This window comes from Notechis scutatus, chromosome 2 (genome assembly GCF_049901735.1).
Source record: "Notechis scutatus isolate UNSWTSFEM ecotype Mainland chromosome 2, rNotScu1.2, whole genome shotgun sequence".
In the NCBI taxonomy this organism is placed as follows: Eukaryota; Metazoa; Chordata; class Lepidosauria; order Squamata; family Elapidae; genus Notechis; species Notechis scutatus.
The window spans coordinates 88,727,238-88,799,326 of record NC_142010.1 but is presented as its reverse complement, the minus strand read 5'-3'; the positions used below and the strand labels follow the sequence as shown (position 1 = coordinate 88,799,326).

The 72,089-nt window shown below is 39.1% G+C and overlaps 1 long non-coding RNA gene across 1 annotated transcript; it reads right to left on the bottom strand.

Moving 5' to 3' along the window:
• Window positions 1-27,638: 27,638 nt before the first annotated feature.
• On the bottom strand, window positions 27,639-59,394 carry LOC148132122 (uncharacterized). Its single transcript, XR_015747303.1, has 3 exons — window positions 59,261-59,394; window positions 53,303-53,552; window positions 27,639-28,660 (listed from the first exon to the last, which is right to left on the bottom strand). It is a non-coding gene; the product is annotated as an uncharacterized LOC148132122 (long non-coding RNA).
• Window positions 59,395-72,089: the final 12,695 nt, after the last annotated feature.

Genomic DNA, 72,089 nt, shown 5'->3' with positions numbered 1-72,089 from the left:
AACCTCCAGTGGTGGAACACCCACAACTCCGGGAGGCAAACTGTTCCATTGACCAATTGTTCTCACTATCTGGAAATTTCTCCTTGGATCCAGGTTGGATCTCTCTTTGACAAGTTTCCACTCATTGCTTCTTGTTCTACCCTTTGGAGAATAAGTGAACTTCCCATTCTTGGTAAGGGTAGATTTTGGAAAGAAGGAAATTATGCTGTAATTTAGAGACAAAGAATAAGATAGAAATGTACATGTAAGTGCTATTAGGAAGACTGAAAGCTGCTTCTTTGTAACTTTTTCTTTTTTTCCTCTCCATTTCTTTCTTTGGTCTTTTTTCACTTACTAATTTTCTTTACTTTCCTTACTTACCTCTTTCACAATGTGCATGTGCATTCCTCTTATGCAACAGGATTTCCTTTTCCTACAAGATCAGCATCTTTTATATGTGTTCCGGAGAAGTGCTCCCTCTGACCCTCCAGATGATATATTGGGGATGTGCAGAGAGTTTTAGAGAAATGGGAATCATGATTCTTCCTCTACTGACTTAAGAAAGCCTTCAATTCAAAGGGCTAATTGAACGTATTGCTGACATTTGTCAAACAAACAATTTTGCAAAGCAAAATAGAGTCATCAAGTCTGCATTGCAAGTTTGACAGTTAAGATTGAGCAATCTAAATACAAGATGACGGACCTCTGATTATTTGTTGTTATATAACTTTTATTGCCTAACACATATAGTACAGCCAGAAGCATAAGTAAGACAGATGGTATAAAATATGCACAGTTTCTTACAAGCTTAAAAATATTCCAGATACAAATGGTACCCATTTGTAATAGTCACATCGCTAAACTGACTAGAAAGTGAGGAAAGAAGATAAACACTGTCCATTCTAGAGCTGCAAATGAAGTCTTGCTTGCCCCTTTGTATCCCTCTCCTTCTCTGAGTGTGGTGGGATTCAAACTTTTTTACTACTGGTTCTGTGGGCGTGGCTTGGTGAACGTGGTGTGGCTTGGTGGGCGTGGCTTGGTGGGCGTGGCAGGGGAAGGATACTATAAAATCTCCATTCCCACCCCAGTCCGGGGGAAGGATACTGTAAAATCTCCATTCTGTCCCCACCCCACTAACCTGCTTTCCAGCTCCCTTCTCCTGTGCAGGGCAACAAAAGAAGACCCAGCCTATCAGCTGGGACTCGGGAAGCAGAGAATAGATCGAGGCAGGACCAGTCAGAGGTGGTATTTGCCAGTTCTCCAAACTACTCAAAATTTCCAGAACTGGTCAGAATCTGCTGAATGCCACCTCTGCCTTAGAACATAGAATAACAAGGTTGGGAGGGACCTGGGAGGTCTTTTAGTCCAACACCCTGCTTGGGCAGGAGACCCTACCATTCCAGACAAATGGTTGTGGCCCATGGTGGACAAATCTTTGTCGTTCTTCCTTTTGCTATTCTAAGAGTGTGCCTTGCTGGCATGTCTTTATATCCACCTTCCAAACAGTTCTGAGAGTATATTACTTATTTGTTTCTGTTGCCTTGTTCATATCTCATCTGCTGACTCAAGGTTGCTGTGGTTACTTACTTCTACTTTATGATTTTCCCAGGCTTGCATGAACACTTTTAAAATATTCTTTACTTAGTGCCCACAAACAACCAAGGTGTAGCAAACAGTCTGTCCGTTCTAATATATAAATGGCCAGAGTGTAACCCAAGGCACTGTTTGCCAGACGTATGACCCAGTGTCAGTTTTCACAGCCTTTTACCACAATGGACCTGTGGAATTTATTAAGGGTAATTACTTTTTAATTGGCCTGGAATTTTTAGTTATTCTAATTCATTGACAAGCTCTGGAATCAAAGCTTTTTAGCTATTTCGCAGAACAAGAAACTTCTGCATTGGTCTAGATCCAAACCATTTCGGACTTTGCATGTCACTGAATCATGAATTGATTTTGATAAATTGCAGCCATCTTTCATTTTAAATGAGGGAATGTTTTGTGCTTGTTTTACATGCCACTTTCTTTCTTGCACATATTCCTTCCTATAACATACCTATTTTGGTGGGCAACTTTTCTTTCCTAAACCTCTTTTTTTTATAAACAAAGGAACTTTTTAGCAATTAGAGCAGGAATCCTCTCCAAACATGCACCTCCTTTCCCCATCGTGCATCTGTTCCTTGAAACAAGATCCCATATGTCCAAGAGGTGATCCAACACTTCCTGAAGTTATTGCTTAGAAGATAACTCAGGGCAATTCTTCAATTACCCTGAATATTAATCCCTGCTTGTAATATAAAGCTGGGAAATTGCAGTTGTATACACCACCAGATGGAGAGGTTTCCTTGATTGGCAATCACCTCTTGCTAATACTTGTTTGCTATTTAACTATTTGGACTTAGGCTATTGCAATTCACTGTTTCCTGGCTCAGAATGGCGCTATTTCCAATGAAGCTCACGCATCTCCGTATGTATGTGATGACCAGGGGCAAGTGGAGAAAGTTATATTGCTGACAAATAATTGCAGTGTCTGCTTGCTTAACATTTGCAGCAAATCAACAGTGGCATTTGGCAGGGGCTGCCTTGAGGTCTGGAGTTGTCAAGCTATATAATGGTTGGAAATATGCTGAGCTTCTAATAATATTAAACCAGGGTGCACCACATTTAAAAGTGTAAATAGATGAATTCTGAGAGCACTTTTATTTTGCTTTCTATTACATCTATGTTTTTTTAGATTGAAGGAACTCATGACATCCTGTGTAATTCATTAAGCATTCAACATATAAACAATGCTGTATCTTCCTGCATATATTTTAACATTGGTCTTTGCATTTAATACCTAATATCTTCATTTTGGATTTCTTGGACTACAGCACATAGGAGGAAGTTGAAGTTTGCAGTACCTTCCCAAGGAAAACCAACGAGTTCATTTCAGTTGAACAGTTTATTTATTTTTTATTTATTTATTTGATTTGCCAATTGTTTACAAGATAATAAGTATAAGTGTATACATAGTTGTGAATACATGAAATGGGTACATATAAGAAAAATAAAAGAAGAGTAAGAGAAACAATAGGACAGGGACGGTAGGCACGTTGGTGCGCTTATGCACGCCCCCTACAGTTCAGCACATGTGCAATTTTTTTTTTGCCTCTGTTAGAACTGAATTAGAATCAGAATAGAAGGGATCTTGGAGGTCTTCTAGTCCAGCCCACTGCTCAAGCAGGAGATATGATACCATTTCAGACAAATTACTGTCCAATCTCTTCTTCATCCAGTGATGAAGCACCCACAACTTCTGACAGCAAGCTGTTCCAATGGTTAATTGTTCTCACTGTTAGGAAGTTTCTCCTTAATTCCAGGTTGCTTATTTCCTTGAGGATAGTTTATCCATTGTTTCTTGTCCTGCCCTCTGGTGCTTTGGAAAATAAATTGACCCTCTCTTCATTGTGGCAGCCTCTCAAATACTGGAATACTGCTATCATGTCATACCTAGTCCTTCTTTTGTCTAGACTATCCAAACCCAAATCCTGCAAGCATTCTTCACAGGTTTTAATTTCCAGTCCTTTAATCATCTTAGTTGTTCTTCTTTGCACTCCCCCCCCCCCAAAGTCTCAAATCTTATTTGTAATCTGGTGACCAAAACTGGATGCAGTATTCCAGGTGGGGTCTTACTAAGTCTTTACATCACATGATTTTGATTCAATGCTTCTGTTTATACAACCAAGGATTGTATTGGTTTTTTTGGCTGCTGCAGCACACTGCTGACTCATGTTTAAATGATTGTCCATTAGGACTCCAAGGTCCCTTTTACAGTTACTGTTTTTGAGCCAGGTTTTGCCTAATCTGTACTTATACCTTTGGTGTTTCTTGCCCAGTTGTAAAAACTTGTCTTTCTCCATATTAAATATCATTTTGTTGGATAGGGCCTAGTGTTCAAGTCTGTTAAGATCTTTTTGGATCCTGAGTTTGTTTTCTGGGGTGATGGCTAGTCGTGTCATCTGCAAATTTGATGAGTTCCTTTTCTATTCTCTCATCTAAATCAATAATGAAGACATTGAATAGTTCTGAGTCTAAGATGGAACCTTGGGGATACCCCACTGCTTCCTTCCTTCCATGTAGATGTGGTACCATTAAGGACTACTCATTGAATACAGTTTGTCGGTCACATTATAACAGATTCGGTGACAGAGTGAGATAAATCAGTCATCATTCTTATTTGTCATCATCATTACCACCATCATCTTTCTGTAAAGTATTGTACTTATGTGTGCTATTTCCACCGTTGGAATTTTGCACAACTAAGTCATTATCTGTGGCTGAGGGCATTTGTAGAGGTTGAAATCCAAGCTTTTCTTCTTGTCTTCTATGTTTCTTCCCTTTATTGGCTCCCTGACTCTCAGTTTTTGGGTTTTTTATTTCTCACTTAATCTGAGAGTCTGTTTATAAATATTTGCTTTCTTTTCAATTATATAAAGTTCTTCACAACTAAGTGGGCAAAATTCATCTTAAGATTTCTTTTTCTATTATTGATTTTGGAATGACTCTGTGGGAGACTTAACACAATAATGTAAACAAACCCAGTTCCTCCAGAAAAGAGTGCTCTCTCATATACCTAATGAGGGTTCATCATTTTGACTAATTGCACTGAAAAATAAAAGTTCTTGCTCCATTTAGCAATTTGGTAGACCTCTAACTCTTCAGTGCAAACAATTCCTCAGGGACAGCAGGTGGCCTGCTCTTATACATTTTAATAGGACACCGCTCAAATATTTATTATTTTATTGGATTAGTTTATGTGGCAACCAGCTGGGAATTTGCAATAATTTTTCTTAGTATTATCCCTTTTCTCAAAGACCTTGGAATAAAATATCGTCTTTGTTTGGACTATACATTGTTAATAAAAATTTATCTAGGAGATACCAAATTGCAGAAGACTATTTTAGACAGCAGTGATGGGCTGGAAAGAAGATAGTTCTTAATCAGTTAAAAAGTCCAAATATATATACAATCCTTCCTCCAACAGTTAATAGGAGAAAAAGGACTATTTTCATTTTTCTTTAAAAGTCTACCTTTAACCTAGTTTTATGGTGTAATATGTTCCAGGAAATGAATGGACAGTTTGTAAAAGCCATATCTCTTTAACCAGCTGGGAGATGCAGTGATATGATTTATGCTGTATACTAAGGATTCTCTAATGGATGTCTTGCATTTGAGGAGGGTGGCCTTGGTACAAAGAATGGAACAAAATGAACAATACTTTGCATGCTGACATGGGGAATGATCAGAATTCAAGTTTCATAATTGTATAAATTTATAGAGGGCTACTAATTTACTAGACAAGCAGCTACTTTATGTGCAGAAAGTCCTAAGTTCAAATGTGGCATCTTTTTTGCGGGGGGAGAGAGAATCAGGTTGTAGATAGCATAAATCAGTGGTTCTCAACCTTTTCTTCACCATGGACCACCTTTTGTGGTCATGGACCATGGCCACGGACCCCCAAGACTTAAATCAAGATTTAAATCATAACATTTCTTCAAGCCTTTGTGGATCCCGATACAACATCATAGGCCACCAGTGCTTCACGGACCACAGGTTGAGATCCACTGACATAAATTATCCAGTATCAGATCTGTGTAATATTTGATTCCATTTCTCCATTTCTTCTTGAGTCAAGAGTGCACTTGATTCCCATGGTTGGATAGAAAGGGAAGAAAAGACAATAATTGACTTCCTTAGATTCCCCAAATTTTAGTTAAATATAAACACCAATGCATCTCAATTAATCTCTTCTGGAAGCTAAGCTCTATTTTCCAACTCTTTATATGCCTTAAATTATATTTACTTTCTTTAGGTTCCCAATTCTATTTTTCTATAACTAAGACTTCAGATGACTGAAAGAGGAAGCAGAAATTAGAAATGCACTATTGTCCTTGTCATTACTGTAGTGGTGATAGAGTTGGTATAAAAACATTAATTCAGATTAAAACTGAATCACTCAACAATTAATTTCTTTCTAAAAGAAGCATTTGCATTTCATCTCTACACATGATTTGACCAGTTAATGAAGTGCTGCCACCTCTTCACATGATTCCCTAAAGCTGAATTTGTCAGCACTTCATATATCACAAGATTATGTGCAGAAGATAAAATTTGACTGGAGCAGCCTTCCATAACTTGATACTCTCCAGCTATGTAGAGCCACAACTCCCATCATTATTCTGAAATAAAGAGAAGAGCAAGGCTTTTTGAGGGTTTTTTTCTCCCAAGAGATATAAAACTGATCTAAAGATTCTTCCTCACTGTAACAGTGTAGATGTCTTCTCTTGACGGACTCTCTGTCCAGTGACTGATGATGATGGCAACTGTACGTGGTTATCCATTCATTAAATTTAAATTCAATTCATTTATATATTAAATTTATATACTACCCATCTTGCTTCCAAACTCTGACCTCTGATGAAAGAAGGAAATAAGATAAAAAAGGAAAATGGAAATACAAACAATATGCACATTGTTACACCTGGGCTGAGGTCTTAAAAAAATAATGTTGGAATGATGTGAGACAAGTAAAGTGACTTCTTCATCATTTGAATTTGGTCCTGAAGCCAGTAATAATTTCTCACAAAATGTGTCTGTCTGTCTGCCTGCCTGCCTGCCTGCCTGCCTGCTTATCTATCTATCTATCTATCTATCTATCTATCTATCTATCTATCTATCTATCTATCTATCTATCTATCTATCTATCTATCTATCGGGCTTTCTTCCTTTCCTCCAGTATTGTTACAATCTTGTTGGAATCCCTTATGCTTGACATAAAATAAACTGTAAGAAAACAAAGGTTGGGCGATGTTTGGGAAAAAGACCTCTTGAACTGGATTTTCAAAATCTATATTTCTAAAAATGTTCATAAAGAAATATCACAACCATATCTACTGAACACATATAAGGTTTTGTATATACTCAATGTATCAAGGCAGAATTATACTCCTGAGAACTCTGAACAATGCCATGTAATACAAGTAATGACTAGCTCGAAAGTTCACATCAGAAAGAAGATTATAAAATGTTCTCTATGCTTTTACGAAACATTTCTTTGCCTGGAGATATTGATTGTGTTCTCTTATGGTAACTGAGGTGAATCAATGTTCTGACTTTCTTCTTAGCTTCTCTGTAGATCTATTGGCTTCTTGAAATCTATAGAAGTACTTCCTAATGGCGTTCTTAATTTTATCTGGCCCATGATAGTTATTCAATCAGCAATTTATGAATGTTGTTCTTCAAGGAACCTTTTCTTCTTCTGGCAAGTAACTCCTAAACAGCTGAACGGCATACCCACTGCAATGTTGGTTATATTCTGTGATGCACAATTAGTTTATGTCTTTTTCTGGCTAGGCCTGTTGGGATTTGTCTCTGACCCAATCATATTAATATGTACCTAAGAATAAACCCAAGAAAGCAATGCAACAGCATGTAGGTCAACTTTCTTTTGAGAAACATAGTTTCAAAGTGGACTGCTATAAAACAATGGTTTGTCTCCTAAGAAGATATCTGCAACCTTGGCCTAGCAAAGATCATCCTTGGGTTATGGTGACAATTGGAATCAGAATTTCCAGTTAGTACAGTGAACAATTTGCTCGTAAATCGCAAACTGCATATAACTGCATCACTTAGCAGTTGCAACCCAGACAAGCAGATTGGCAGGTAAGTGCCAAGGGCACACAAGCAGGCGGGCAGGCACCGTGGGTGGGCACTATGGAGTGTGGGTCAATGGGTGCCACCGGGCAGTGCTGTGGAGTGTAGGCCATCAAATGCTGTAGACAGGCTCTAAAGAGCACAGGCAGGTGGGTGCTGTAGATGGGTGCTATAGAGTAAGGGTAGGTGAATGGGTGAAAAGTGGGTAAATGGGAGTAGGAGTGGCTTGCAGAAGCAACTTGCAACCTTTTGCTGTTTTCCCCATTGATTTTTTGAGTCAGTAGCAGAGGTTACAAATGACACTTATGTGGCTACGGGACTCTGCAACCATTGTCATTACAAGCCAGCAACGCAAATAACTATCTTTAGTTTCTTTTCTTTAACAACTTGAGGCTTTATTTGGGGAAGCTGACAATATGAAGAGGTACAGACTAGTAAGAACTAAAAGCATAATTTTGTTCTTTCCCAAATAATTTTGGGTTTCTTCTTCTTCTGCCAGAATGCTCACCAAGCTTGTCATAAATAAATATTTATGCAAATATTAGGTGGAAATTATACCTAAAATATCTGTATGCATTAAATTGGCTATACAAGTTAAAGGAGGAAGCTGCACACTCTGCTGAAAAGAAGAGTCCCTGTTAGTCTAAGGATGTGCTGAAGAAACTATGGGGAAAAGCTCAGACTTATAAAGGGATTGCAACAGGGATATACAAAAGAAAGAGTGCACAGCTGCAGTCACTTACACTAGGGGCAGATAATCTTTTGTTCTTACATGCCTGCTTGGATGATCTAATCTCAGCAGCCCCAGCCAACATGAACACTAATAAAAGATCCTTGGAAATGTAGTTCAGCAGGCTGCGGATTTTTGTCTCCTCTGTACATACTTATTTGAAATAAGATACCTTATATTTAGGAAGGCTACTTAGTGATGATATATTCAATTATGCTGTAAAATATTTATTTTAAATAATAACCATATCCTGTACAAAAGGGAGAAGGTTGGGGAAAGACTAGCTGAACCAGGGGGAGGGATCAAACAGGGAATTAGCATGGAATCTTTATGTGGGCGCAGGAATAAATGTCATTGAACCTTATCTAGTTTCACCAAGTTGCAAACAGTTGGTCTGAAAGGATTCCTGCATATAGGCTTGAGCAATAAACAGCTAATTGAATTCTGTACATGTAGGTCTAATTGTTTGCACCTGGCAGAAGGCAAAAATATCCACTGGACTTTGAGCTCATGGTGGTACCAAAATGATCACTAATAACTCAAGACTATGTGTGTGTGTGTATCTGTGTGTGTGTGTATCCTGTTCCATATTTTATATTAATTGGATGGCTAAGGAAGCATTTCCATGTTTTCAATTTGAGTAGGAGGGACTCAAATAAAAGTCAAACATAATACAAGATCAGATTATTTGAAAAGAACAGGCACACAAGCCAAGTTGGATGGAGGCTAAAAACCTGGGAGAAAAGCCAGTCCCTTTGGATGACAGGGTATGATAATAAACATTCATAAACCTAGACTTGTTTAATACAATATATTAAAATGTATGAGTCTGTGACCTCATACCAATGGATTCTAAATCTCATCAGATTTAAAGGACGTGCAGTGTTTAGTGGCCATGGATTTTGTAGTCAGGCAAGATCTGGAGAATTAACAGGTCTCCCTTTACATGGTACTACATTTATTACCAACTGTTATTCACAACAACTACATGGAAATTCTCTCCAAAGAGGCAATCTGCTCTAATATATTGGAGATCAATTATCCCAAGGGAGGGATAATAGTTACATGATATGCCTGCAAAATTCTGGAAGACCATCCACTTCCCTTTCTCAAGAGGCAAAACAAAAAACAACAACCCAGGTTTGGGAGTAAAATTGTAGCATAATCCAATATAACTTGTTTGTTACGGTCTTATTTTATGATTTGACTTAAATGTTACAGAGTTTAGAACTAATTTCCGTAATCCTAATAACAGGCTTAATTTGCAAAAAGCAAACCAGAAATCTGGGCTCATCATAAACAAGTCATAAGGTTGCCTGGAGCAGTAATCACTGACAGCCTTTTCCCAGGATGGACAAGAACTATTGAAACCAACCATATATATTAATGTGTGGACCATTAATCATTAACTGTCTGCCAGAATCTAAGAGATTTTAATACAACAAAGCTTTAAATCTGCATGTAGATGCAAGCGTGTAGAGAATCTAATCATTTAAAGGTCTTAATGTAGCAACACCACCAGTTTCAGTCTTGCATATGGGCCTAAATACACTTTGGCTCTTTTAATGAATAGCAAGGGGGTTTTGTTCTTATAGGGGGTGGGGTGGGGGTGTCAAAGCATTTCTTTCAAATCACTTCTGAAATGCTATTTTTCAAGCCACAGTGATAATGCTCTGATGATGTTTTTTAACAGTGTATACATAACACTGCATCAATTTAAAAAAAGTCCACAACCAAGAACTATTTATTTATATCTGCATGGTATTATTACTGGATACTCACAAATAAATGAAAGGGTCAAGCTATTTTCTAAAGCACCTGTAGGCCAGACAAGGAATAATGGATGGAAATTGAATAAGGAAAGGTTTAACCTGGAAATAAGGAGAAACTTTCTGACAGTGAGAACAATCAACCAATGGAACAGCTTGCCCTCAGAAGTTGTAGGAGCGCCATCACTTGAGACTGTCAAGAAGAGATTGGAGTGCCATCTGTCAGAAATGGTGTAGGGTCTCCCGCTTGGGTGGGGGGGTTGGGCTAGATGACCTAGAACTCCTAGAACCTTCCAACTCTGATTATCTGTTATCTGTTAAGTTGTGGTGCTGTACCTTTGAAATCCATTCCATTTAGCAGCCTGTGTTCACCAAAATGTTCTGTCATAAAGGCACAGGTTAAAGTCATGTGACATCATGAGAGATCTGCCACAAGAACAAAGGACAGTCTAAAGAAGTTGTTTGAGGAAGAATGGGAAAATCAGAATACAGTCGGCAACTGACCCAATTCCCCATCGTTCTTTATAAATATGTAATATCCTTTTCCCTATTATTATTGCATATGATTGAAGATGGATCATGAGACAAGGCAAAACCATTTAAAAAACCTGTCTATAAACTATCATTTAAGAAAAATAAACACTAGTGAACATATGCCTGTGTAAAACTGGTGGCATTGTGGGAATCAGACATAACTTTATGCCAACTGCACCACTGGTGGGATTCAAATTTTTTTACTATCGGTTCTGTGGGTGTGGCATAGCTTAGTGGGTGTGGCAGGGGAAGGATACTGTAAAATCTCCATTCCCACCCACTCCTGGGGGAAGGTTACCACTGGTTCTCTGAACTACTCAAAATTTCCGCTTCCGGTTCTCCAGAATTGGTCAGAACCTGCTGAATAGCACCTCTGAACTACACCTGGATGTGACAACTGAAGAGCTCTGTCTCTGTGGGACCGCGAGGAAGCTAATTTGGTGATATCATAGTCCTAGAAAATCCAGACTCTTGACGTTAAGGTGAGCCTATGTATCAGCGTGCATAGTGCAAAGTTTAAGTCCAGTCATGGATTTTATGCCATCATGTTCATGCATCTGACCTTGGGCTGCAAGTACATAATAACATTTGTGTGATGACATCCCTGCATACATGTCTTCATTTTGGGGTCATTGTATCTTGCTCCAGATGTCTCTGAGTCCAGTTCACAGTGCTTGCTGATAACAATAATCACACGTGAATCATTTTAAGTGAAGTGGCAAAATAAATAGTAATAGCATTTAGACTTATATACCACCTGGTAGTTCTTTACAGCACTTTCTGAGCGGTTTACAATGGAGAAGCATTATTTGCATATTGCTCCCAACAGTTTGGATCCTCCTTTTATCGACCTCAGAAGGATGGAAAGCTGAGTTAGCTTGAATCTCATCAGGATCAAACTCCAGGCTATGGATGGAAACTGAACAAGGAGAGATTCAACCTGGAAATAAGGAGAAATTTTCTGACAGTGAGAGCAATCAACCAATGGAACAGCTTGCCTTTAGAAGTTGTGGGAGCTTTATCACTGGATAAAGGAAGTTTTTAGAAGAAACTGGACTGCCATCTGCCAGAAATGGTGTAAGGCCATGATGGCGAACCTATGGCACCCATGCCACAGGTGGCACGCAGAGCCATTTGTGTGGGCACGTGAACCCCAGCCAAACTTACCTGCACTGTGCATGTGTGTGCCTCCCAGTTGATTTTTGGCCCATTTGAGGCCATTTTGCCCTCCAGGAGGCTCAAGGGAAGCCTTTGCAGCCTTTGGAGGGCAAAAAAATAGGCCCCCTTCAGCACTTCCAGTATTTTGGCCTTCCCTCGAGCCCCCAGGAGTGTGAAAACAGCCTCCTCTGGGCTCCAGAGGACCTCTGGAGGCTGAAAATGGGCACTTCCAGTATTTTGGCTGGAAGGCCCATTTTTTGGCTTCCTGAGGCTACAGAGGCTTCCCTCAAGCCTCTGGGAGGGCGAAAATGGACTCAAACAGGCTGAAAATCAGCTGGGAGGCGCGCACATGTGCAGTGCAGATAAGGGGGTGGGGGATGTTGCATGCGCATGTGCAGGGAGGGTGCATTGCATTGTGGGTGCCGGCATGCGCACACTTTCAGCATACCACAACAAAAAGTTCACCATCACTGGTGTAGGGTCTGCTTGGATGGGGTGCTCGACTAGGTGACCTACAAGGTCTTTTCCAACTCTGTTAATCTGTATCTATATCTGAATCACTAGAGCTCTTTAAAGCCATTGATGAATAGGGTATTACCTCTTAGGTAATGTTCTTGGAACATTCTCTTCTGTCTCCGTTGCTTCATTGGATTTTCTATTGGCCACAAGAAGAAAGAGGTATAATCAGAATTAATATAGTGATTCCCCTCTAATTCGTTTGCATACAGTCACTGATATTAAATATTCTCTGGCTTTTTTTCTCCATCTAGCTCTGTTTACAGATAGATCAAATACTCAGGTTTTCTTTCTCAATGTAAGTTCTTAATTTCATTTTTCAGAAAAGAGCACCTGTCTCCAAAACTTATTTTGTTCTTTTTTTTCCACTTTCATTTATTTTATGCACACATATTCTGCAGCATACCTAACTTCTATTTAATTTTGTATAATTGTTTTCTTGACTGTGGTTATAAGACATCATTCCCATTACTACTAGTTTGATACAGCTTTTCTCTGAAGGCTTTGAAGCAATCCTACATTGTGGAGAACAAATGGATTTGAAAACTGCTGTCAGCGGAAAAGATGGATGAACTAACAGTTAATTTTATACTAGTGCTAAATCCAGCATAACTATAATCTTTGCCATGAATTTAAATAAAAAAATTCTCCTTTCCCCCTCCTACAGATTATTTAAATCATAAGTATGTGCATTACACTTGTCCTTCAAAAGATTGAGATAATAAAATTCCCTATCATGCACCATATCAAATTATCTTGTTTGCTAAGGGTATATTTAGCTGTCTCTTCTGCTGCAGGACTAAAAAATACAGAATTTTTAATTTGACATCACTTCTCCTAAAAACACATATTTAGTTTATTTTGTTACTACATGGCACGCAAGCACTTCTCAATGTGACATTTCAAGCAGTGTTAGAAAAACAGAAAAGAGGGTAATCGTTCCCTCTTCCCTATCTCTCCCTAAACTGAAGGATGCAACTGGAAAAGACACATTCATTTATCTGAGCTGATATACAGCAAATACCATGCCTTGGAAGAGCCTATAATTGGACGAATAAGATAGAAAACATTTTTTCCCCAGAACTATTAGCAATTAGCATCTGGAAATGAAATCTTGTTCTCCTCTGATAGAAAACTTTTCCTTGTTCCATTTTTTTTAAAGTTTTTTTTAATATAAAAAATCTTAGAGTGATTCTTCAATCCTCACACGTTTAAGTGTGACTTTGTATCTTCCAGTCAACTGGATAATAGTTGTCATCACGGCCCACCGTACTGTGAAGGCCCCTTTCTCCCATATAGCCCATCGCCATTTAGTCTCATTCAGTTTGCGAGATGTGTAGGCACATGGTTGCAGGTCCCCCTCCTCATTGACTTGTAGGAAAACAGCCCCCACAGCCACATCACTTAGCATCGGCCTGAACCACAAAAGGTTTTGCGAGATCCAGGTGTCACAGCACCGGCTCCCTAGCAAATAATGCCTTTAGGTTTTCAAAGGCTTGCTGACACGCAATGGGTGTGGAAAAATGTTGGGGGGGGGCTTACTGACAGCGGTAGAAGCCCACAAAGCACAAGCAGATAAAAAGCATAGTCCGCAAGCCCCATTTCGCATGGGAGAGCAAGTGTATCTCTTCAAAGGAACCTCAAGCTCAAGGTACCTTGCTGAAAACTAGCCTCAAAGTTCCTAGGCCCATCCCCCATTGTGAGGGTTGTCAATCTGGTCATGATGGAACTCGAACTCCCTTGACTATTAGGTAAAACCTACCCAGTATTCCCTAGCAGCCTCCTACACCCAGTGAAAACATCAACCATATGGGGGTGGGCCCAAACCAGGCGCACTGGCCAATACAGGTGGGAGGGGAGCTTCACTATGAGGTGGAACGGATCTTGGATTCCCATTGGCACAACAGCCTCCTATAGTATTTGGTGCAGCAGAAGGGGTACCCCTGTTGGAATAAGTGAGAAGCAAGGATGTAAGAGCATCCTGCTTGGTGAAATAGTTTCATCGACAGCACCGAGGCAAACCGAGCTGGGGGGGGGGTCTGATACCCAGGAGAGATCTCATCGTGTCCTTTGCCTTCCATGGTAGGGAGCACATGTCAGCCAATGGGTTGCCAGCTGTGCTGGGGCTGCCATTCAGGCAGGGATGGAGAGCCACCAGCTGGGACGCATATTCACAGCCGCTAAAGACCTCTCCCGCTGAACGCCCACCCCAGGACAGCTGGCAACCCAAGGACTGACGTGAGGCCCCAATCTGGGTCCTCATTTTACCCACCTCAGAAGGATGAGTCAACCTTGAGCCTGGTGAGATTCGATCTGCCAAATTGCAAGTAGCTGGCTGTCAGCAGAAGTAATTTGCAGTACTGCACTCTAACCATTGTGCCACCGAGGCTAATTTCTTGGTTACTTAACATTAATTGCAGCCAACTGGATTTATAGAAGTTTCTAAGGACATTTCCATACCACTGAGGAATCCAATTGTTATAGTTTAGGGAAATTTGTCAGTTCTAGTTTCTGACTATTCTAATTTATTCTACAATCACAGCACTGAATTGAATCCTTCTATGAATTGCCATGAGTCTGGAGCCCTTATGAGCAGACTCTTTTGTAAAAGACATGAAAGTGTGTGGATGTGACTTATCTGCAAATATTATCATGCAGAATGAACTTTTTAATTTGCATGTCTCAATATCTAAAATGGAAAGTGTGCTAAGATGGATGGATGGAAGAAAGAAAGGAAGGAAGGAAGGAAATGAATGAATGAATGAATGAATGAATGAATGAATGAATGCATAAATAAATAAATAAATACTGTTTCCTATATTTCAGGTGCGTTTTTACTCATTTGGTAAATGTATAGACCTTCTTTTATTCTGGAGCTCAAAATGGCGTGCAAATTGGAGTATTATTTCCTGTAATGTTTGTTCTCAACCAGAACATTGTGAGACAGGAGATGGTGAGCAATAGGCTGGTCATAGAAATATGGCCATTAATATTATATAAATCAATATAATAATAGAAATATATTTTAATTATAGAAATATGTGACTAATGTCTATGGCTGAGGTTGGACTTGAACTCAGGCCTCAACTTTAATTTATTTTGATAATTTAAATAGTGCTCACCTCACACAAATGACTTTAACAAGTAACCCCTCTCTTCCGGAACCCAAGAATAAGGAATGACCCCACTTATCTTCCATAGCAATAGAATTCATCCACCCCTTGACCCAAATTCAGCAGAGTCTATCCCTCCATTTTTTTCTCCAAACATTAAATTTTTAAACTTCCCCTTATATTGAGTTATATGTAACTCAAGGCAACAAACATCCACACCCTAGTGGGGCTGAGAAAATTCACCGACCCAGCCTATTCTGTGTTAGCAGAGGATACTTCAGGCTGATAGGATTATCATGCAGGTTTGTACTCTTTCTGTATGTGGTATCTAAAATTGAGTGGTCTATATTACTAATTCTAAACAAGGGATTGCTTTCCCGGTGTATTACCGCATAAAGGGCATTGTTTTTAAATTTATGATTGCCATTATGGAACATGGTGGTATAATAATAATAAGTCCCAAGCGCAGTTATCAGAGGACTATAATTGAGTATGTATACTTTGCATGGAAAATGAGTTGGGACCATTTTCTTTATCCACTCTCTCATACATACTCTTTCTTGGAATTAGCACAGTCCCATAACTCTTATGTAACAATAATAACTCTTATAAAAGGACCATTTTTCTTATTAATTAAGCATATAAACTAACTAGGCACTCCGTGAAATGTGGAAATTCTCAAGTCTCTGGCCACAGGCTTCTGATCAAAGTTTCAGGGATGAGGAAGTTTTTCTAATTTGCCTCATGCTTGCAATTATATGAATTATCATATTCATAACTACCGTGTTTCTCACAAAATAAGGCCGGGGCTTATTTTTTTTTGACCCCTGAAAAAACGGCTAGGCCGTCTTTTTGGGGGTGACTTAATTTCCTCCCCCACCTAGAGCGGCCAATATGCACGTACCTCGCCGTGAGGCCACTTCTATCGGCCAATGAAAGCTCCCCGAAGGCAAAGTCCCCAGCTGCTTCAGGGCGTGGAAGCTCCCCAAATGCAGTCACCAGCCACTTCGATCGGCTAGTAGAAGCGGCCTTGGGGCGAGCGCACACGCACACTCCCTTCACCGCGAGGCCACTTCTATCGGCCGACTAAAGTTCCCTGAAGGCAGAGTCCCCAGCTGCTTCAGGGCGTGGCGTGGCTGCCCATATCCCCTTGCTTTTAGGCAGTCTCTTTCAGGCGATGAAAGCTCCCCAAATGCAGTCACCAGCCACTTTGATCGGCCGGTACAAGTGGCCTCAGGGCAAGCGCACACGCACACTCCCCTCACCGCAAGGCCGCTTCTTTCGGCAGACAAAAGCACCCTTGAAGGCAGAGTCCCCAGCCGCTTCGGGGCGAGGCATGGCTGCCTGTGTCCCCTCGCCATTAGGCAGTCCCTTTCGGGCGATGGAAGCTCCCCAAATGCAGTCAACATCCACTTCGATCGGCCGGTAGAAGTGGCCTCAGGGCGAGCGCACATGCATACTCCCCTCGCTGCGAGGCCACTTCTATCGGCCGACGAAAGCTCCCCAAATGCAGATTCCCCAGCTGCTTCAGGTCATGGAGTGGCTGCCCGTATCCCCTCACCTTTAGGCAGTCTCTTTCGGGTGATGGAAGCTCCCCAAATGCAGTCACGGCCACTTCGATTGGCTGGTAGAAGCAGCCTCGGGGCAAGCGCACACACACACTCCCCTCGCCACGAGGCTGCTTGTATCGGCAGACAAAAGCTCCCTTGAATGCAGAACCCCCAGCCACTTCAGGGCGAGGCGTGGCTGCCCATGTCCCCTCACCTTTAGGCAGTCTCTTTTGGGTGATGGAAGCTCCCCAAATGCAGTCACCAGCCACTTCAATCAGCCAGTAGAAGCGGCCTCGCGGTGAGGGGAGTGTGTGTGTGTGCTCACCTTGAGGCCGCTTCTACCGGCCGATCGAAGTGGCTGGTAGCCACGCCACGCCCTGAAGTGGCTGGGGACTCTGCCTTCAGGGAGCTTCTATCGGCTATCGGGGTATTCTAGTCTAGGCTACCTGCAGGGCACTCCTAAAGGCAAGTTTTCTCCCCATCTCCCCCCGCCCTTCCCCCACCCATTTCTCTTCACCTCATGTAGTTCTAACGAACGATGTGAGAAATGGAGGGGAAAAGCATGGTTTAAATAGGCCTAAATTTTGGGGGCGGAGCTTAATTTCACCTCATGCCTAGAAATCATGCTGGGCCTTTCTATTGGTGGAGGCTGTATTGTTGGAGAAACACGGTATGACTCTACGTAGGGTTACTTAGATGTAGAAATTTGATAGATAAATAAAGCAGGGTTTCTTTCTCTTTCTTTTTTTCTCAAAAAGACATTTTCAAAATTATATTTTATAGTATAATTATATTATAAATAATATATAACTGTATTATAATTCTATTATATAGAATAACAGAGTTGGAAGGGACCCTGGAGGTCTTCTAGTCCAACCCCCTGTCTAGGCACGAAAACCTACAACACTTCAGACAAATGGTTATCCAATATCTTCTTAAAAACTTCCAGTGTTGGAGCACTCACAACTTCAGGAAGCAATTTGTTCCACTGATTAATTATTCTAACTCTCAGGAAATTTCTCTTTAGTTCTAAGCTGCTTCTCTCCTTGATTAATTTCTACCCATTGCTTCTTGTCCTACCCTCGGGTGCTTTGGAGAATAGCTTGACTCCATCTTGTTTGTAGCAGCCCCTGACGCATTGGAACACAGCTATCATGTCTCCCCTAATCCTTTTCATTAGACTAGACATATCCAGTTCCAGCAACCGTTCTTCATATATTTTAACTCCAGTCCTCTCATCATCTTTATTGCTCTTCTCTACACTCTTTCTAGAGTGTCAACATCTTTTTTACATCGTGGCGACCAGAACTTAATATATAATTCTATTATATAATTGTATTATTATATTACTTGTATTAAGTAAGTACTTGGCGATGAACAAGAATTAGACCATTGTATTAGATCCATCACAAATAAGGAAATAAGGATATACCGTATACATTTTAACCTGTATAGCAGCCATTGTTTTGATCCCTATATTGTTTTGTCATGGTTTCATGAAATGGATGTCCCCAAGATCTGCAAATAAAATCTCTGCAGCATTTTTGCAGTTTGTTTTTAAAAAAGCTTGGTGTTTGATTTTCAAATTTTGGGGTGGTGGGGGTGGAAGGCAATCTCTCTCCTTCTCTTCTTTGCAATTCCAATATACTTCTATCACTTTGCAGATACCAAGTTTCTCAGAAAATAAGACTGAGTTTTATTTTCTTTTTGACTTTAAAATAAGCACTTGGGCTTATTTTCGAATCGATCTTACTTTTTTTAAGGTGCAGCAGGCCAGATTGGTGAGATGGACACGCCGTGTTCACCATTCCGAAACTTTAGCATTCGGAATGGAGGCTTTTTGGCTTGTGGGAGGAAAATGCGGAGGGAGAATTTTCCTGCCTGCATCCTTCCCTCAGTTTGTGCTGAGCTTGAGGAATAGATGATGGGCAGGAAAATTGTCCTCTCCATTTTCCTCCCACAAGCCAAAAAGCCTCCTGTGAGCCTCCCCAAAAGAGGAAAAAATCAAAGCAGCTAGCTGAGGAGCTGTCGACTTCGCGGAAGCGGCCCAACAAGCAGAAGCCCTGAGCCCAGAAAGAGAAGGGCAAAAGCGGTATTTGCACTGCCCCAAGGGGCCAGCAGGCTGCAGCTGAAGCCGACCAGTTGCCCCCCCCCGTGCCCACGCTGCTACTCGTGGCCACGCCCCATCCCGCCAGGCTTATTGTCGGGGTATGGGTAATATTAGGCCAATAAAACATTAGGGTTGGGCTTATTATTGGGGTGGGTCGTGTGTTTAGAGAAACACAGCAGTTATACTATTTTTTTACTGCCAGTATTAGGAAACAACATAGGAACATACAAGTAGGATCACACACAAACATAAAATAGCTCCAAACAACATTAAGTTATGGACTCACTACCATCAAAGTCTCTGCCCTGCAGGGATGGCTTATTGAAACAAGCAGCCTCCCCACCTGACCATCTCTCTTCCATCTGTCAACTGAACAGACATCTTGGCACACTATATTTTTGTAGCATTTTTTTTTAAAAGAAAGAAACCTACTCTCTCCCCTTCCATTGCAAAATGGCCAAGGTGACAGCTGTTTTCTCATTCTCCTCTGCCTGCTCCTGAGCTGGATCCCTTCCATCTGTCTGATCCAGTCCATCTCACTTCTCCTGCTGCACATCTTGGCACTTGCAAGCCTTCACTCTCTTTCAGTCCTCTCACTGGGCAATTTCCTTATTAATGAAGCTGCCAGCCTCTCTCTTTTCTATTGACTAAGTATAGTCAACTGAATCTCCTTATTCCTGGTTTCCCCCAAACTGTTCCTCTTTCCTGTTAGATTAGGAAGAGAAACCCTGGCTGGGGTGAACTGGACAGATAAATATGTTTTCTATTCTTTTATTTTCTCATGAATACTCTCCCTTTCTCTCTTATTTCAGAGAGTAAAAAGCCACCGGCCTTATCTTTAATTCCATTATCTCTCTAGGCTGCCTGTTTTTAATCTTTCCTTTCTTTCTGTCCTTTCTTTTTATTTATTTTTCCCCATCTTTATTTTTTATTTGTAACACTTATACAGCCACCCATCTGAAGATATCACAACCACGAAAGAAAGAAAGGCCCATGAAGCCCATTTGAGTGTTTCAGTGTTGGACTCAGAATTGATACACTATCTTTTGCAGATCAGGTGGGATTACAAGCTGGCCACTTTGAACATTGATATGGTTAGCCTTTATTTTACGATTGCAAAAATGTTAGCAATGGTTGATGATGAGTTTATATTTCTACGTTGTATACCAAAGGAAATAGACAATAGTGGCAAAATATCTGTAGCTCTGCTGTAGGATGAGGGTGAAAGTCAGAGGTGAAATTCAAAAATTTTCCCTACTGGCTCTGTGGGCGTAGCTGTGGCTGTGGGTTGGTATCGTAGTGATAGCAACCAGGGGCGGTTTTTTAACTGATTCAAATCATCTCTACCATCTCTCCCGAGCCAGGCCAAGGTGATTGAATTTCACCCCTGGTGAAAGTTCGTTCTCTGAGCTTGTGGGTTAGTTTCTGAACGTTTCATTACCAGGCTACATAACATCTTCAGTGTTCAGAAGAACACAGACACTGACATCCCCTAAACTCCACTGAAGAAGTTACCTAGCCTGGTTACAAAATGTTCAGAAACCAACCCACAAGGTCGGAGAACGAACCTCCACCCACATAGCGTTATGTGGTTCTTACTGTGTTTTTGTGATGAGAGATTTAAATTGGACTGTTTTCTATATAGTTTTCCTTTCAGATAGTTGATAATTTTGGATCTCTGGAAAATTGCAAATAACTTCAATCAATATTTTTCTTTCCCTCCCCTCCTCCTTTGTCTGATTCTTATTGTTAAGGCCAGATGATTAAAATGACTGTTATAACCAATAGACATTTTTCTAGTCTGATTTGCATAGTTCAGCAATGCTAATGAATTCTCCTTACAAGCAAAAATTATGCTACAGTCTAATACAGTCTAATACAGTCTAATAGGAGGCTGAGCTGGACATCCAATGTCAATCAGAAACACCCCCCCACCACCACTTTTTCTGAGTTTGCCACACATAACGTTTTAGTGCTTTTAATATCAATCTACTATGCAAAGCTGTTAACAGGCCTTTTAAAAAGAGCCGTTCAGTTTTTTCATCAGAGTTGGAATAAAACGGGGTGTTGCATCTAGCTCCTGAATGCCAGAGAAATAGGCTGCTGATGCAGCCAATCAGTCCTATGCAAAATAGGTACAACCGCAGAGAGCTTGTTGAATTCAGCAGGACAGCGCTAAAATGGAGGGCAGCTAAGACAAAGAAATGTACACGTGTGTGTTGTGGAAGCTTTCTAGAGTAGGTTTGTGAAATGGTATGAGGCTGATGATTGTCTTTTCCTCATTCACTCTGCAAGGTCCTGCAGAAGTCTGTCTAGTCACAGAGATTGTGTCATCTCTCTCTGTCTTTCTGTCTCTGTTTCTGTCTTCGTGTCTCTGTCTCTGTGTATGTATGTGTCTGTCTGTCTCTCTCTGTCTCTCTCAATATTGGTTATTTTGACCTGGCATTTAGCTCTTTAAGGATCTGGGATATTTTTTTTTAGGATCTAGAGTAGGAGAGAGAGAGAGGGAGAGAGAGAGAGAGAGAGAGAGAGAGAGAGAGAGAGAGAGAGAGAGAGATGTTTTTAATGCCCTCCAGTGGATCCAAATATACTTTACATCCAATAAACAGGCAGATCTTGATGCCTGCCAAATAGAAAGCATTTCAGAAAAATGCATGCTGAATCTACAAATGATGCTGAATCTAAAACATGGATGACACATTCACTTTTATTCTGCATTTTCCATTCTGCTCTTTATTTGCTTCCCATAAGCCTGTCTGCTTTACTCAAATGCTATTGGTGTTGAGCAAAGAAGATCCTGGTTGTTTATGGCACGATTTCAGCTTAGCATGTCTTTCTTGCTTCTCTCTGCGACAAACACTTCAGCTACCACATTTTGAGATCAGAAAGGACAAAGGTGAGTTAATTGGGAGATAAGGAAGCAGCAGCATTGGGATGAGTATTCCCTGGTTTCTCAAAGGAGGAGATTCTGGGTAATCCCTAGGAATAGAAGCAGCCTGCTGTGCTACGCTACTAGAAAGAGATAATGGTAGTGGCAAGGTTGGCACACTTACAAAAAGCACTCTGTAATGTTGCAACCTCCTTCATGGCTAGGAGTATAGTTAAGAGTGAGTCAACAGAGCTTTTTGTTAGTTCGGTAGGTTTACAGTATGTGTGTAAAAAGGATCGTCGGTGTCTGTTTTTCATCTTATAAAAAAATTATAAGCCACTTTTCAGGTAGCTAGCATTGGATCAGAAATAGTCCAGAGAACTTTTTAACTGAAAACATCAGAAATTGGCTTTGCAATTCCTTTCATGCTGAGATCAGAGCTTCTTCTGATCAATATAAAAAGGTTCTGTACTGATCTTCTCTCTCTCTCTCTCTCTCTCTCTCTCTCTCTCTCTCCCTCCCTCCTCTCCCTCCCTCCTCTGTCTCACTCTCTTGCTCTCTCTCTCTCCCTCTCTCCCTCCCTCCCTGTCTCACTCTCTCTTGCTCCCTCCCTCCCCTCCCTCCCTCCCTCCTTCCCTCCCTCCCTCTGTCTCACTCTCTCCTCTCTCCCTCCCTCCCTCTCCCTCCCTGTCTCACTCTCTCTTGCTCCCTCCCTCCTTCCCTCCCTCCCTCCTTCCCTCCCTCCCTCTGTCTCACTCTCTCTTGCTCTCTCTCCTCTCTCTCCCTCCCTGTCTCACTTTCTCTTGCTCCCTCCCTCCCTCCCTCCCCCTCTCTCACACACACACACCTTCTTTTCTTGGCAGCAGAATGAAATTCTTTCCCAGACCTGACCCTCAAAATCACAATTAAAAAGGGGCAATCAGAATTTGCCAAAGTCATCATTTAACAGCAGAGGATTCTTTTCTTCACAGGCCCAGTTCTGTCTTTTCTTAAATTACATTCCCGTGTTCCATCATTTCCCCCTCCTGCTATCCTAGAAGGAGCCTTTGGACATAAAAGCATCTCTGGATTTTCACAGAACTGAAAAATGCCGCTTCTCGTACTAAAGCGACCTCGCAGAAATTGATCACAAATTTGTGCTTGCTCTCCCCCTACACACACCTAAAAATGAAGAAAGATTTGCTCATTGTGCAGAAAAGCTATTTTTCCTTAAAGGCAGAGTATACAGAGATAACAATGCCATTGCCACAAGATAATAGAACAAGGCACTTCAGTGAATGCAACTTCTGTTCACATAAATTTAACAGGTACACCCTCTAGTGGAGTTAATGTGAGTTGCCTCATCCTGACAGAATTGGTTAACGGCCAAGAAACTGCTAATGAGAAGAAAACATTTCCTCCCTTTCTTAATGGATTCTTTAGATTCTTCTTTCTTGTGTGAAAACCTTTCCCTGCCTTTACTGAATCACTGTACCTAGATTCTTCACTTTTGCTCATAATTATTTTATTCTGAGAAAGGGCTGAGAAGGGAGGATTCAGGAGATGATGGTCATAAGCCAGTAAAAAAAGAAATTGGTAAGGAGGAGTTATAAGCAGAGCCATGATTTATTTCTTTAGGGGAAAGTGGAGCATGAAAGATGGATGGAGAGTGAAAGCAACCATATAAAATAATAAACATAAAAAAATAAGAGCCATGTTGCAGGCTAGGCAGACTCAGAGGCTGCAGGCAATGGTTATCTATCCTGTGTTAGTAATGGCAAAATTGCCTTTTGAGCTTTTCAGCAACAAGGCTGTGAAATCTTTACATCATGGGAATAGTAAACTAGATTTCCTCGCTGTTTCTGTCTTCCTTCTCCCCTCTATGCAATGTTTGCTAGTGGCAATAGGACTCTGTGAAATAAAGTCCTTGAACAGAAGTCTGAACCCAACTACTCTAGAAAATGTCATTATTTCCTATCAGAATATGTTCCAAAAGTCATTTAGGTCCTCTGCCAGTTTATTTCAAGCATTATATTGAATTGGAGAAGCCATTCTGCCCAGTGTTGTATCTATAAAGGGCAGGAAATATTCCAGTGGCCAAAATATGTAATTTACCTGAAGAAAAGAAGTATTTCAGAATCTGTGGCATCTGTAATTTTTATGATTATTTTTGACAGTGGGATTAATAAAGACTCTGTGCCAAATAAATTTGCTAACACTTGGTTGAGGTAACAAAGGTTTGATCTGAAATAGTAAAAGACAACTTCATATGTTAAATAAGTTACTGTTTTTCATCTTACAGAGTCGAAGGAGCCCTTAGAAATAGTATACCGTAGTAAAGAGAATTATAAACATTTCCATTTTTATATTGCTCTTGGATGGATTAAGATACTATTTGAGGCTTTAATTAATAGTTTCCATACAGCTATATCTAGCCAGCGGGACTAGCTGGTTACATATTTTTATGAGTTTTTTAAATTAATAATAACTGAGCACAGGTAAAATGTAAATGGTGTTAGATTTGAACCTATGGCAAGCTTATTGTGGATCCATATGATCTGTGGTACTCCAGCTATTCACTTTTCCAAGAGACAGGCATGGGGTGTGAAGGGCATTTATATTCAGACTATTAGGGAAAAGATATATCAGTCTTCCAGAACAAGACTGGCAGAGTTTTCAGCATCAAATACTGTACGTTACGTCAAGATAGATGATGACTTTTTTGGGTCTGGTGTTCAAATGTCTTATATGGGCATTGAAAGGGATTTTTTGATTCTTAAAGTCTATAGAGTCATCCAGGTCATGGTTGTCCCAAAAGTGCTTTTTCAGGAGGCAACAGGACTTCCTTGTTTTTTCTTTTGAAGATGTTTCGCTTCTCATACAAGAAGCTTCTTCAGCTCTGACAGGATAGTAGGTGCTATTTCTGGAATCTTCACTCCAGTCCGCAAGCTAGGGTGCATGATACAGCTACCTGATTGGCTGGCTGTCTGACAGCTGGGAATATAAAAGAGCTGTCAGTCGAAGCCGCCTCAGGTTGCCGTTAGCGCAGGGGGCAGTTAGTTGAATGCCTGTTGGCCACCCACAGTTAGAAATAAACCTTGTTAGCCACTGTTATTCTGAGTTGTCTCAGTTCTTCTCCTAACAGATCTAACAGTGGGGAATGGAAGGATGTATATTCCTTGCAAACAGCTGGTAATTTGCATCCTTTTAGAGGGTTGTTGAAGCACTTGAAGGTTTATCTGTGTCCTCAGGGTCACCAGAGTACTGCTCCTGGTTCCTGTAGTCTGCATTTTTTTCCTCTGAAGATCCATTCCTACTCTCACACCATTCAAAAGGTGTTCAGAGTTGAAGGAGCTTCTTGGATGAGATGCAAAACGTCTTCAAAAGAAAAAAAACAAGAAAGTCCAGTTGCCTCCTGAAAAAGCACTTTTGGGACAACCATAACCTGGATGACTGAGAGAATCTCTAAAGATTTGAGCTATAAAATTTGTGATGAGATTGGGGAAAGGTGGTTTATAATATTTAAGTATTACATACTGACCATCTTACATCTTCTTTGACTCCAAGTAAATATAGTTTTCATTAACCCTGGTACAATACAAAGTATTAATCATTATCCCAAAGGTGCTTTTCCAGAAGGCAACTGGACTTTCATAGTTCTTTCCAAGAAGCTTCTTTGATTCAACCATGACCCGGATGATTGGGAATCTCCATATTCATCATTATTATAGCCAAAGATTAGCTTTCACAGGTTGTTAGTTTCCTTTTGAAATCCATCTGATCCTAACCCTAGTATAAATATATATAGTACTTAATTCAGGGGTTACCACCTTCTCCTCCAAACAGCAAATAATCCTGAGGCACATTATAGTATAAATTACTGAGATTTTTTAATCTCCAGATTTTTTAAAATCAGCATATCAGTGGAGTCCAACACATGCTTCTTTGACTGCAACAAAACTGGTGAATTACTGCATTTAAGGTTAGAAACTTTAGAACTTTAGTTCTAACCTTGATTATTTAAGGTTAACCAATTAACCTTAATTAATATTTGCATGACAATCTTTTCAAATAGCAGTATAGAACATAATCACCTCTCATCATCATCAATATTACCATCAGCTGGAAAGTATATGAATGCTAAGCGGTATATAAAGAGGAAGATGAAAAGATGTATGTTGTCATATGGCTTCTAAAATCTACAAACTTGCAGTTTTGCCTAATTAATTAAATGAAAATGTTAGGGATTCCTCAACTAAAGAATAATTGCTAGACAAGTCTTATCCAATCCATATGCCATGGTACTTAAGCCAATAACATAATAGATTACACTTCTGTTCGTGGGGAGTGGATTTTTGGGTTGACTCCAGGCTGTGGAATGCATGACAGTGTGAATATAGAGGGAACTTTCTAAAGGATTCAGGATCTGTTAAATTTGGAAGGCACAAGTCTACCCGAAAAAAGGACACATTGATTCCAATAAGTGGAAGATTGAAGACTCACTTACCTTGCAAACTTTTTTTATTGCCAGTGGCCTCTTCAAGCAGATCTCTGCTGAGAAAGGAGGCCCAGAAGGCCATGCACGGCCGACCAGGCTTCCTTTTGCATCACCAGAGGTCTCATCAAGCCCTTTGCTGATGAGAAAGGAGGAAGCAGGCAAAGAAACAGGCTAGAGAGGAGACAGATCTTCATAAGATAAGTTATGAGGCATGACAGGATGGAGGGAAAGCAATTGTGGGGACTCCGGGGAGGGAAAATGAGTCGGGGGAGGCTTTGGGTGGCCTGAAGTAGGTGGCCTGTTCCATCACTAGGCCCTCCCATAGCCTCCCCCACGTGAGATACCTCATGTGCACTTAATGAGCTGTGCATTCAATTATCAAATGCATGAGCAAAAGCAGGGAGTGATCTCATTCAAGGTACGAGATTCACTCCCATGAATCCTCAGATTATGAATAGAATGGGCAGGCTTCATTGCATTCATAACTTGAGGATTACCTGTAGATCATTTTAGTGATGCCTAATTCTTTAAAAAGATCAAATATTATAAATAATTAGACAACTGATGTTAAAAACTAAATTCTAGTTATTAGAAGAAAGGAACAAATTTTACTAGTTTTGGATCATATGACATTTTGATTTTTCCAATAGAAAGTATTGCACACAACACTGGATCCCAAAGAGACTGTGTAAATCCTAGCTATGACTTGCAAAGAACATTTAACATGTCAGCAGCCTGGTTGGGAAACTTTTCAGCATGTAAATTCCAGATCATTTAATATCCAAGAATGATGGGAACAATGCAGATAGAGTTAAGAACTTTATGCAATATAGATTTCAATGAAATAATAAATCTAATTGGATTGAATTTTATCTACTGTATTTGATTATTTGCTATTAACTTAGATAATGTTTGCTTTGACTATGTAGTTTAAGAATTAGTCCATCCAGATGCACAAACAGAAAAGGAATGTTATAAACTAAAAATCATGATTGATCATTCATAATGAAAGATTGAGAGAATTAGTAAAGGAAGTAAATGTCACAGAAGATTCTGAATATGGAACTGAACATTTTTTGGAATTATCAAAAGTGGATCTTAGGAGAGGAAAAAGGACATGGAAGAAGAAAAAAGAAAGATGGTAAGAAAGAAAGAGGAACAATTTTAGGATTAAAATCATTAAAATCCTCCTGGGGTTAGGAGGAAATGTATGTTGGAAAATAGAATTTGAGGTACTTTAAAGCATTCAAAGTTCCATGTGATATCATAGCATGATAGTAATGTCAACTGCAACAAACCTACATGAAAATCACCTAATGAAATACAGTGATACCTCAGTATTTATCATTAATTGGTTCCAGGAGGCACAATGAGTACCACAAATGATGAATACCAAACCATTTTTCCCAATAAGGAATAATGTATTAACTCACAAGACAGTTGATATCAACAAGTCTAGCTTGTGCATTGAGTACCAAACAAATGATGGGACAGAATTGTCATGTCAAAATGCCCTGAGTACCAAATTCACTGAGTTTCAAAGCAGTTGAGTACCACGGTAACACTGTATAGCATTCCTGTGGGCTTCATACAGATCAGGGTTTTATCCTTTTTCACTGCAACTATGATGGTGATGATGAAAAAGATCACTTGGAAGGAAGGTCTACCCAGGCCTGGACTGCATTTTTAATGCCAAATGTATTATGCTGCTTAATATCTTGTTTAATATTGATATTGCTTATTTCTAAGATCAGGGCTAGTTATTACTAGAGCGGCATCTAAGCCCTGTAATCAAGGGAATAAATTCAATGCCAGTATTAAAGAAACCGATTGATTATATCTTTTTGACTCTTAAGAAGTACATAGAAGTCCATGATGACCTATCCCTAACATGGTCTTTCAGATCTCCCGATAATGTAGCAAATATTCATTGCTATTGTAACTTAGTCCATTGACCTTGCTGCTAATCATCCTCTTCTTCTCTTTCCTTTGGCCTTTTCCAGCACTGAAATCTTCTCCAGAGAGGTGGGTCTTCACATAATGTGTCCCAAAGTAGAATTATTTGAGCCCAGTCATTTGTGCAATGAGAATTCTGGGTGAATTTATTTGAACAATATTAACCATTTTGTTTTCATTTTCCCCGCTAGAGGGCACCTCAGTCTGCAGAAAAAAATAAAAATTAACAAACAGGTTAGGTGTATGATGCTATGGCATTCCCAGCAATTGCTGACTGTCAACATTTCCATTTCAAACATTTCAGATCAGGTTTCATTGCCACAGATATTAGCATCTCAGTGAGGAATGAGATGGTGATCCTTACAGAGCAATAAGTACTCAGAATTCAGTAGAGTTTTGCCAATACCATTTAGTGGTATTTAAACTAGTAAATAAGTAAACAGGTTTTAGGACATACATAGAAAATAATTGGTTACATATCCTTTTAGTATTAGCTGCAGAAACATGGGAAAAAATATAAAGGAGATATTTGTTCTAATAGTCAAATCTGATGGTGGTTATTGATGGACTGTAGCCAAAACAAATCATTAAAATGAGAGACTACAATTAACAACCTGAGCTATTTCAAAAATACAGCGCTAATAATAATTGAAAGAAAGTTAATGAGATTAAACTCCATTACTCCCAAACATGGTTGACACTTCATATTTAATTCCAATTTTAAAAGAATACTATATGATGCATAATGGAGAAGATTTCTTGTGGAAGCTAGCTAGCTAGGCCCCAAACCAGCTCCTGTCAGGGGAACAAGATTAAAAGAACCTCTAGGGTCCTCTCTTCATCCCCCAAAAAGAAGACCTAAATTTGCATAAAGACTAATTTTTTAATGACTACAAATTATACTCTGCTGCAGTTATGGAGACTCAGAATAGTTTGCGGTAGTAATATAATCTTTTGCAATCAATTAATGAAACTGAATTCAGTCCTTCAGGGAATAACATGATCTTATTTGTTCCCAAAATTCCCTCTAGAGAGCCACATTTTCTGGCTCTCCCAAGATTAGGTAAATATGAGAAGGGGATGTTGGGATCACTTACTCTATTTGCCCCAGTTTTTGTTAATAAATAAAACTTAGAAATAGAGGGAAGAATCAAACTGCATGCCAGATTTTCTCAGTTTCCTTTTCCTGCAAAAGATTGGATACTCCCCCTTCATCCTCAGTGTTTTTTTTTTGAGGGGGGGTGGTATTTTATACTTTATGATTATGAGAGTAGGAGATGCTGCTGTTGATTTGTTAGCATGGATTCTCCATCATTCTCCAGTGGCCATGTTATCCCAAATTTCTTAGTATGGAAAAGCCCCATGGGAGGAGATTTCTTATGCTTCTTATACTTTGTTTTCAGATTTTGTGGATTGTTGAGAAACTCGGGTGGAAAAAAATGCATAGTGGAAACAGAGATTCTCACATTTATCCATTGGTCATCTGATAGCTAAAGAAAATTCAACAAACCCACATCTCTCATATAAGAATTTTATCAGCTTTATCTTCTTACCTGTTTTGTTTTGGGTTTGTTTGTTTGTTGTTAAATAACAATGTTAAGGTAATTTCATTCTATCAAAATGAAAATAGTTTTTAAAAAGTGGAAATATTTTTCAGCTAGGCACTTTTTTAAATATCAAGAACCATTGATCTCCATTAGTGCTGGTGGTGTGGAGGTATTAATCAGCAGCCCCCATAAATAATATGAAGTTTTCTGTATTTTTATAGACACACAGACAAAAAGCTTTCTCATATTATTTCTGCCTGTCCCCTAACTGTTAAAGGCATAAAAAACCCATCTTGTTCCCCAAAGTATCCTCAAATGAATGAACAATATCAGCTGTTACAAACTGTCTCATATCTTAATACTTCAAAGGAATACTTCTCATACTGGGATTCATTAAGAAATGAAATGATAAGAAATTAAGTTGTAAATGTGAATAGGTATCCTAGCCTGGAATTGCAGAGAGAATGTTTTAAAAAGAAGATCATAGCTCAATGCCAAAAGGCCCTGCATTTACATCTGGACATTTCCAGGGACAGAATCAGAAGTGGTATTCAGCAGGTTCTGACCAGTTCTGGAGAACCAGTAGCGGAAATTTTGAGTAGTTCGGAGAACCGGCAAATACCACCTCTGACTGGCCCCACCCCCATCTATTCTCTGTCTCCCAAGTCCCAGCTGATTGGCTGGGTCTTCTTTTGTTGCCCTGCACAAGAGAATGGAGCTGGAAAGCAGGTTAGTGGGGTGGGGAGGGAATGGGATTTTGCAGTATCCATCCCCTGGAGTGGGGTGGGAATGGGGATTTTGCAGTATCCTTCCCCTGCCATGCCCACCAAGCCACCAGCAAGCCATGCCACACCCACAGAACTGGTAGTACAATTTTTTGAATCCCACCACTGGACAGAATGGGACCTTCGGGCTCCTACCCTTAACTGTGCCTCCTTCTCCTCCAGGCTTCCACTTCCGCCCATTTACCTCCAGATTTTCTCCTCTGCTGGCCCTCCTCTAGCCATTCACCCTGCCAATGGGCCTCCGCTCCTCCAGGGAAGATTACAAAAACTCCATCCTGAATCCATGGTAAATCAAACTAGATGGGCTAATGAGATAACCTGGTATAAGACATTTCCTACATACTGAGACAAGTTTTGGCTGGGATAGATCAAATGTATATAACCTAGTTCTATTGGTGTCACCACCACCACTACCACCAGAAAATAAAGATACCTTCACTTGCTGAAAATCTGAAATTGAATATTCGTTTCTGTACAGCTAATTAGTATTAGGAGCCTCTGTGGCACAGTGGTTAGAGTGCAGTACTGCAAGCTACTTCTACAGCCAGCTGCCTACAATTTGGCACTTCAAATCCCACCAGGCTCAAGGTTAACTCAGTCTTCCATCCTTCCGAGGATGGAACCAAATTATTGAGGGCAATATGCTGACTCTGTAAACCGCTTAGAGAAGGCTGTAAAGCACTATAAAGTGGTATATAAGTCTAAGTGCTATTGCTATTGCTATTATGCCAGTATGATGCCAGTTTCATAACCCATGAAAGTAAAGCATGTGGAATACTGCAATTGCACTCTTCCCATGTGGTTACAAACTGCCTGTTCTTTGAGACTTTAAAAGCTTATAAAACACAATTCTTTTTCATTTCCAGTCAATTATGGCTCACTTTCTCCCCACCCATGCATTTTCACATGTATATTTGTGGTTTCCACTCAGATCAAAGGAACTGATGCATCCACACTATTAAAGAATATCTAGCCAATTACTCATAGGTCCTATAAATTGTTATGTTCCCAAGCCTCCACCCTGAAATGTCAAAACGTTGGCCTTTCTGTGAGTGCTTTTTTTTTTCCTCATTAACTAAGCATTATGAAGCCCATTGAATGCACTGAGGCATACTTCTGAGTAAACATAATTGTGGCTGTGCTTTGAGCCTTGTAAACCAGTAGAGCCAGGCCAAAACAGAAAGCAAGGATTCTATTTTGCATTATGTTTTGCCTGGTTTACAAGATACCACGCAGAGAAAGAACCACAACATATTTGATACAAGATTCTTCCAGGTTTTTTTTTAAAATGACATCCATTTAAACTTCCTTGCAACCTGGATTGGGCGCAATCTCTTGCCCCCTCCACCCCTGCCTACTGAGTGTGATTCAAGTGATTCAAGCTGCTCTACTTAATTTTTCCAGGTATGCCGTTGCTGCTTATGTGAAGCTTACTGGAAAAATAATTATATATTTACAATTGCATTAATATGATACAACAGAGGAGGAGGAGGAGGAGGAGGAGGAGGAGGAGGAGGAGGAGGAGGAGGAGGAGGAGGAGGAGGAGGAGGAGGAGGAGGAGGAGGAGGAAATCTTCATCAGACCTGGAATAGATTTAAGTTGGGGAGGGAAACAGTCCAAATGTAGACAAACCACGTATATTGACACCTTGTTGTTGCAAATCAGCTGTAGATTTTGTCCTTATGTTAGCCACCTCCCTTCCCCAAGAGATGAAGTCCACTAGACTTGAAGTCTTGATATAAATTATAGGTAGCAAAGTTTAGAAGAACATGCATGTTAATAATTCTTGTAAATTAAAGTCCAAAATGTTGCCACAACAGGGCAAAGCCAAACTAACAACTACCTAATTCAATTGTGCTACTATGGCTGGAGGTCAATCAATCAATCAAAATAGAGCTGGAAGGTACCTTGGACGTCTCCTGGACCAAACCATTGGTGGGATTCAATTTTTTTTACTACCGGTTCTGTGGGCGTGGCTTGGTGGACATGGCAGGGGAAGGATACTGTAAAATCTCCAATCAGAGGTGGTATTTGTCGGTTCTCCAAACTACTCAAAATTTCTGCTACCGGTTGTCCAGAACTGGTCAGAACCTGCTGAATACCACCTCTGGTCCAAACCCCTGCTCAAGTGGGAGATGCTATACCATTTCAGACAAGTGACTTTGATGAAGTTTTCCCTTATTACTCTTTAGAAAATATATTTTTAAAAACGTCTCCCTTTTAATAGACTATTTGAATTTAGAGATTTTTCTGCTGCTGTTTTTAAGTACATATGTAGGCGAGTGGAGAAAATCCCAGATTTTCAAATCAGTACTGTGGAATTAAACTCATTAAGCAATTCTTACAGCTGTTCTATTGGGAAAGACTGAACTAGAGTTTCTGGCAAAACTGACAAGCTCTAATTTGTATATGAGCTACAGCTGGAGTGTCAAACTCACGGTGTCATGGCGTCATCACGTGACATATTGGGACTTTTCCCCCCTTCTCTAAACTGGGTGGGGGCGGGGCCAGCACGTGACGCATCTGGCCCATGGGCCATGACCCTGAGCTACGGGGACTTATAAAGCTCACCTTAAAGAAAAAAGGAAACTTTACAAGGTTCTACTTCTTCTTTGATTGATATTGCAAGCCAGAAAAGAATGGTCCCTGACCTTCATCTCGCTCTATACTGTACTGTTCTGGCAAACATAAATAACAAACATAAATTCTGATATATATATATATTTGAAACAGGATATTTTTAGAACAAGAAGTCTCTTTTATTATGCAAAACCTATTCACTAGACAACATAGTGAAGCAGCTTCTTACAGCAGCATGGATCTCTTATTAATAAAATTTTAAAATATTGTATAATTCTTCTACATAATGTTTAACAGAACCAAGCACTTATATGTCTAGGCAATCCCATTATGGAATGTTCCATTGCTTTTGACATTCAGTCTGGGTACCAACTTAATCTTAGCCTAAAGCAAGGAAAAGCAATCTTATGCCTTTGGACTTTAACTCTCATCAACAGCAGCCAGCAGGACTCGCATCAGAAGAGCATTGTGCTGTTTACCTCCTGATATCCCTGCCTTGTTAAGAATTCTTCTAGAACTTGATAAGAAAAGAAACAAGTTATACAGTCTGCATTGTTCATAAAGTTAGTAGGAAATAATCTTGTCCTTCAGATTAATGTCTAATGTTTTTTATCCAACCATTTAGCAACAACTTCCAGCTTGGGCTTTCAACTGATCAATAGCTATGATTCATTAATTTTATCATGGATCAATTCTGTATTTTTATGATTGAATTGTTTTCTATCAAATTGGAGAAGGGAAGAGATTCCATTTCTATCAAAGCAGAATCCAACTTCTAAATCCTACTCTTGACTAAATGTTTTGCAGGCAAAATTGTATTACAAATAAATGCCAACATCTTTGGATGATATGGTCAGGATCCTTCAATATTTTGAGGACACAAGTTAAATGTGGTATACAGCACTCATTCTGGGTTTGGAAACAAATTGCAACCAAAAAATTCTTCTAGGTGAAGTTATTGTGCAAAAGAATGGGTGGGAAGAACTCTGTGGAATAATTTATTTATTTATTTATCAAAGTTGTCACCTACCTCGTACTTCAGGGGACCCTGAGAAGCTTACATTAAGAATAATAATGACACATAGCCAGTTTATTAGAACAGAAGACACTGTTTTGGGATTTCATTTAATGCCATTACAAGTTTCTGTGATTTGCATAATATAATTTATGATGGTACACACTGTATACGTGGTATGCAAGATATGACATTTTCAGAGTCATATTCCAGAGTCATATTATCAAAATTCCACTGTGTTTTCTGCCTCCTTCAGTCAAATAATTTGTGATATCCATTGCTAACCATATTTCATGTCCCCTTGACAGCAGAGAGGGAAAAGGGCTTCTGAATGAAAGCATCTCCAACTTGATTCTTTACCATTTTTGCCATTGTAAAAATGAGGTTTTACAAATCTACTTAGGAACAAAGTCTGTAATGTAATCATATATAAAGTCCATTGACCACATAAAGATAGTCATCAACCAACTTCATGGAAGCTATAGAAATATTTATTTATTTCTCTCTCTCTCTCTCTTTCACTTTCCCTCTTTCTTTCCCGCTCTCTCTTACCTGTCCATTTCATATTCATGACTCTGGGGCTAACAACAGTTAAAAGCATTTTATAAACACATAACTATAAAAACAATACACATATAATCAGCAGCTGAAGTAAAAAAGAAAAAAACCCAACCATCAGTAACAAATCAGCATAACCATTAGGTATTTCCATCATCTCCCAAAGGTGCTTTTTCAAAAGCCAATTGAACTACTTTTCACTTATGGCTGTGGCACAGCTTATCCTCTTTCCTGGCTCCTTTCCTTGCTTCTGAATTGGAAGGCGATATTTTACTTGGCCCAACTCCTTGTGTAGAACTGAAAAATCAAAAGAAGTCTAGGGAAGCAGCAGTACTTTGAAACTGAGAGACAAGGGAGAAGACTGGGAAGGAATCTATTCCCAAGGATCTGAGGAAGTGGGGCGTATCTTCACATTTCAGAGCTTTCCTTTCCCACTTTGAATTCACAACTCTCTCTTTCACCGTATTCCTCTTTCCATTTTCCGCCTAGTGTTCATGTCCTGTGAGGTGGATTGTATAGAAAGATTGGTCCAAAGTTATTCTACGGGCCTCTCAATCTTCAATGTGGTCCCAGAAACCCCCAAATTTGCTACTGTGTTTAAAATGTCACCATGGCATCTATTATGAATTATGAAATATTCAGGTAATAGTGATAGGTGTATGAAGCTTTTTGTCCTGGCTCCTGTCAAAATACTCACTCAAGGGCTAAGTTCAATTATTGGCCTGAAAAAGGTCGCAAAGGATCCTGGTTTAGAATAATTTCCTTGGCAGATGGGAATGCAATAGCTCTGCCTCAGTCCTCGGGTAAGACTTATCTGAGTCAAGGGCTTTGGTGAACCCTCTGGCTGAGCCAGCTAGGAGCCAAGAGCATTTGTGAGACTGAAGCAGGAACTCTTGCATTTAGGGAGGGCTCTGAGGAAAACATCCTCTGCTTTTGAGCAGTCTACAGCTGATCTGAGTGGAAAAGCTAAACAAAACAAAACCTTAGATGGGAGACCACCAGGATATTTGGATGAGATGCTGATAGAGAATTCTAGGACTGCAAACTAGAGATCGGATTCAAGAAAACACCAGGCAGAAAGGCAATTGCAAAACCTATGGACATAGCCATGAAGTCAGTGGAAGGAGGCATTATCTCAGTCCGTTCCTCCCCTTTAAAAGGCAGCCCTGGACAAGAGGGCTTCTCTTCTTGTGCAGACCAGAGAAGGGAGCCATCCAATCCCTCGCTGCACTATAGGACTTCTTCTCCCCTTCGGTCTCAGGAGTCTGCCTTTCTCTTCTTCTCCCCTCCCTTGCTGTGGCTTACAAATGCATGGACCACTCTTCCCAGGAAAAAGATGCACCTTAGCATCGCTGCATCCAAAACAGGGCATCCCTTCCATAAAGCTGGGCTTCCCTAGTTTGACTCCAAGGGAGGCACCATCTGCCTATGCTTTATATATCAAGGATTCTGGTGCCTACAAGAGAAGGGGGAGAGGGGTATTTTTTTTTTGGGGGGGGGGGGTTGGCAGTTCTGTGGGTTCTACAGTTTATGCGAGTCTCACAGCCATAGGGGGTATTTAACTTTCTGCCCTAGTTGCTGTAATTCTCTCTCCAGTGGATATACAGTTCAGATCAGGTTCCTATTGCTGTGATGACAGGCATTCAGCAGGCACTATAATTGCAGAGTTAAAACAGCTCATTTTCTTACTGGCAAGCTGTAGTTAAAGAGGTGCTAGGAGGCAGCCTGGCTGTCTGCATCGAAACTGATCAAAGCCGTCAAAGGCATCTGGATTGCCTCTGCTTTCTTTCACCACCCTCCCCCTCCCCTTCTGCTGAAAAAAAAGGGGGGAGGGGGGAGAGATGAGGGGAAAAGAAGAAAAATTGGTTTAAAAAGTAATTTAAGAAGATGAATACCTATCCCTTTCCTGAGGCTAAAAGGTGGCCACTTATTAGAGATATTAAACCTATGCTGAGTGGGTTTTCTTATGCTGTTGTACACCATTTCTAATAAGAGAATTGGACCAGGGCACATAGCTACTTAGATGTCTATTTTCATTAAGTCCTGCTGTGCAAAATTTCTATGCAATTGAATTGGACTTTTCACACTTGAACTTATTTCCTGGAGGAGATGAAATTTTCTCACCTATGTATGGATCTGAAGAGTTCATCCCCCAGCCCACCCCCAAAATTATATCCTGGTCCCAGTCTGAAAGACAACAATAACATTGTTTTCCATATTCAGTTACTCTGAATTTAGGGTTATGGGTTTAATCTGAGTGGGGCGCAGCATTTACCATTTTCAGTGTTCCACTTTTTGCCTTCTCATGACTATTTCTGCAAAAGGGAAGCCCAATGATTCATGTTGGGCAGCTTCAAACTTGTAGCAGGAGGAGAAGGAGAACCGTGTGCCTCAGAAGGAGAATCCAGGGAGCAGAAGCAGAGATGGGCTGAATATTAGTTACTTTGAGATTTCTCAACATTCAGCTCAATATTTTCCTTGCCAGTTCTTTGTTCCCCCTGCCAGGCAGCTGTGCAGAAAAGAGACATTTCTATAAGCCTCTTTGGAACCACTCTTAATAACTTTCCAACTTTCCATAGAAAATGGCTTCCCAAAGGGTTTAAGACAAAAAAAAAACAGAGGCCAGGTTTTTATGACATATAGTAGTAGTAGAGAAGAAGAGGATTGGGTTCAGAGGAGTCAAGGTAAGTGAAATCCAACCCATGAAGCTTAAGCAGCGAAAAAGAGAGTGAGGGAAACTGTGACATGATATTTTTCTAGACAGTTGTTTGATGGGCACCTTGGAGGCAAGGGGGTGAGCTCCAGTGGTGAGATTCAAATTTTTTTACTACTGGTTCTGTGGGCGTGGCTTGATGGGTGTGGCTTGGTGGGTGTGGCAGGGGAAGGGTACTGTAAAATCTCCATTCCCATCCCACTCCAGGGGATGGATACTGCAAAATCCCATTCCCTCCCCACCCCACTGACCTCCTTTCCAGCTCCGTTCTCCTGTGCAGGGCAACAAAAGAAGACCCAGCTCATCAGCTGGGACTTGGGAGGCAGAGAATAGATGGGGGCGGGGCCAGTCAGAGGTGGTATTTCTAACTACTCAAAATTTCTCCAGAACTGGTCAGAACCTGCTGAATACCACCTCTGGTGAGCTCCCTCAGTTGCTGGTTGGAGACTTGACAGCAGGGGTATGTGAGAGAGAAGGAACCAATTCATTGAACCCAGAACAGCTTCTCTATTAAAGCAGAAACCATTGTATTAAGTAGAACTTTGGTTCCGTAGCATCCTACCTCCTTTCCTGTTTCACTCAGTGGAAATGCTGTCATCCTCCAGATACAAACAATCTTTGAAAGCAGTGAATGAATTAGTTCCAAAATACCTCTGAGAATTAGGCTGCAAATTGAGTTGAACAAATGAGTTGGCCCCATCACTTGCCTTTGTTTCATCAAATCCCTTGTTTCTAATTTGCAGAAATTATTAATATATTAGACCCATACTTGTCAGTATATTTTGTAGTTTCTGACTATTCCCTGAGGCTGCTCTTCTCTTGCTGTTTAATAAGATGTTTTATAAAGAAACCGGCTCCTGATATATCATTTACATTATGACTTTTCATTTGGCCTTTGAATGCTCATTTCCTTTAGGTGACATTCATTTCCTTGAAGAATGAAAAACTCTCCATTTCAGGTTATGGTATTTATTTGGCTCCCTCATTTATAAACAACAAAATTCCCACAAGCAGAATTTTAAAATTGCTAAGGGTAAAAAGGATTTCAGATGGAGTCCCTGATAGAAAATATACATGTGTAATGTTGTTCCTTTAGCCCAGCCTTCTTTTGCCTGTGGCCTTACAGCTACAGAGGCAACTGGCACAACTCTCTTCCAGATGGCAGCTGATTGAGAAGGTATACAGGTTCTAAAAGAGGCTGTATCTATTCAGAGTATAAGCAGGAAATACAATTCTGATATAAAAAGCTCCCTAACATACGAAACAATAGGATCTAGTATGCCTAATCTAATGAACAAAAGCACTAGAGATGACATAGTATCAGTTTTCCAGTACTTGAGGGCCTGTCATAGAGAATATACAATGGAAAGGATATAAATATTTTTTTTAAATACTATAACAAATAAAATCCATAAAACTTGTTGAAGTGATCCATGTAACTCAGGGGTATCAAACTTGCGATGCCACATTGTCGTCATGTGACATATCACAACTTTTTTTTTCCTTTTGCTAAATCGGGTGTGGGTGTGGCCAGCACATGATGTATCCACCCCTGGGCTACGAGTTTGACACCCCTGATGTGACTAAACCTATAATATCTGGTATCTATTACTCACTGTTCCACAATGTAGATATACACAAAGGATAAGTAAGAAAAATGGAATGGAGGAAGTAAATAACTTTGTGGCAATGGCATACAATATAGGATGAAATGTAGCATTTTGCCTTGCTAATCCTGCTGGTGTTTTTTAATCTAAGGTACTAATTCTTTTTGTACTATTGGCTTCAGAGTACAATCCTGCAATTTGAGTCGAAGTAGTAGGATTGCATTTTTCAGCAATAATTGAAGATAAAGTTTGGTGATTTACCCTTTAACCTTTAATAAATGGAGTTATCTTTCAATGTCTAGCTTGCTTGTAAAAAGGGCAGCATTAAAAGGGTCTGAGTCAATTATTCTATTTCCCCTTTTCATATTGGTAGAGTGTTTCTAGGTATGGAAGGAAACCTCAAAATTATGACATTACTTGATTTATATATCCACAAGTTGAAAGGAATTGCAGGTGGACAAACTGTAGAGGCATTTACAGATAGTCCAATAGTTTAATGACTGTTCAAATTTACAATGGCACTGAAAAGAGTGACCTATGACCATTTTTCACTCTTACAACCGTTGCAACACCCCCCTGGTCATGTGATCAAAATTCAGGCACTTGGCAATTGACATGTGTTTATGACACTTGTACTGTCCTGTGATGATGTGATCACCATTTGTAATCTTTCCAGCTGATTATGACAAACAAAGTTAACTGGGGGAAGCCAGGTTCACTTAACAACTGCTATGATTTCCATAACAACTGTGGCAAAATGGTTGCAACCTAACAATTGTCTTGTTTAGCCATGGAAATTTTGAGCTCCATGATGGTAATAAGTTGAGGACCACCTGTACAACTTCACAAGGGTATCTCTTGCCAGCTAACTCCAAAGCCTTCCCTGCTTAATGTTTAGTTTTGTCCATTCTGAAATTAAACAGCCAATGAATATGTCTTGGATGAGCCACAACAATGGCAATGAATCTAGAGTTTATTTTCTCTCATTATGGCTGTACTCAGACCATGCAAACAATACAATTTGCATTCCATTATGTAAAGATGAATTGAGTGTTGAACCAGTTCTCTTCCTGGATAACATCTTAGCATGATCTACACATTTGGGTTTTGTATTGTGCATGAACATCTGCATTTTATTTGCAAGAAACAATTGCTAGAATGTTGATTAGGATGAAATGTCCCCAAATTTTCAACAAGCCTCGACCAACCAAGAGTTTAGATTATATCTGTGAACTACCACAAAGATTTAAAATAAAGATCTAGCTTCTTAGAATTAGGAGCTGAAGTTTGAAATCATGGGTTATGAAAACCAGAGTACATCTGTGGTTCTTTTTATTGGCCATTTAGTTTTCTAGTCTTTCATAACTTTGAGTTTGTCTTAATTCCACCTTTGTCTTGCAGTGATATACACTAGCAGGATATGATTCATAGAGCATATGAGAGCCAAAAATTCTTCCTTCTTCCAAAGAATGTAATAATCTTGCACAATAATAGGCTCAATTACCAGATTGTCAGTCAAATCAGCTATTTATCCAGCTTATTCCTTTACATCACTTGCTTGTTTTCGCCCTTTTGATACCATAATGGTTTGAAATGAACAAGACTTCTAAGTGTAGTTCTAGGGTTTTTTTTTAAATGAAAACCACCCTCAACTTCTTTTCAAGGGCATGCAAAAATTAAATTATTCTTACAAAAAAAAGGGAGGAAGAATATTGCCAGAAGAGGTCAGAGGTTCACCAAAATAATTGGCAATAACAAAGACCACATTTCACACTAATCAAAATAGCACCAAGTCCCAAATAAATAGCATTACCCCAGCAATTAATGTTTCAGTAACAGTAATATTCCATTTAGTAACATGTATCTTTAAAAAAAATAACTTACTGGCTGATTTAGTAGCATATATCTTTTAAAATAACTTATACAAGTTAATAGTGTTTAAAGCACAGTGCTGGAGAATGAAAACAAAGTTCATATATTGCTAAAATACATGATGCACAAGTACATGAGTTTGATTATTCATAAAAAAGAGTAAATGCTCACTTAATTTATTATTAAATGTAGACACAGTACCTTGCTTTGAAGAAAGTAATCTTTTATCCTTACATAGTTCTAAATGTCTGGTCTGTTTCTGCTGGATAGAGAAATGCATCATAGATGTTTCTGGATGGTGCTGGATGGAGAAATGCATCATAGATGTTTCTGGATGGAGAAATGCATCATACATGTTTCTGCATCTATGATTGGGTGAAGCTTCTTAAATGAGGTCAGTCTGTAATGAGGAGTGGTTTTCTGGCCTGGTTGATACACACCTGTCATGTTCTTTACAGAAATTGAAATCATCCCTTTTATTCTGCCCCTTCCCATAAAACAAGTGGAAAATGTTTAACATGCTTTGGAGTGTATGCAGGTTGCAATTTATTGAATTATCTCTGGAGGTTTTCAGATGGAGATATAATCCAGGTGTGGTAGCTGAAAGGTTTACACTGGTAAACAACTTCAATACATTCCTGTGCTGGTGCTGGATGGAGAAATGCAATTTCAAACAGTGAATGTCACTTCAGAACAGAAGTGTAAAAGGATAGTTGGTGTTTTAATTAAAGCAGGGCTGTCAAACTCCTGGTCCATGGGCTGGATGTGTCATGCACTGGCTATGACCATGCCCAGTTTAGCGAAGGGGGGAAAAGTCCCAATACATCATGTGACACCGCCCTGATGATGTGAGTTTGACACCCCTGCACTAGAGGTTTCATAGCTTGATCCATCTCCCAATTCCAAGTAACATGCTAAGATGATTAGATTAAGGAATTCAAATACAAAATTGCCAATGTAATTATCATTAAGTGTAAATGGGGAAAGCTGCAGACTGCTACAGAGATGAAAATACAATGAAAAATCACTCATACCTTCTTAAGCAAGGAAAGAACATCATATTTCATAGCAGTTCTCTAAAATTCTCTATTTTTTTGCACTAATTTGTAAAGTCTGCTTTCTCTCATCAAATTGAATAGCAATAGCAATTGCACTTAGACTTATATACCACTGTATAGTGCTTTACACATTCTCTCAGTGGTTTATAGAATCGGCATACAATCTGGGTCCTCATTTTACCAACCTTGGAAAGGTGGAAGGCTGAGTCAACCTTGAGCCTGTCAGGATCAAACTCCTGCAATACTGCATTTTAACCACTGCACTATCACAGCTCCTGGTGCATGAATTGGGAGATTTGTTTTTTCTCTGTCAGGTACTATATCTAAAAACTTTTACTGAAGAAAAAAGACATGTGAAGACAATTTCAAAACTACCAAAATCTGTGAGCATCTTTAGACAATTTTACGATCAAGACATCCATGTTTTGAGAGAGGGTTCATGAGTCAACCTGAACAAAACATTTTAAAGTACTGACACTCTAAAGAACATTTGCCGAAGTTGCTATCAGAAACAGTTCCTTTATTTTTTCCACATCTGATAATATTCCCACAAAAAGATTAATTTCATGCTTTGATTTTTTTTTTAAGGTATGATATGAAGTTTCAAATAAAGGTCATACAGAAGAAGTTTGTTTTAATCATAATGGTCTTGTAACATCAAAAGAAATATCTTTGCAGCATGAATTTAAAATATTAGGTTAACAAGTCTGGCAGTTTGGAAATAAATAAGAGATTATACAGAAAGGCTATCATAAGAGGTTCTTCACAATGCATGTTTAATATAAGCCAAGACCTTCTGCTCAAAGTATTAAAATAGCTGTGTTTTTTGGAATGATTGGATGGCTACTTCAAATGCTTTCCTGATTTGCTACAGATGTGTGTGCATGCACAAAACCTTCTGCAGGGAGCGCTAGCAAAGTGCTGTATGGAGTATGTATCATGCATTCACGGACAGCCACATGAGTCTTCCCAAGGAGATGGCTGCTTTAAAGCTTTACTAATTTGGCTGGGCATAGCATAACTCAGGAAGCACTTGTTCTTTTTCCAGTCTTATCATACCACATCATTGCATCTCATCACTCTATGGACTGATGAGATGCAATTATACTGATACAGTTCCCAACTTTTTGGGTTCAGTGGAACATTTAAAATGTTGAATATGTGGTGTGGGCATTCTCACAGAATTATTGTCATGTCAATTTCACTTGTCCCAAGTATCAGGAGGCAACCAAACCACCAAAAGGTGTTCACCCAACATAAGTTTACGAAGGGTATAAAAGTCTAGTTGGGAATATAACTTAAGCTTAAGATAGATATTTTGCTTCATTAATGTTACCATTCATTCTTTAATTTAAAGAATCTACATTTTATAATTAGGTACAGCAGGCACTCTGGAGACTTAGAAGTACTAGAAAACCTCTATCTCAAAGGACTGCAGTCTCGGAAAAGGATTCAGAAAAAGTGTTTGAATCTTAAAGAAAGGCAGGAACTATACTTCCTTAAGGAAGCTCAACTTTTACAACTTCTCTGGAAGTCTAAAAAACTGTTGCTGCTTTACAGAAGCTACTCATAAAAGGTGAGGAAGTCTTTAAGCAGCAGCAGCTTTTTTTAAAGCCCTCATCTAGAAACCAGGAGATAAAATGGACTTTTATATTAATAGTAGAGGTGTGCTACACTTGAACACATTCCAAAGCATATCTATGAATTATTTTTTGAAGGATGAACAGCTAGCCCTAATTATTTCCTTCCTTCTATATTAGCATACTAAAATAATTTTACTATAGAAACTAATAACGTCAAACTCTGAGAGTTCAATACTTCAATAAGTTTGATGTATCCCTTTGCAAACCTAATTAGCTTACCCGACAGCAATGCCTTCATGTTATTTAAAAGTTCTATTCAGTTAACTTGATATATTATAGCCATTTCAGACACACTCCAACTGCTGAACAGACTGCAAAGTTTGTTCAGGCAAACCTGGCAAGGTCAAATTCATAAAAAATACTGTTGTACCATAACTTGGCTAAAGGTGCCAGAGAAAATAGATTGCACTTTTGTTTGAGATACCCGTAAGTTGCTCCAATGATCAGCTTTTGTTTTCTTTTGGGCTCAGACCAATTTTAACTTGTCAGTGAAAGTTGTTAAATTTCAAAGGCTGTCACTAATGCAAGAGAGCACTGTGTAGCTTGTATATTTACCTTGCATTGTCCCTTATCTAATTAACATTGATGGATTATCACACAACAAATACAGTTGTTTGAATGTGTTCCTCAGTTCTCTGGGTGGCAAACACAGCCTGTTTTTGATTCTCAGAGGTTGGTTAGTTCTGCCACTCCAACCGTTCACTCTGTTGATTCTCGATGATGAAAATTTGGACAGCAAGCTCCTTGAGGTAAGGTGGACAACTGATAGCTTTAGAGTATCAATGGCTTGCATAATATTAAAAAAATGGAACCCTGTAACTAAAAATGACTTGGTTGGCTCTTCTCTCCCTTCTGTTAGCTCTGATATACAGTGAGGTAACTGCAATATTTCCCCCCATCTGGATAATTGCTACCACACAATAGTTTAAGGCCCTCATCGTTTATGTGGAGCAAACGTTTTTCCAAAAGGTCAAAGAGCAAGAAGATCTTGTAAGCAGATTAGGAAACCGGTAGAAAGGCCAAAGGCACCCTAAGACTTTACATTCCCAAAGTGTTGGGTTAAGTGGTTGCCCAAGGATGTACTTAACTCTGGAGGTCAAATGAAGTTGCGGCATTTCACCTATAATCAGTCTGGAAGTGTAGCTGGTTACAAAGTATGTTAAAGAGGCAATAATAGTCTGACATTTTCTCCAAATGGTATATTCAGTCTTCCAAGAACTGCCATTTTATGTTTTGCAGAGAAAACAAAATAAATACATTGTTTCTGCTTAATTTAAATCTTCCTGTGAGTTCTTCCATTCTTTGAAAAAAGATATAGGCTTTTTTCTTTGGTAATTCTATTGTGCAATTAGTGTGGAGGAAATCTTGAAAATGCTGGTTGTTCAGTATGCCAGATAGCTGGAAATAGCACACTATGATCTTGTAAGTAAAGGAACAATAGACTAAATATAACAAAGGTACTTCTTCGGTGCTAGGAATATATAAAAACTCTGAATCTCAGGGGTTAACTCTAAAAGTATGAGATGATGATTTTGTAAATTATAATGCTTCACCTGCATTAACTTTTCGTTCTTCCTCCAGGGATGTGATGGTGCCTTGGTTGTGTAAAGTTATTTCATTTGTGCTTGTTATTTTGGTATAATGTTGTGAGCCAGCCAGAGTTATGTCGTATAAGATAGGAAACTATATAAATCTTTGAAATAAATACATAAATAAAACTGGTAGGGCCTAGTCAGATGTTCCTCTGTTTTTAAAACCACATTTTAATCTAAGAGAAATGGCTCCTAATATTTGGAAAAACGAAGCTGAATATGTAAATCTTTATTCCACCTGTTGGATTCTAATTCATGGGTATGAACTAGAAAGTATGAAGGAAGTCAAATGGTCATTCATTTCCTCTTCTATCCTTAGCAAATCCATATTTGCTCCTCTACATTAGGAATTTGAATTAAGCAGAGAAATAGCTGATAACAAATATGTGCAATATATAGTAGAAATCATCCAAATATTGGGTGCAGATTCTAGTACAAAATTTATATGATGCTAGAAGAAAGTGGAAAAAGGAACAGATCATACCACAAATAAAACAAGAATACTGTCTATAGCAAGAAATTAAAATAACAATACATAGAGCACATTAAACTGAACAATTAGAGGTGATTTTAATCTTTTACCATTATAAAGTTTCCTATATTGGCTCACTCTAGGCAGTTTCACAAGTAAGTTAATGCCTCTCCTGTTGTGTTAATCAGACACGCTTTTAGTTCTAGGATGCAAGAATTAGAAAGACATTTGTGTTTTTGATCATGGAGAAATAAGTTATTCTTGTTCTTCATCTGTATAAAGAACAATTATTTGGATTATGAATATTGAGTTTTGTCTAAAGAGATAATAAGTGCAACAAAAAAACTGTTGGATGGCTTAACCATTTCATTGATTATATTCTTGTTGTCTTTGGAAGAAAGGATATTAATATTAGTACCACTACAAATAATAGCAGCAATAGTAATAGTAATAATAAAAAAAAAACAATAATAAGAATTTTGTACAGCACCATTGATATTCATAATGCTTTCTACTATACACCGAGACAAATTTATGTCCCTCCAATTTACATCTTGATATTTAATTTAATATACACTGCTCAAAAAAATAAAGGGAACACTTAAACAACACAATGTAACTCCAAGTTAATCACACTTCTGTGAAATCAAACTGTCCACTTAGGTAGCAACACTGATTGACAATCAATTTCACATGCTGTTGTGCAAATGGAATAGACAACAGGTGAAAAGCATAGGCAGTTAGCAAGACATCCCCAATAAAGGAGTGGTTCTGCAGGTGGTGACCATAGACCACTTCTCAGTTGCTATGCTTTCTGGCTGATGGTCTGGTCACTTTTGAATGCTGGCGGTGCTTTCACTCTAGTGGTAGCATGAGACGGAGTCTACAACCCACACAAGTGGTTCAGGTAGTGCAGCTCATCCAGGATGGCACATCAATGCGAGGTGTGGCAAGAAGATTTGCTGTGTCTGTCAGTGTAGTGTCCAGAGCATGGAGGCACTACCAGGAGACAGGCCAGTACATCAGGAGACGTGGAGGAGGCCGTGGGAGGGCAACAACCCAGCATCAGGACCGCTACCTCTGCCTTTGTGCAAGGAGGGACAGGAGGAGCACTGCCAGAGCCCTGCAATATGACCTCCAGCGGGCCACAAATGTGCATGTGGCTGCTCAAACGGTCAGAAACAGACTCCATGAGGGTGGTATGAGGGCCCGGCGTCCACAGGTGGGGTTGTGCTTACAGTCCAACACTGTGCAGGACGTTTGGCATTTGCCAGAGAACACCAAGATTGGCAAATTCACCACTGGCACCCTGTGCTCTTCACAGATAAAAGCAGGTTCACACTGAGCACATGTGATAGATGTGATAGGGTCTGGAGACGCCATGGAGAATGTTCTGCTGCCTGCAACATCCTCCAGCATGACCGTTTGGCAGTGGGTCAGTAATGGTGTGGGGTGGCATTTCTTTAGGGGCTGCACAGCCCTCCGTGTGCTCGCCAGAGGTAGCCTAACTGCCATTAGGTACCGAGATGAGATCCTCAGACCACTTGTGAGACCATATGCTGGTGCAGTTGGCCCTGGGTTCCTCCTAATGCAAGACAATGCTAGACCTCATGTGGCTGGGGTGTGTCAGCAGTTCCTGCAAGACGAAGGCATTGATGCTATGGACTGGCCCACCCGTTCCCCAGACCTGAATCCAATTGAGCACATCTGGGACATCATGTCTCACTCCATCCACCAACACCATGTTGCACCACAGACTGTCCAGGAGTTGGGGTTGCTTTAGTCCAGGTGTGGGAGGAGATCCTCAGGAGACCATCCGCCACCTCATCAGGAGCATGCCCAGGCATTGTAGGGAGGTCATATAGGCACATGGAGGCCACACACACTACTGAGCCTCATTTTGACTTGTTTTAAGGACATTACATCAACGTTGGATCAGCCTGTAGTGTTTTTTTCCACTTTGATTTTGAGTGTAACTCCAAATCCAGACCTCCATGGGTTGCTAAATTTGATTTCCATTGATAATTTTTGTGTGATTTTGTTGTCAGCACGTTCAACTATGTAATGAACAAAGTATTTAATAAGAATATTTTATTCATTCAGATCTAGGATGTCTTATTTTTGTGTTCCCTTTATGTATTTATTTTTGAGCAGTGTATATTTTAAAAAAATCATTATTTTAAATATTTTTTCCTTATACTTACTGAAATAAAATTTATTATTTTAAATTTATTTTAACATTTAATACTTTAATATTAATATATCTTCCGGTATGTTTATTACAATACCTTCTTCCTTTTTTATTAAGCGGCATTAGTAAAATTGGAAGAGTTACGCTGAAAGAGCTTTATTAAAAGCAAACCAAGAGTCACTTATTGTAGTACCTCTTAAATATATTTGCATCACATCCATAAACATTTTCAAAATAAAATACAGCTTTTAAACCAAGATTTTTGTTGGCACATATGATGTATCCTGATTTTTCTAACTCAAGTACTAACATAAGAGGAGATAAAATTTAAATACCTAATCACTATTAATGATTTTTAATCTACTTAGGCATCACTTTTCCAATTCTGATAATAAGCAGTCCAATTCTGATAATTGGCAGCCCTAATTTTCTTATATTTTAAGGAAAGAAAAAATATTTGTGAAATTTGTTAGTTTCATAATTATGGTACAAAGAGATTGTGCTTTGAGAGGTGTTCTTTGTAATTATATTATTGAAACAGCACATTGTTTCAATCATATAATTATTTAACATAGCTTCATTAAAAGGTTATAGTTTCTGCCAAGCCATGTCCCAAATTTATTTGACTTATATTGCAAGTTAAGACAGAATGAGCTGAGTCAGCAGTTTCCATGTAGTTTGTGGAACATCAGCAGAGAGATGGAATACTTTTATTCTCCTAGTAATGTTTGACTGAAAAAATGGTCAGAGTTAATAGCAGCACAAAAAAACAACTTAGGGAGCTAGAACTCAACCAATCAAAAAGCTTTATCAATTCCAAGTTAAAATTTATAAATATTTATACCATTTAGACTCACTCAGGGTGGATAACAGAAAGTGTACTTATGAGTCATGGTGGCTCAGTGGTTAGAACGCAGTACTGCAAGCTACTACTACTGACTGCCGGCTGCATTTCAGTAGTTCAATTCTCATTGGTTCAAGGTTGACTCAGCCTTACATCCTTCCGAGGTGGGTAAATTGAGGACCCAGATTGTTGGGGGCAATAGGCTGTCTCTGTAAACCACTTAGAGAGGGTTGTAAAGCACTGTGAGGTGGCATATAGGTCTAAGTGCTATTGCTATTTAAGAAACACTCCACAACCATCAAGTTTTGAAAGAAATAGGCAGTACAGTAGGAGAAGACATGGTTTGTCAATATCTTTAAATACCTAAATAGAATTATACAATTAATGCTTGAAAATCTCCTGCTTGGATTTTTAAGATGATGTTGTTGTTTACACTAAGTCGTGTATGGCTTTTTATCTCCCAGAGTTTGCCCAAATTCACATGAAGAACAGTTGCAGGAACTGGCTATGCCTAGTTTAATGAAAAGAAGGACTAGGGGAGACATGATAGCAGTGTTCCAATATCTCAAGGGTTGCCAGAAAGAAGAGGGAGTCAAACTATTCTCCAAAGCACCTGAAGGCAGGACAAGAAGCAATGGATGGAAACTAATCAAGGAGAGAAGCAACCTAGAACTAAGGATAAATTTCATGAGAGTTAGAACAATTAATCAGTGGAACAACTTGCCTCCACAAGTTGTGGATGCTCCAACACTGGAAGATTTTAAGAAGAGATTGGACAACCATTTGTCTGAAGTGGTATAGGGTTTCCTGCCTAAGCAGGGGGCTGGACCCTTCCAACTCTGTTATTCTATTCTATTCTATTCTATTCTATTCTATTCTATTCTATTCTATTCTATTCTATCTGTTCTGTTCTGTTCTGTTCTGTTCTGTTCTGTTCTGTTCTGTTCTGTTCTATTCATGTTCATTGCATTGATGATGCTACCTAATTACATTTGCCTTCAATCTTTCCCAACACCTGGGTCTTTTCCAATGACGCCACTCTTCTCATTCTCATTTGAAGTTGAAGTATTTCAACTTCAGTTTCAGTATCTGTCCTTCCAAAGATCAGTCAGGGTTGATTTTCTTTAGGATCTACTGATCTGATCTCCTTGCAATCCAAAGGACTCTTAAGATTCTTCTCCAGCACTTCAATTCAAAAGCATTTTTTTTTAAAGGTACTTGTGATGATCTTCAGGATCAGGCTACAATAAAAGTACATTTTTAAGGATCTGAACCTGAAGAATTTCACCTTCTCTCTCTTTATTTATTTATTTATTTATTTATTTATTGCTGGATTAAGATGCTTTGGCATTGATAAGAAAAAACTCCATAATGGGACTCTATAGAGAAAATTGACTTTACCTCTCTTTATTTCACTGCCAAGAATAGCCACAATTTAGCTCAAAATAATTTTTTTAACCAACCTAATGGGATTTCATTCTAACCTATCACATTAATATTGCATTAAATAAATAAGTCTCGCTCTTTGTACAGAATTTACCTTTTCCAAATGACTGTTTTTCTCTTATTTAATGGCAGAGCAAGACTATGCTTTAGTGATCTGAAGTAAAATATTGGATACGAAGGTTTTAGCTGATAAAAATAGATGCCAGAGAGACACTGAGTAATGTCTGAGCAAAGAAGCACTTTTCATTTTTGCAGACACCTTTTTATTTTTACATATTGCAGGATATATTTCTGGGAATCAGCAGAGACTTATGGCCACGAGCAGAGTGTCCCTTAAGATGGGCCAAGTGACCCAGCTTGACAAATGTGAAGTGATGATTTCCCTCTTGACTTTCCAAAGTCTCCTTTGGTCTGTTTTTAGAATGCAATTGAAGATAAGATAGTAACAAGCTGATTCTAACATAACCTTTTGATAATACTGCAGATGTGAAAGGACAAGACTGGAGATGCTGCCGGGAAGAGAAATATTGGTGGACATCACAAAAAAAAAAAAAAAAAAAGCAATTGCTTCCTTGTCCCTGCATGTCACAGCTTGAATTCTGTGTTCAGAACCCTGGACCCAGAGGAATAATCAATTTAGAACAGTGTTTTTCCACTTTGGCAACTTTAAGACATATGGACTTCAACTCCCAGAATTCCCCATCTAGCATGCTGGCTGGGGAATTCTAGGAGTTGAAGTTCACATGTCTTAAAGTTGTCAAAGTGGGAAAACACTGGGTTAGAATGATGTTTACCTAGAATGATTCTGTAGCCCAAACAACAATTTTCTATGTTTCGCTCCATAACAAAAGTTGCTACTTAAAAAAAAATCGTACAGAAATGCAATCATAAAAAAGAATTGCTGTTTTATAAGTTTAGTTAGCTAACAACTCAAAAAAGAAAGCTTGTGGCTGCAAATAATTGTACCTATGGTACACAGTGGTGGGCTGCAACTGGTTTAACAACCGGTTATGTGAGTGTGCGCTTTGCGCATGTATGTGTATAATGCACACACAGCGTTCAAAATACAGCAATTTGGAGCTCAACTGCTTACCTTCTAGGGAAGCCCCAGTAAGTAGAATAGTTGAGGTGCAGAAATCAGCTAAGCCAGAAAGAAAGAAATATAGGACAGGATAGGGTGAGGGCAGGTGGGCGAGGCCAGGTGATGGTTCGAACTACCAGTTCGCTAGAACCGGTCCAAACCGGCAGAGCCCACCACAGATGGTACAATATTCAATTTTCCTTGAAGGTCACCTGCCTAAAGGACAGACTGTGCTGTGATTGGAAGAAATGTATAACTCAGACTACCTCCCAACTCCTAGAACAGTGATGGCTAACCTTTTTTGGGCTCCCATGCCAAAAATTATGCGCGCGCTTGTGCTCTCACACTTGCGTGCTAGCACCCAGAAGGCAATGCGCGCAGGGGCCCCCACACCTCTTGTGCATGTTTGTGACACATCCCCCACACACATGTTACGTGTCTCTGCACATGCATGCACATCTCCTGCACACCCCCGCATCCCATGCATGCATGCCAGATACCCAACAATCAGCTGTCAGGAAGGTGGTGTGCGTGCATGCGCAGTGGGGCTCTTCTGGGAAACCTCTCCTGTGCTGGCAGAAGTGGCTCTGCATGCCACTTCTGGCACACATGCCATAGGTTCGCCATCACGGTCCTAGAAAGACCTGGCATAGTTAAATAATAAAAGGTAAAATTGCCAGTATGCCAGCAGCCGAAGTTTGGCAATTACTAAAATATAGCAGTGATTTAAACATGGTGGTGATGGTTTTTTTCTAATTTTTGTGAAAAGAACGATGGAGTGTATATTGAAATATGGACTGTAGAGGCTGACAAGGCACAGGACTTGTTATTGGCCAGCAAGCAGACTTTGATTAACCTGGAGTTTTATCTGCTTATATGTGGCCAGAAAGAAGAAGTGCTGATTGGCTGCCAGTTTTTAAGGAATTATGGTCCAAATAAATCCACAAATATGCAAAATAGATTGAATCAATTTGGATACATTTCACATTAAAAAGAAAAGGGTTGGGTCCTGAATCATTTGATTGGCTGAATGAACCTGGTGAGCAGCAGCAAGCATATTTTGGCAATGAGAATTGTGTGTCCCTCTTGAAGGCTGATGAGCTACTGGGTTCAAAAAAGAAAACAAGAAAAAAGATAGAAATCTACATCTGATTTAAAGGTCTTCCCCCCCCCCTTATTTAAAGAAGAAACCCTCCCTATCCACTTTGTGCTTGTAAGAAAGTTTTGCTCTTGCTGTTAATGTGGTACTTTTAACAAAACAAGTGTCAGAAAAGTTGGCCTCTGTGACAAATAAAATGTTGGCCTCAGCCTGATCCAACAGGATTATTCTTGCGTTCTTACATAAACTGATTTTTTTCAATTATCCAGCAAGAAGCAGTCTTGTACGAAGGCACGTTATACTTTACTTTGAGAACACTGATAATACTCCTCAGCTCATATTGTTCTGTAGTGTGTTTCCTTGGGGGCGAGGTAAAGGAAGGTAATCCAGAGGCATGCTTTATCTTATTTATTACTGAAATAATTCCTATTAATATATTTTAAAAGTTGTTTACATACAAGACAGGGGGAAAAAAATGACCTGTAACTAATTCTGTGTTTTCTATATCAGACTGTATTGTATTAACTGAATTACTTTCATCAGGGTAATAACTTGTGGAGCCTGGCTACTTATATTTATGTATAAACCATATTTCTAAGACTGATATGTTCCAGAGGATTCTGCGTTGCAAACTACATAAACAGGATAGAAAAAGCAATAAGTCAAGGACACAATAAGAGTTCCCCTGAAGGGACTAACCATCAGTTTCCATGCGCACCAATCCAAAGGAACCCTTCACTTACCTTAGTTCAAGGCCTGGTGGTGGTGGTGGTGGTGGTGAAGATCCACATCATCAAGGCCCAGTTTGAAGCCATTTCAGGACATGTCTTGTATAATGATGCACATATTCTAGAGCATTATTTGGTAAACTGATTGGAGCCAGACTGAAATGGGATCATTGGATCGCAAGTTTCACCAAGCAGCAATTCCATAGGTCGCTTCTCTTTAATCAACTGATTAGTATGGAAAATGGCTCTTGGCGGGGCCACTCACCTGGTCAACAGAGAAGAAGGAATCATGATGGTTATCACTTGCAGGGAGAGGAGGATTTATGTGGGCCAATTGTGGGCTATTTAATGAAGATTGGGTGAATGATTGGGGTCTGCAAAGTCTGCACCATCTTGAACACACACAGTAAGGCCAGTGGTTGGATTAAAAAAAAATTACTACCAGTTCTCTGTGCATGGCTTGGTGGGCATGGTGTGACTTGGTGGGCATGGCAGGGGAAGGATATTGCAAAATCCCATTCTCTCCCTACCCCAATAACCTGCTTTCCAGCTCCGTTCTCCTGTGCAGGGCAACAATCAGCTGGGACCCAGGAGGCAGAGAATAGATGGGGGCAGGGCCAGTCAGTGGTGGTATTTGCCGGTTCTCTGACTACTCAAAATTTCTGCTACCAGTTCTCCAGAAATGGTCAGAACCTGCTGAATACCACCTCTGAGTAAGGCACCAGTTTTATAGGGAAGATCCACTCATGTTTTTTCATATATGTACAGTTCCCATCTTCATATCAGTATGACCTGTATTCCATCCACTGATAACATTAGGAATTCTTTTTCAAGCTGAAAAGTAAATATGCGTTTATGAAAGCAGTCAGCCCCAGTCCCAGTTTATGTATGTTTTTTCTACCCTGGTGACATTTTTTTAAAAAAGCCATGTGTTTTTACTTTAATATTCTTCAAAAAGAAAGACATGGGCTGTAACTGGGATGTGATTGTATAAAGTCATGAAAATCTGAAATAATCTTAGGATGTAAACCAGTCCGCACTTTGCTACTCCTTTTCATCTTTTAAAAACAAGATAACAGAGCATTTATCTACAAGATGCAGCCTTCATAGCTTCAAGGGCAGCCCCCCAGGGATCTGTCCCTGAAAACTGTTCCAACCTGTCAGTCTGTTGGAGCAGAGCCTGATGCCTGTTAGGCCTCTTGATAAGAGACTCCAGAAGGCCCTTCATCACAGATGATTCTAGAACCCAGACTATATTGCCTGGGTTGAACATGCCTTATAAAACTCATCCTTTTCTATTATGAGACCTACTCTGATGAAAAGCCACCTATCTCACACAGGAAATGATTTGCAAAGGAAATTAGATGCATACTAGCCAGGAACAAGACTGAAAATATTTAAAGTGATGTACAGCTATAGCAGCGTATATACAGTAACTATGCGTATTTTAAATAAAGTATTTTCCTTTCTTAGAGTGTACTTTTTAACCCATATTTTCAAAAACTCCACTCCTTTCCTTTACAAATGTCATTACTTTGAGACCATATTGTCCACTGAGGGAAGATTCTAAAACCATCTTTTTCTCAATTGGCCACCATTAAGTTTGGTGAGCTTCAGCTTCCAGAGTTCTCAGAAATGTTTGCTCTGGTTGAAGAATCTGGAAGTTGAACTCTAAAGATATGGAGACATCCAGATTTATTTAGTTATTGCATTTACAGTATATCCTGCTGCCACCTGAATTGATACTCAAAATTGTTTGAATTGTTTTGATGTTCAAAATTATTTCCTAATCGTACTTTTGGACAACCTAGAACTATGCTGCCTATGGTCTGATCTAAACTTAGTACACAAAATTGTCTGCTATAATGTCCTACCTGTCAATGACTACTTCAGCTTCAACCACAATAACACACAGGCAAATAATAGATCCAAACTCAAAGTAAACCGCTCCAAACTCGATTGCAGAAAATACAATTTCAGCAACAGAGTGGTCAATGCCTGGAACTCACATCCTCAAACCCCCAAAACTTTAACTTTAAACTGTCTACAGTGGACCTCACTCCATTCCTAAGAAGTCTGTAAGGGGGTATGCATAAGCGCACCAGCATGCCTATCGTCCCTGTCCTACTGTTCCCATTTATCCATTTATTCATACTCATTTATTATGTTTATACTTATACCTATTTATAGCTATATGTTTATATGTTATGTTTATACTTATACTTGTTTTCTCATACATTCTTGACAAACAAAATAAATCAATAAAGTTACCTAACGGATTAAAATTATCATTTTGCTAAGCAATATTCCTTGAAAAAACTGAATAAATCTACTTTTTTATCATTCTGATGGTCACTCTGATTGTGTGTTCTTTCTCTTAAGCAGCAAAATGAAAAAAGAGCAGTTGGGGCCTTTGTTCAATTTATAACAAAAACATCTGTGAAATAGATATTTGTAATACAAGATGAGGTAGAAATAAGCAGGGATGGCCCAATTCTGCTGTAGTGTATTGAAGCCAGCTGGGTGCACATTTCATCATCCTTTAGTGGCAGCTGAGTTGGTGAAGGATTTTCTTTTATGCACCAAATTTCTCAGCTGACCAGGATGTGTATCAGGCCAAGTAGCTGACAAACACAGGAGCAAGATTACACAAGAAGGATCTCTCTGTGTTACTTCACCCTGCCTGTCAACTATTGTTTAGGCTGTTTCTAAATAAGGATGTAATACTTTTCTGGAAGAACAGTACATCCAAGTTTAGAAGTAGCCCAAATAACAAATGACAGGTGTGGAGGCAGGAAGGTTGCACCATGAAATGGCTGAGGCAGATCCAGTTGCGTACTCTTTCTTCATGTTCCAGCCCATTTCCACCACTATTGCTGGGGAGAGCCCAGGTTGAAAGACCCAGATTTTCCCATTGGGAAAATGAAATGAACCAAAAAACAAAGTTCAGGGACTACAAGGGAGTACCATAGCAATCTAAAATTACTTGGTCAGTAACTACCAAGCTAATCCTACCATCTAGAGATCACTGACAGAGCCACAGACAAAATGGTTGGTGAAACAACTCTCATTCAATCAATCAGAATAGAGTTGGAAGGGACCTTGGAGGTCTTCTAGTCCAACCCCCTGCTCAAGCAGAAGACCTTATACCATTTCAGATAGGTGGCTGTCCAGTGTTTTCTTTAAAACCTTTAATGATAAAGCACCTAAAACTTCTGGTGGTTAAGCTGGTTCTCACTGTTAAGAAGTTTCTCCTTAATTCCAGATTGCTTCTCTCCCTGATTAGCTTCCATCCATTGTTTCTTGCCTTGCTTTCTGGTGCTTTGGAAAATAAGTTGACCTCCCCCCCCTCTTTTTTCTGGCAGCCCCTCAAATACTAGAATACTGCTATCATGTCACGCCTACTCCTACTTTTCTTTAGACTGGCCATACCCAAATCCTGTAACCGTTCTTTATATGTTTTTGTCTCTAGTCCTTTAATCATCTTAGTTGCTCCTCTTTGCATTTTTTCCAAAGTCTCAACATCTTTTTTGTAATGTGGTGACCAAAACTGAATGCAGTATTCCAGGTGTGGTCTTACTAAGGCTTTATAAAGCGGTACTAATACTTCACATGATTTTGATTTTATGCCTCTGTTTATACAACCAAGGATTGTATTAGCTTTTTTGGCTGCTTCTGCACACTGCTGGCTCATGTTTAAGTAATTGTCCATTAGGACTCCAAGGTCCCTCTCACAGTTACTGTTTTTACTCAAATTGTTCCCTGGTAAAACTGTTGGAGCTTGCTGGCTGCTTAAGGGAGAAAGCTCTATTTTAACTTTAAAATGGCTAACAGTGACTTAGATCTGTTTGGAGTACAGGCTGAATGAGATGAAGATGAAGGCAACATTATAGAACATGGCAGATAATAGCATTCATCAGAGCATGTTTTTATTGCCCTATTCAGAGCCAAGGGTTAGTGTCTAGGGTTGGATTTATAATTCTCCTAACATTTGATTTGGATTCAATTACAGTATCACGTCTCCCTAGCTTTTTCCTTAGCCTTAATTGGAGTACATAGGATTTTCAGTAGATTTTTAAGTATAATTTTTTTGTTTATCAGAAGGAATATTATTGCAAATCCATAATGCTTGACCTTTGTTTTGTTGTTGTTAGTTATGCATCCCAAGGAAATGGTGATTTTTCATTTGAACCTCCTGTTTCACAGCAGTCTTAACTTTATAATCTACCTTTTGCAACAAGAATGGAATGGTAAATCTTGGATAAGTCCTGTTGTAATGATTGCAAATGTATCCTTTTACTTTGGGCAATGGTAAATTGGGCTATGTTAGTGCATACCAAATGTGGAAATCGTTAAAGGCAAAACTGTTGTGACTTGATTTCATTTAGGCCTTGCAGTGTGTTTTGTTACATTCTAACCGTATCCCCACCCTTTCTCTTCCTTTGTTTATCTTTGTGAAATGTTCCCTTCGGGGTTGAATTTGGATAAGAAAACGTCCACTTGGGACAATGCCTAATTTGTCTTGTTTTCTTTCCTTCCACATTTTGCGATACATTTGAAGCATATCTGACTCGAAGGTTGCAAAGTGTGTTGTAGACAACGCTGCCAGGTTATTTCAGGGCATTGGCGTTTGAGGTTGGGTGTGGGCATAGCATGCAGAGAAATTCATGGAAATGGGAAGGATGACTTAAAACCTCCTCTTGGAGAGGCAGATTGCATTATTGGGATTGCCTTTGATGTTTTAATTGTGCTAGGGATGTGTTCTCTGGTTTATCAGACTCATAAGTCATGTACCTTGTTTTCCTACCATTCAGTGCTTTCTAGCTAGTCTAAATTTAGATATAATTATTTGGAGGCAACGTCAAGCAAGACAAACAGAAAAGCAAACTTTTATTTTTTTCACATCTTGATTATTTTTTGCAAATAACTCAAGATGGCAAACATATCCAAAATACTTTCCTCCTCCTATTTTCCCCGCAACAACAATCCCGTGAAGTGGTTAGGCTAAGAAAGAGTGACTGGCCCACCCAGTCACCCAGCTGGCTTTTATGTCTAACGAAGGACTAGCAATAGCAATAAAAAAAGCATTTAGACTTATATACCACTCCACAGTGCTTTTACAACCCGTTCTAAGCGGTTTACAGTCAGCATATTTCCCCCAGCAATCTAGGTCCTCATTTTACCAACCTCAGTAGGATGGAAGGCTGAGTCAACCTTAAGCCAGTGAAAATCAAACTGCCAAACTACAGGCAACCAGCAGTCAGCAGAATTAGCCTGCAATACTACATTTTAACTACTGCGCCATCATGGCTCCTAGATCTAGATCTCCTAAGACTAGAACTCACAATCTCCTGGTTCTTAGCTGAGTGCCTAATCACTAGACCAAGCTGGCCCTTTTTGTGTTTTATTTCTGATTTCTGTTGTGCTCATCAGGAATAAGTTCACATAAAGTGTCAGTACACTGTCATTTATGTTTGTGTGATTTCCTTAGGTAACCTGTGCTATTTTGACACATGCTGGATAACTTTTAGCATTAAGAGGATTATGAGAACATTACTCTTGTCTATTACCCCAAATTGTTCAAGATCTATTGTACACATCTGTGGAAGTAGGTTGTTGTCTGTTAAAGGGGAAACAAGTCAATTGATCTATGTAAATTTTGTAGGTAATCTGGAATTGGAAATTCTGAAAAGGAAGCAAACAAAAGCAAAGAGGAACACTGGATAGGATTTCATCCATAACTCTTCCAAATGATACATCTTTCATTCAAGGCTAGTAAACCACCCAGAATCTCAAGGTGGTGAGGTGGTTTCTTCTCTTCCTCCTCATCCCTTTCCTCCTCCTCTTCTCTAAAAGCAAGCTTGTCCTCAGTTAGATGATTAAGAGATTATCAGAATTTTTGTCTGTTTATGCACACATGAACAAAGAAGAGAACATTTTCCAAGCTTGTCCATTATGAAGAAATCAACCAACCTCTCTTCTTACAGATAAAGCACCCTCCTTTCCAGTCTCATGATTCTGCCAGTCTTATTTTGCCTGATTCCCTTTCCAGAAAACTTCCCCATCCTTAGGCAGCCATAGTAGTACTTCAAATGGAGTAACAGAGGGAGAGATAATCTCTTTCTCCTCTCCTTGCCTTTATTTCAATATGTCCAAAAACAGTATCACCAGGGAAAGCCCTGGATAGCTTGGGAGAGGTTTCCTAGCCACTGGACTTTACCACATGTGGGAAGAGTTTGTGTTTCAGTTTGTGATATGATGTCGCAGCCTCTCACTTTCTAAGAAAGCCAATTAACATTTGATACTATTGCTCTTGGTTACAAATTGCAACACCACACTCCAGAAGTATGTGTCTGCTGTGTTCATTTAAAGAGCACATAAATAAACAGGAGCAGCATTTGCTAAATAAAGCCAGCTTCTTATCTTTCCACTGTTTAAATAGCTTTCACCTTAAAGAACCTCAGCAAACAGACATTCGAAGCAAACACACCCAAGTATTTTACATCTGGAATTCTGAATAACATTTTCCAAGATTCGGCTTTTTTTTTTTTTGTAAAAAGACAAGATTCTGGCATAATGTGTTCATGATTCACACTCAGATAGAGGCCCTTGTGATGTTGTCCTACTTCTGCCAAGACTTTTTAAGACTTTTAAAGTTTTTAAGGGAAAAAATCCTCCCTCTCAGGGTTGAAGTTTTGTATGATCCAGGAGATGGTGTGCTCTGTGCCAGCTTATTTTGAATTCAGATTTTACAAAGCAAAAACCACTTCCTGACTTCTCACTGAAAGAGCAAGCAAAGCCGATCTGTTGAGCCAACACAGTAGTGGTGAGCGAGGCCAGCAGAGGACTGAAACAAAGTCCTGCCAAGTATTTAATAAAGAAGAAAAATTAAATGCACTGAGGCAATAGCAGTTTTCCTGCCATCTAGCAAAAGGCTAATTCCACAATTAGCCAATTTCTGCAAAGTCCCCATTTTGCAAAGGACCCCACATGTTCTTACCATTATTTTAGAGCAAATTGTTTTACTCCATTATCTTCAAGCTTGCTTGGAAGTGATATCCCCTCCCCTACTCCCTCTGGATAATCACTTGAAGAGAGGAAAGAATGTACCTGAAAGATTGCCAGGAAGAGGATTAACTCATATTGCTGGATGGGCTTTTCCATATTTGGAGTCTTAAAGGAGGAGCTGGTAGGAAAGTTCAGTTTGGAAGTTTTAATCTGAGCTTTTGGATTTTGAAAAAAAGGAGATGAAGAAATTTCTTCCTTTTGTGAATAAATTTCAATCCTGCCAGTTTGTAGAAATCATGGGCTGTCTTATATTGAGTCATATGTACTCAATAACAATCTGCCTTCTAAGGTTTCAGGCAATTTAGATAGGACATGGAATATAGGTTCAATTTTTTCAGAATAATTCTTCTTCTTCTTCTTCTTCTTCTTCTTCTTCTTCTTCTTCTTCTTCTTCTTCTTCTTCTTCTTCTTCTTCTTCTTCTTCTTCTTCTTCTTCTTCTTCTTCTTCTTCCTCCTCCTCCTCCTCCTCCTCCTCCTCCTCCTCCTCCTCCTCCTCCTCCTCCTCCTCCTCCTCCTCCTCCTCCTCCTCCATAATCAAACTAACTTTATTTGTTATGTCAGATCTAAATTTAATGGATCTCTTGGAAGGAAGATATTTTTCTTCTTTATTCTTCATGGTTGTGCTATTAAACATCTTTTGCCATTTTAAAAATAATTTAAAATACATATACTTTTGACTTTGCCAAAATCCATGTAAATTGAAGCCCCATTTATTTAAATGGGTACTACATCCCATTAATTCTGCTGGATTCAGTCTAAAGCCATGTTTCTCAACCTTGGCAACTTTACAATGTGTGGACTTCAGCTCCCAGAATTCTCCAGCCAATGTGGACTGGCTGAGGGGATTCTGGGAATGTATGTATTAAAGTTATCAAATTTGAGATGCACTGACTGGTCTAAAGTCTTGGATTCTGACTAGCATTTGTGCCTGGAACATAACCTACAATCCATGGCTATTTTGGAGGCAAAGAGGTTTATCAAACCTTTCCCCCCTCTACAATAAGCTGAAGAGTAATTTAGGAGGCTGGTCATGACCATGCTATTAACATGGATTTAACTTGCTTGCTAAATGAATTTTAAGTCCCTGAAGCTAAGACCACAAAGCACTTTCATGTTTCTTTTCATGCAAGTAGATTCTAAACAGTAGTTTTTTTTAAAAAAAGAAATACTTAATAGTAAATAATAAAAAGTAAGGAATATTTCCTAAGAAATGTTCTCTTCAAGGTGAGCCAATTGCATTTTTAACACACACACACACACACACACACACACACACACACACACATATATATATATATATATATATATATATATATATATATATATATATATATATATATATATATATATATATATATATATATATATATATATAACAGTTAGCTGGGGCACTAATGTTTTTCACTGTTAATAAGGTCGATATGGAACAGAGCTCCTGTAAAATATATATGAGTAAAGTGGAAATGCATGCCCTGATGACTGCTATAAAGCAGGCCAAAGATATGTCATGTCCAATTAATGTCAATAAGGAACATCTGTATTTAGGCACCCAAGTTACTTAATGCAAACATTTCATAATTATATACTATAGCACACATGGAGCATTATGAGATGTGGTATCCCAGTGTGAAAAATATTCACATTTTTCAGATCAGTCAGCAGTCTTAGTCTGGCTTTGGCTCAGCTTGCTGTCTCCCCATAAGAGTATTCCTTTATAATATTGAATTAAGTGCAATCCACATTTTTTCTCTTATCTGTGAAATCTTGTGGTTGTAGCTTGACTGTTTTCATAAAATGAAAGAAAGGAAAGTTAGGGAAGGCTTCTTTCTTTTTTGTAAGACATCTGGTTTTTTTTCTCTCTTCCTTTTAAAAAATGTTAACCTAAGAAGCAAAGACTAAAATACTTTACACAATGTGATCTGAAAGACTTAAGACTGATAGACAGAAAAGGTAGTGGCTTCAATCCATTCTTTTTTCTGTACTCTTTGGTAAGTGAAAATGCAATTGTTTCTTCATGGAAAATCTGAAAATGGAGAGAGGAGATAGGTCATAGATAGACATATCTGGACCTGCTATAGACCTATCTGGATAATTGGATGGAAGACTGGTTCAACCCATTTTGCTTCATCTTTAATTTTTTCTTTCTATTCTGTATTATACTCTGTTTACATGCTGGGTGCAATCATATTCTGTTCTATTAACCCAGTTTCCTTTGACTAAATGTGCAAAAATCACAGTTACAGCAATAATAATCTATAATATTATTAGGACTAACTAAACAGAATTGTGAGCAAAAAAAAAATCCTGCACAATTATGAATCATTTTAAATGAACATTTTAAAGGTTTATGTGCATAAACTTTTGAATTGGTTTTGTTTCCTGGCAATTGCCTGGAGAAATCCCTGTAGTTTTCTTTCAAGATTTTCAGAAGTGATTTGTTATTGCCTCCTTCCTAGGGCTGAGTAAGAGTAACTGGATCAAAGTTACCCAGCTGGCATCGTACCTAAGATGGATCTAGAATTCACAGTCTCCTTGTTTGTAGTGTGGAGCCTTAACCACTACCACAAACTAGCTCTTTCAAATAACCGAATTACAACTTAATGTCCATTGAACAATACCATAGGAAACTGATTGTAGTTGTCAAGCAAAAGAAATATATCTTTTCTGCTCTGTGCTTTTGAAAGGAAAAAAAATGTACCACAGAAACATCTGTTCTTTGGTGGTATATCAACATAAAGTAGATTTCTGGGTCTGGGTTGCAAAACTCCAGATGACCACTCGATGGCAGTAAAGGCATACAGAAAGCTCTGACTCTTTCCATCTTTTCAGTTTTTCTTTAGATTTTGCAGCCCAGAGCTGGTAGCAATATCTTCAATTATATGGGAACATTTCAGAGATATTGTGGGTTTAGTAGTTCCAGACCTCTGTGATAAAGTGAATATTACAATAAAGCCAGTCATATAAATTGTTTGGTTTTCTAGTGCATGTAAAAGTTGATAATTTACTGGATACCCTGCATAGATTGCTGCTGGGACTATTTAGGACAGATGGGGAAGGAAACTAACCACCAGACTGTGAGAACATGAGTGAGCAGTTAGACCAGGAGTGCATTACACTGCAGTAAATAAGGACATGCATTCACTTTCATAGCTACTATGTTTGTTGGCTGAGCAGGGACAAAAATAGCCAGAGAAATTATTAAAGCTGATTTAATCACCAGCTTATCAATAATTAAGAGCCAAGGATGCAGTGACATAAGCAAACAATAATCAATGACTTTATAGCCAGTGATAAATACTCTAATTAACAATTAAAAGTTACACACAACTAGGCACTATGTAAATACAACATGCCGAACAGCCCACTACACATATTTTGGAGAGAGAGAAGTTTCCTGGTGAAGGAGGAGGAGGTGCCCAAAAGATTGGAAGAATAAACTTTTGGTCCCAGTGACCGACTCAGGTTGGAACCTGTAAAAGCTGTGTTTACACTATTTTGTAGTCTATTAAATGTTCAATAAATAATATAGTGTCTAAAGAAACCAATGTACATACCTTAATTGAAAAATATAGTATTGATAAAAATGCTAATCATTATCTGGGTCTTTAGCAAGTCTTAATATTTTTTATGGTTGAGAATCTTTGGGGAAAAAAACACTGCATCTATAAAGTACAAAGAATTGAGCTATGCCTTCATATAGGAAAAAACGCATCACTAAAACACCAGAAAAAGTTATATTCATTACCTTTCACTTTGTTTTGTGTTTGCTTTTTTATAATGCAGAATCAAGTTTCTGAACTTCAAACTTGATTTGAAACATTTGTATACTGCTTCCCATTTCTTTAAAAAAAATCTAGAATGTTTCATAATAAAATCAAAACAATTGCAAAAATGTATTAAAATGTTGTGAGAACACTGACAGGGCACAATATACAATAAAGTAAACAGTGAGGATAAAAGAAACAAAAAAAAGTCTTAAAAGATATTGATTCTGCATCTGCCATCCTTAACGACTAGTTGAGCCTAATAGAAGAGAATATGTGTAGCTCGTAGTTCAACAGGTAAGTCTATCACAGGGGTCCCCAACCTGTGATCCATGACCCAATGGTGATCCATGAAGGGTTTGCAACTGGGCTGTGAAAATGGCCGGTGAGCATGCACACATGCACATCCTTACTTGCACAAGCAGCGGATGAGAACACACACTCCATTTAAGTGTACAGCAGGTACGCCAGTGGTAGGATTCAAATAAATTTACTACCGGTTCTGTGGGCATGGTGTGGTGAATGTGGTGTGGGCATGGCGTGGCAGGCGTGGCAGGGGAAGGTGTGGCAGGTGTGGCAGGGGAAGGTTATTGTAAAATCCCATTCCCTCCCCACCCCATTAACCTGCTTTCCAGCTCCATTCTCCTGTGCAGGGCAACAAAAAAAAAGGCCCAGCTGGGACTTGGGAGGCAGAGAATAGATGGGGCCGGGGCCAGTCAGAGATGGTATTTTCTGGTTCTCTGAACTAAAATTTCTGCTACTGGTTCTCCAGAACCTGCTGAATACCACTTCTGAGGTGCATATACACGCCATTTGCACAAATGGACCTGTCACTCACACAGAACCATCCCCTCTTCTCCCCCACTGCTGGTCCATAAAGCCAGAAACATTGGGGAACATTGGTCTATGGGGTATAGGTAGTCTATGACTTACAAGCACAATGTAGCTCATAATTTTGATCATCAGTCATTGCAGTTGTAAGTCCAGGCACCACATGACTTAATTTGAACTTAAGTGAATCGTATGGTCATTAAACAAATCATGTGATTATTAAATGAAATTGTTGGATTTCTTGCTTTCTAGCTAATCTAAAAGCAGAGCTGAACCTTCCTTAGGACTGAATCTTCTATTTTTTAGCGCAGACTCAGGCAATAGATTGCAGAATGGTAGATCTCTGAATGAATCTGTGATTCTGTGAGCAACTCAATCTGCCTACCTTTGCCTGATTTTAGGTAAAAGTTGCTCTTTTTAAATAAAAAGTTCTATATTTACATAATGGTGTGTTGTGAGTTAATTTTGTGAGTTTACTTCCTAGCAAAGTTTATGAGTTTGCTTGCAAGCAAATTTTATGTGACAGACTCAGGTAGCAGATTGTAGTATGGTAGATCTTTGAATGAATCTATGATTCTGTGAGCAACTCAATCTGCCCGCCTACTTTGCCCGATTTTGGGTAAAAGTTGCTCTTTCTTTAATAAAAAATTCAATATTTACATAAATATTTACAATATTTACATACAAGCCATGCCCAGCCAGTCACGTGACCACCAAGCCATGCCCAGTCAGCAAGCCACACTCACCCCATCACATGACCACCAAGACACACCCACAAATTAGGCCATGCCCACAGAACCGGTTGTTAAGAAATTTGAATTCCCATCCCCGTTGGTGATCCCATGGATGTTCCTCTAATTTGTTCCTCTGATTTAATGCAAGGAAGGCACCCATCTTTATGAATACTAAACAAGGAATATTTTTATAGCTATTTCATAATGGTATGATAAAAAGAGAAGTCACGTAGCTCAGCCATGCTGCTCTTTTTTGCAAGCAAAGTTAAGTTTTGCATTTTTGGCATTCAAGAATTCTTTTTTTTTTTTTTTTTTAACAACAACATGGTACTACAATCATGGAAGACTGCTGAAGAACAAGAAGTGGGGTGGAATCTAGTGGTTTATGCATTTCTTCCTTTGATTAAATGAACATGATTTGCTGTTAATATTTGCAAACACCTATGTGACTGCCAAGGCAAAATGCTACCAGCCAGATTACAAAAGTACTTGGTTCAATGGGCAGTACAATTGCAGCCTCTGAAAATTGGTCCCCTTCCAAAGCATCTCTGCCTCCAAGACAACAAGCATCTTTCCTGATTTATTTGTTTATTTTGTTAAATTTACATGCCATCCTCTGCAAAGACATTCTGATTGCATTAATGCATTGTGATGCATTAATGTGTTGTGATGCCTACATGTAATCTAATACTGACCCAGTCAAGACCATGGAAACTTCTTGATTGATCTGTTTTCTGTGAGAGATTTAGAAATCAGGAAAACTGGGATTCTTGATCATATGCAGAAACTACACATTCATAAAAGCAGAGGTTATGCCTTGTTTATGAAAAGTGGAGGTCTCAGGCGAAGGGCTAGTTCATTTTTTGGGTTGTGAAATACCTGAACAGGTCTCAGAAAATTACCCTGACTACTAATTTCAATCTTATCTTTCCCTCTTGCTCACACATATTAAAATAATTTCTGTTTTATACAGAATGCATATATTTGCAGAACTTTCATTCCTTTAAGTACTTTTTGTTTTCTCTGAATAAAAGGTACAAGGTTTATATGGAAGCTGGAAAGGTTCAATTAATTCTTTAAGCCAAATTTCCTTTGTTAATTTTTACAGATTTTTAATTTGAGAAAAATTATGTAACTTTAATAAAGAAAATAAATTAGGGATGGGTTTAAATTTAAGATAATTCTGGCTGGGAGAACAACCTGACTGCATCCCAATGAGGTATCATGGTAAATGTCTTTTTGGCGTGGAAAGAGACAGATTATCTCATGAACAGAAGAAAAATTACTAACATTGGTTTTCACAAGGAATTGTGCACTTTGCCATTCATTACCATACTTTCTCTCTTACTTACACACATTTTAATCTGAGAAAGTACTGAAACCAAATCATCAGGGAAAACAACCCCTGGATTATTTGAAACTGATTAAATAACATCTCAAAATGGGTGTGTGGCGCAGTAGTTAAGAGTGCAGTACTACAAGCTACTTCTGCAGCAGCCAGCTGCCTGCAATTTAGCAGATTGAATCTCAGTAGGCTCAAGGTTGACTCAGCATTCCATCCTTCCAAGGTGGGTAAAATGAGGACCCAAATTGTTGGGGGCCATATGCTGACCTGTAAAACTGCTTAGAAAGCACTGTAAAATAGTATATTAGTCTAATTGTTATTGTTATTAAGGGAATATCATGCACTGACCCATACATCAACTGAACGGACCTACTATCTTATCTTTTCATTTATCTCCAGGAATGAAAGTTGGCCCAAAGTAGGGAATAAAGCAATGGTTGTCAACCTTTCCTTTGTGGCTAATCAGCCTTAGCAATGAAAAGAAATTAACTGGATGCTACCCTAATGGAAGAAAATTAAACACAATGGATCAAACTCAGGTGTTAAAGCAAATCCCATCCTGGCTTTTTCTTAGTAAGAGTACCAATAGTTATGTGTGCTGACTTGGCAACACCCTGTCTGTTTCATCAAACTAACTGAAATCTCATTAGATTTCAAACTTTAACAAGATACAGCAAAGTTCTTACAAAATTGCTCGAATGCTAGATAAGATTTATGACATTTCAGAAGGGGAAAAATTGTGGTGCTTGTCCACTGTTATAGTAAGCTTACATAGCTAATCTGACTAACAGCCGTTCAGCTGTATTTAACCCTTTATCAAAATGATCTAAGTTTGTGGCCATCACCACACATTCTGAATTAGTTAGAAAATGATCAAAATTCAAAAGAGGAACAAATGCTTTGTGGACCTATGTTCTCATATTTAATTTACAACATGACCATAGGCTTTGGGAAAAGTGAGGGGTTAAAGCACTGCCAAGTTTCTAGGTTTGAAAAAAATATGCCACATGTTATGAAATTCTGGTGTGGAAATGTTATACATTGATTTATTATTTTAGCCTATACATATCCTATGTTTCTACAACATGTAGCTTAGAGCATACACATGGGATTCCCAGCACAACTCCTCCAGTTTTTGACCAGGCATAGATCTACTTAGCTTCATTAAAAAAATTGCTTCATGAATCCTTAAACCAGGGCTGTTAAACTCCCGGCCCACGGGCCAGACGCCCATGCCTGGTTTAGTGAAGGGGGAAAAAGTCTTGATAAGTCACATGACGACGACGTGACAATATGAGTTTGACACCCCTGCCTTACACCATTCTACAATGCACTAGTGCACTTGCACAAAAGGGGAAGCCCAAATATATCTTTAACTAATGTCAACAAAAATTTACCTCCAAGTCTAGTTTCATGACAAATGACACTTTTCTCCATAGCATTTTCCTATTAAATACAATGAACATATTAAAATTGCAGAAATTGATTTTCCCATTGTTCCACCCTTCAAATCTTTTTGGATTACATTCTGTAGGAATGCCTAAAATTTAATAAATATTCAGTTGAACAAATAAACATTTTTGAACGAAACTTTCTAACGTAACAGTAAGCAGGTATCTAAAGTTTAATAAACCCTTTTAAAATCCTAAGTCTGAAAATGCCAAATTTGATAAGATTCAATAGGCTCAAGATACTAGAGATAAACTGGGAGGTTTTACAAAATGGACAGTTTCATAATTATTAAGAATGATCTATGAAACTGTTTCAAAATCAGGAGAAAAAAAGATAAACAAGTCAAGTATGATATATAACAGTAAGTGACTTGTATTCTTGTCTTGTTGCAATTTTCCAAAAGACATAGATTGACCAAGAGAAGACAATTGTGTTGAATATATCTGTGTCTTCTGGATGAAATGGGTGGGTGTGTATATATCTATACAAAATTATATGCTGCACAGTTCTCTTTTCCCTCTCCCATATCTTTTAATTTTCTGTTGTTAGGGACTAAATCAGAGGTGGTATTCAGCAGGTTCTGATCAGTTCTGGAGAACCAGTAGCGGAATTTTGAGTAGTTTGGAGAACCAGAAAATACCACCTCTGATTGGTCCCGCCCACATCTATTCTCTGCTTCCCAAGTCCCAGCTGATTTTTTGTTGCCCTGCACAGGAGAACAGAGCTGGAAGGCAGGTCAGTGGGGTGGGGAAGGAATGGAGATTTTGCAGTATTCTCCTGCCACACCCACCAAGACACACCCACCAAGACACACCACGCCCACCAAACCATGCCCACAGAACCAGTAGTAAAACAAATTGAAATCCCACCACTGGACTAAATAGATTTGGATTTCCACTGGAATTCATAAAATGAATTCAGACATATGACTAACCTACAACTAAAGTGAAGGTTACTGGCATGTTTTCTCTTACTTTTCTACTATTCAGAGGAACTAGACAAGGATGTTTATTTTCATCCTTGCTTTATACTATTTGCATGTCTTGTGCAATTAGATAAAATTAAACCTCATTTTAATATTTCAGTGTTCCTGTAAATTATAGGTTTCTTTAATAACTCTATTATGGTCCAACTATTATGGAACAACTAGTAACTATTATGGAACAACTAGTAACCAACAACACTAGACTAAACAACTGCCTCGATCTCATCTTCTGCAATAGTTTGAATTTAATTTACGGAATACAAACTAAAGAACCCTTTTCCAGTAGTGACCACAATATGATTGACTTTTGTCTCAACATACGCCCACACAAAAATCACCACAATGATGTAATCCCCAATTGTAACTTCAAAAAAGGCAACTATGAACTTATAGACAATGATCTCTCATCCCTTGATTGGCAATCTCTATTCACTGGATGCAACACTGTTGAAGACCATTACAACATATTTTTACTTGAAGTCAAAAGAGTCATCAAACTATATGTACCAACAACAACTCCCAAAACAAAACAAAAAAGCAGATTACCCATAACAATAAGGAAACTTCAATCCAAAAAGAGATCACTCTGGCGGAAAAACAAATCTGGTCACGTTGCCAATTTCAAAAGCCGATACAAAAATTTATGCCACCAGATAAAGACCGAATGCATCAATTATCACATTAAACAAGAGGAAAACCTTCTAAGCACCAATTCCACCCGTGCTTTTTTACAATTTTGTAAACAACAAACTAAAAGACTCAAGGTCTATCCCATCCTTGATAGGACCTGATGGTAAAGACTGCAACGACGACACCATTAAAGCCAACATCTTTAACACATTCTTCGGCTCAGTATTTGTAAACAGCAATGGATCATGCCCAGTATTTCCTAGCCGTACCACAGATAACAACAATGATCTAATACATATCGATTTTACAGAAGACAATGTTGAAAAAGCACTACGCAATCTAAAACCATCTCTATCTACTGGACCGGATGGAATATGTGCCTACTTCTTAAAAAAGCTATCCACTGCCATAGCCAAACCTCTAAGCATAATCTTTGAAAAATCTTTCAGGACCAGCTCCTTGCCTAACCTATGGTCACAAGCCACAGTCATCCCCATCTTCAAAAAGGGAGACCCAAGCCTAGTTGAAAATTACAGACCAATCTCCTTATGCTGCGTCACCTGTAAAGTCATGGAATCAATTATTAACCAATCCATCATCCTCCACTTAGAGACAAACAACCTACTCTCCAATAAACAATTTGGTTTCAGAAAAAAACTATCCTGTAATCTGCAACTCTTACACTGCAAAAACATATGGACGACACAACTCGACCAGGGCAAAGCAATAGACGCAATCTACATAGACTTCTGTAAAGCCTTTGATTCAGTGGTACACGACAAACTACTCCTAAAAATAAAATCCTATGGTATCTCTGGACAACTGAATAACTGGATAGAAGCATTCCTGTCAAACAGACAACAAATGGTCAAAATGGGAGCGTCCTATCAAATTCTGTACCTGTCAATAGTGGTGTCCCCCAAGGCAGTGTTCTAGGACCAACTCTCTTCATACTCTACATAAATGACCTCTGTGATCATATTAAGAGCAATTGCATTCTTTTCGCTGATGATGTAAAGCTGTTCAATACCACAGACAATACTGCTACCCTACAAAAAGATCTTGACTATGTATCAGAATGGTCAAACAAATGGCAACTTCAAATCTCAACAAATAAATGCTCTGTCTTACATATTGGCAAAAAAAATCAGAAAATAAAATACAAGCTGAATAGTCAAGATCTTGTTGATGACCCAAGCTCTGTAAAGGACCTTGGAATACTCACCTCTAATGATCTAAGTGCTAGAGCCCACTGCAACTACATAGCCAAAAAGGCATTAAGAGTTGTTAACCTAATCCTACGTAGCTTTTTCTCTGGTAATATCACACTACTAACCAGAGCATACAAAACATTTGCTAGACCAATACTTAAATCAGTCTGGAACCCACATTACGTATCTGATATTAGCACAATTGAGAAAGTCCAGAAATATTTCACAAGAAGAGTTCTCCACTCCTCTACTCGTTGTAGAATACCTTATGCCACCAGACTTGAAATTCTAGAACTAGAAAACCTTGAATTACGCCGTCTTCGGTCTGATTTAAGCATGGTATATAAAATCACACATTGCAATGTCCTACCTGTCAATGAATACTTCAGCTTCAACCATAACAACACAAGAGCACACAATAGATACAAACTCAAAGTTAACCGCACCAAACTTGATTGCAGGAAATACGACTTCAGCAATAGAGTGGTCAATGTCTGGAATACTCTACTCGACTCTGTAGTTTCATCCCCAAACCCCAAAAACTTTAACCTTAGACTGTCTACTGTTGACCTCACCCCTTTCCTAAGAGGTCTGTAGGGGGCGTGCATAAGCGCACCAACGTGCCTACCGTCCCTGTCCTATTGTTTCTCTTATTCTTCTTTTATTTTTCTTATATGTACCCATTTCATGTATTCACAACTATGTATACACTTATACTTATTATCTTGTAAACAATTGGCAAATCAAATAAATAAATAAATAAATAAATAAATCGGAATTAA